Raw genomic sequence first — 62,191 nt, 5'->3', positions numbered from 1 at the left:
TATGTATAATTTCATATGTCTATATCTGATGAGGAAGAGCTAAAATTTTTTTAAAGATTTTATTTATTTATCTTTAGAGGGGAAGGGAAAGAGAGAAGGAGAGAAATACCAGTGTATGGTTACCTCTTGTGTGTCCCCTGCTGGGAACTGGCCTGCAACCCAGGCATGTGCCCTGACTGGGAATTGAACCACAATCCTTTGGTTTGCAGGCCCACACTCAATCCACTGAGCTACACCAGCCAGGACAGGAAGAGCTAAAATTTAATAAGTTAAGACTTTATTAAAAATAACTTAGGAAAATAACAGTAAAATAAATGAAAAGAAAATCGAAGAAAGGAAATACCAATTTAAGACCATGCGAAGCCCTGGCTGGTGTAGCTCAGTGGATTGAGCACGGGCCTGCGAACCACACGATCGTGGTTTGATCCCCAGTCAGGGCACATGCCTGGGTTGCAGGCCAGTTCCCAGCAGGGGACCCATGAGAGGCAACCATACATTGATATTTCTCTCACTCTCTCCTTCCCTTCCCCTCTAAAGATAAATAAATTAAATATTTTAAAAAAGGCCACATGTAATAGAAAAACTATTCAATAGAGATGAACATCATGAAGTTTTAGTTCTTTGATAGAACAGTAAAGCTGACAAAGTTCAGTTAATCCAGAAATAACTATAGAGAGTAACCAACATCTGAGAACATAAAGAAAATATCCCTTTATGTAGCAGAAATTAAACAGAAAATAACGAAAATCTTTAAAGCCCATAAATTTAAAATCTGTAGTAAGTGGGAAAATTCTCAAACACATTATTCAAACCCTGAGCCTTTGTTCAGCGAGGACTGTTTTCACCCCAGCATCTCCAGCCCTGATGAAATGAAAACCTTACGCACTGACGCAATGCGGCCACTAGGGGAAGCCCTTTGCGCCGTTTTTCAGGTTTCCTGAGATTGGGTCACAGTCCACTTCTTGCTGTGCCAGCATATTGTCAAAACTACTACAAACCAAAATAAAATGCTTCTTCTTCATACAACATGCATAAAGAACAACCCATGAGGTCATTGTTCTGATTTTATTTTTATTTTTTAAAGATTGTATTTATTTGTTTGTTTGTTTGTTTGTTTGTTTGTTTTTGGACAGTGGGGAAGGAAGGGAGAGAGAGAGAGAAACATCAATGTGTGGTTGCTTCTCAAGCGCCCCCTACTGGGAACCTGGCTGGCAACCTAGGCATGTGACCTGACCGGGAATTGAATGGGCCACCCTATGCTTCACAGGCCCGAGCTCAATCCACTGAGCTACACCAGCCAAGGCTGATTTCATTTTTTTAAAGACAATACACCAGAAGTAGGTGTTGGAGGAGACTCATGTGTCCCATTTTCAGAGGTCCTTGTCCTGTAGGGACCTCACCCAGATGGGACAGGACCAGGGTCTGCTCCCTGACCACCACTCCTCTCTGGGCAGATCTCCAGAGTCTCGGAGCTATGGGGTGTCCACTGACTCTGCATGTGTGGGGCAGACTCAAGCTTGTTAGTTCCTCTTCTGTGGAAGGGGAGTTCCTATGCTGCTCCCCAGCTTCCGTGGGGCTCGCTCCCTGCAGGCCCTCTTTCACCGCCTTCCTTCTCTTTCCACCCACAGAAGCCCAGAAACCCTCCAGAGATGCTGCTGCTGCAGCTGGCCCTGCTGTGGGCCGGTGAGTGCCTGAGGGGAGAACGTGTGGGCTGGGGTGGAGGCTGAGGCTGACCCTCCTTTCCCTACAGGGTCCCTGGCTCAGGATCCACAATTCCAGCTGCATGTACAGGGGTCTGTGACGGTGCAGGAGGGCCTGTGTGTCTCCGTGCCCTGCACTGTGTTCTACCCCAAGAAAGACTGGACTGACTCTACCCCAGCTTATGGCTACTGGTTCCAGGAAGGGGCCAAGTCAGGCGAGGATGATCCTGTGGCCACAAACAACCCCAATCGCAAAGTTGCGTTGGAGACCAGGGGCCGATTCCACCTCATTGGAGACCCCCGGACTCACAACTGCTCCCTGCACATCAGAGACGCACAGAGAAGAGACACAGGGGGATACTTCTTTAGGGTGGAGAGAGGAGCCTATGTGAAACACAGTTACAAAGAAAACCTGCTCTCAGTGCATGTGACAGGTAAGGAACTGGGCCAAGGAGAGGACACACAAATGAGTCTTGAAGACACCCAGGACAGGGACAGCATGAGACACCCTGCTCCTTATCCTAGGAAAAATTCAGAGGGATGCAGGGTACAGCAACCTGGGGCTGGCCTGGCACAGAAGCTGCTGGGGGGGCCAAACTCAGGGACTCCACCTGCAGGGTCTGGGTCTCTATCTCTCTCTTCTCCAGCTCTGTCACAGACACCCGACATCCACTTCCAGGGGTTCCTAGAATCCGGGCACCCTAAGAACATTACCTGCATGGTGCCGTGGGCCTGTGAGAGAGGCACACTACCCAAATTCTACTGGATGGGGGTCAACATTACCTCCCTGGCTTCCAGAACTTTCAACTCCTCAGTGGTCACTCTCACACCAGCGCCTGAGGACCATGGCACCAACCTCACCTGTCAAGTGACCTTCCCTGGAGCTGATGTGAGCACTGAGAGGACCATCCAGATCATTGTGTGTGAGTGCTCAGCCAGGAGGTCAGGTCCCAGAGGGCTCTGGGTGTTGGGAGAGCAGAGTGTCTCACAGTAATATTAGCTGGTACACACACACAGAGATGGGTTCTGGAACGCCCACCTAGTGGGCTCTGGTACTACAAGGGGCCCGCTCTCCGGAAGATAATTCTGGGACGATACTTGGGGACTGTTCCCTTGGGCATGGCTGGGGTGAGGATGGAGAGAACACCTAGACCCACAGCCTTCCTCATGACCAGCCCATCATACTGCCCTTGGCCAATTACTTAATTCTCTTGCAGATGCTCCACAGAACGTGACTGTTTGTGTCTTCTGGGGGAACAGCACAGGTGGGAGAGGCCCTGGAGTCACTGCCCCCTCCAGGCTGCCACAATTTGGTCCCCAAAATCACCTCCACATACCCCACATGTGACCCTATTCTTCCCCTGCTCAGAAGACACCATGGCTGCCTCCTCCCTCAGGGGAGAGGCTGAGAACTCCACCTGTGTGTGAGCCTCCCATGGCCAGCCCTACGTGCGTCAGCACCTCTGCACAGCTCCTCACGTCAAAGTCTACCTCCCCAGGGTGCTCTCCCAGGTGTCCATGTGACCAACTCTTCCTCAAGAGTAAGAGTTGCCCACCCCCAGTTCTGGGAGCAGCAGCTGGCCCCTCCTGCCTGCACCTCACCTCATGCATCTTCACCCCCACTGACCCTTGCTAGCTGTGCTTGTCTCAGAGATGCTGTTTCCCATTCTCTGTCTGGGGGTGGACAGAGGAGAGAGCGGCTCTCAGCCCCGCCCTCTGTCTCTCCTTAGTTCCAGAGGTCCTAGGCAACGCCACCTCCCTGCATGTCCAGGAGGGCCAGTCCCTGCGCTTGGTCTGTGAGACAGATGGCAACCCCCCAGGGAGGCTGAGCTGGTCCAGGGGGAGCCTGCCTCTGGGCCCCTCCAATCCCTCGGACCCGGGGGTCCTGGAGCTGCCTCAGGTGGTCATGGCAGATGCAGGGGAGTTCACCTGTCGAGCTCACCACCCACGGGTCTCCTACCAGGTCTCCCTGAACCTAGTTGTGCAGGGTGAGTATTGGCAGGACCCCTGCACTGGGAGGTGGAAGCATGAGGAGGACTAAGATGTGGACTTAGAGAAAAACACCTCTCCACCTGGCCCCCTCTTCTTCCCCCAGGCACCTCTCATTCCTACCCCCAGGTCTGTGGGGAGCAGCAGGGCTCCTGGCCCCTGATCCTCATCCTGCTCATGGGGGGGGGGGCCTCATGAGAAGTCTCATCACCTGAATCTACTAGACCAGACAAGGAGCCCTTCTCAAGGTCTCCTGGATTTGGGGACATCGCTGTGGCTTCACACATCTCATTCTCTCCAGAGCAAACTCTCCAAAGCCCTCGTCTCTCATTTCAGGACTTATGTCTCCCACTGGTGCAGAGACTCCCATGGAGACCAGGCTGCAAGGAGAGACTGAGCCCCGTCCTCCAGGTGGTGCTGAGGTCTGGGCTCCAGAGCTTGAGCAGGTGGATGAAGGTTCATCAAACCATTGTGTCCTGACACCCACCTGGCACAGCTTTGTGGAGCAAGGAGGTGCTGAGTAACTTGACCTTGTGTCTCATTTAGAGATAATTCTTTACCTTCAATTCCCAGGACTTTTTCTGATATTTCTACCTCACTAGTTTGGAGGACAAATGAGAGGGGAAAAAAGAGCATTTTATTAGTAATATGAATTGTACGTCACATAATATTTTGCTTTTGTGTCCTTACCTAAGTGTGGTTGTGATAATCTCATTATTCAACCCCATATTATATTTTTATAAATCTCATTGTATTATTTCAAAACAGTGGATTGTAGAGATATTTTGTAATTAGGAGAATAAGCTCTTCTTTATTGTATATTTCCACATGTTAACCCATTTAATTGCTTTTCATTTCTTTACATAATTCCATTTTTCTATACTACTATATTATTTTACTTCTAGTTTTATTGAAAAATAATTGATATATATTAGTGTATAAGTTTAAGGTTGCACAACATAATGATTTGACTTGTATATATTATGAAATGATTACTACAGCAGCTTCAACTAATATTCAGCTTCTCATATAGAGTCAATCAAAAGTAAGGAAAGACAAAAGGAAATATTTTTTGTCTATGATGAGACCTCAGAATTTACTGTTTCAACAACTTTCCTATGAATTGTACAGCAGTGTTAGCTGTACTCATCACATTGTACACTATGTCCCTTGCTCTTCTTTATGTTGTAAGTGGAGTTTCTATATTGACCAAGTCCATTTCCATCCCTATTCTTCTCTTTTCCCATGAAAATCTTTCTGCATATTTCTTGAATGCATTTCAGGTATGCTGGTGATAAATTCTCTCGAGTGTTGTTTAGAAAAGTTTTTGCTTGCATTAGCTTTGTAGAGGTATTTTTCTTAGATGAGGAACTCTAGGAAGACATTTTTCCCTTTCAGTTCTTCAACATCTTTTAGCTTTCATGGTTTCTCATGAGAATTCCCTGTAGTTTCTTTTCTTTCATTCTCTGTTTGTAGTTTGCCATTTTCTCTGGCAGTTTACATGAGTTAAGTAATATGTTCCTTGATGTGGGATGTGATTGAGTTGGTGTGTGGGGCGGGGGGGAGTGAGAAAGAGAGAGAGAGAGGAAGGGAAGAAGAGAGATGTAATCCTAATTCCATTTGAGTATGTTGAATGTTTTGGATGTGGATTTATCATTGTAATCAAATTTGAAAAAAAATTGAAGCTAATTGTGTCTGTAGTTTTATTTTTTCTGTTAGACTCTTGCTGTTTAATTTTACACGTTTATGCCTAATATTATGTAGTAGGGCCTTCAGCATCTGTGCACCTTTATTCAACTTTTATTTTCTCCATTTGTCAGTCAGAGCCATGGCTCCATGCCCCAGTTTTTTTATTATTATTCTACCCATTGAACCTGCTGTTAATCTCATTCAGTGAAATTTGCATCTCAGAACATGTATTTTTCTCCTCTAGAAGTTTCAGTTCCTTAAGCTTGTTATCTTACTTTTCTTCTTTTATTATGGTAATGATTTTTTTATATCCTTGAGTGTATGAAACATATTGTAAGAAATCTCTTCATGTCTTTCTTTGGTAAATCCATTACCTCAGTCATGTCTGAGAATGATCTCATGAGTGATTTTTTTCTCTTCTGAAGTGTTGCACATTCATATTTCTCCATATGCCTAGTAACTGTTCTCTGAGTGGTGGACATTGTCCATTTTATGTGGCCAACTGCTTGGTTTTGGTTTATTTCTTTAAAGAACATTGGTTCTCTTCTTGAAGGCAGTGAAGTTACGTGCATTTCGGGCCAGTATTTTAAAGGCTGTAATTTGTAATCTGTCTCCTATGATGTGTTGGGTGTTGCCTTTATTCTAGGGCATTCACTCCAATGCCATGGGCCATTTCAATGTTTGACTGAATGCACTGTATATTCAAGTCGGTATCTCTGCTCTGTCTAGAGACACTGTGCCGAGAATCAAGCATTTTGTAATCTCTGGAAAATTCTATTATTGTAAATAATGCTGCAATGAACATGGAGATGCAGATACTTTTTCTAGTTGGTGGTTTCATTTTTTTTTTCAGATAAATACCAGAGAGTAGGATTGCTACATCATATGTCAGTGCTTCCTAGTTTTGTTTTTTTTTCGAGGACCCTCCCTACAGTTATGCATAATGGCTGCAATAATTTACACTCACAGCAACAGTGCACAAGGGTTCTCTTTTCTCCCTGTCCTCCATTTTTGAAAAGTTGTCAAACTGTTTCCCGTTAAGGTTGGACCACTGCACGGGACCAGGATAAGATGAGACACTTAGAACATTCACAATGTCCGGTGAAAACCACATTCTACATGAAGTTTTACTGAGCATTTATCTCATTATAAATGGTGTAGAATGAGTTTTAGAAATAAGAGTCATTGGTGTGTCTTTGATTCTGGGAGCTATCTGCCTCTATTCTTTGCTCAGTCTTCTACTCTATACCTTAAATTTTATTATTTATTCTTGGAAACTTTTTTCAATGTAGAGTAATTAGATGTTATTGTGTAATGTGAGGTGCACAAGTTTATTCAGTGTGCCACCAACTGTTCCTTGGAGGTCAGTGGAATTTTGTGGTGCTATGGGGTCTATTTGAATGTGTATCAACCCCTCTTTTATCATCTCTTAGGACTCAGAGCAGGGGTGGTGCTTGTGGCCATTGCAGAAGCAGCTGTCAAGACCCTGGTCCTTCTCCTCTCCCTCATCATCCTCATGTGAGCTCATCTCCAGGAAGAAAGGGGGGCAAGGGGAAGACAGGGGGCATGTGACTGAGTCCAGAATCAGTGGTGGGGTATGAATGGGTCATGGAATGGAACAACCAGGGGGCTGATGGGTTGGTGGGTGAAGATTCCTCATGGGCAGCTGTCACAAGTGCCAACATCCAGGATGGGAGGAACCCACTGTGCTCAGGCTGGTCTGTGGGGCCAGACCAGACAACTGCTGCCCCAGTGTCTCTTTTAGCTCCTTACAAGGAACAGCATCTGCTGCCCATTACACCCCGGTCTCATCAGACTTAAAGACCACAGTTTATTTCCCCAGAGTGAGGATCTGCATGAGGAAGTCATCCCGGACTGCAGAAAATGTGGAGGATGAGAACATCATCCCAGGTTGGCCCTACAGGTGAGTGAGGCAGACTTCCACCTGCCAACATCCCATAGACACCTTCCCCTGCTTGCTGCCCCAGGTGGCTCCACTCAGCTTTGCTAAAATGGGCTGCCACCTTTCTCCCAAGTTCATTTCTTTGCTGGGTTCACTCTCATAATGGTGACATGATGGTCACCTTTTCTAAGGCCAGAAGTGAGGGGTGGTTCTCCACTTTGCCCTCCTTCCCTTCTCCCCAATCCAAAAAGTCACTAAGTCTTGTTCATTTTTGTGCCTACTCAGAGCTGATCTTGATTTCTGTCTCCTCCCTGTCTGACCCTGGTTGTACCCGTGGTCTGATCTCTTCCCTGGGTCTCTGAATGAATGCATCAACCTCTCACTTCTATCTCTGCCCTCCACACAGGCCTCCAGATTGTGGTTCCAGAGACTATCCACGACCAGCTAAGTATGAACACTGACAGTTTCTCTCTATGACCTGAGACCCAGGTGAAAACAACACAGGCTAGATCTGAGGGCTTGGCATGATCTATGCCCAGCTGAAGGCTGCACAAGATTCTACCATGTCTGTGAATCTCACACCATCTCCACACCCAGCTGGACCAGGGCTTTGGTGACTCTGAAGCTTTGCACGTGCAGTTTCTTGGGTTGAAATGCTCTTCTATCTGCATTCCTACTTCTGCAAGTCCTGATTCTCCCTCACTCTCAGTGTGTGTGTCATTGTACATTTCTGAGCAGAGTGACATTCACTCATGTGTACACAGACACATTTAGGAAGCATCGCTGAACACCTAGTATGTACTAGTATGTTGTAGATCCCAGAGACGCATCAGGGAACACAGCTTCAAGAATAGCCACCACCCAAAGACAGGAAAGGATGCTTCTGAAAGCAAGGTATAAAAATGAGCAACAAGCACGTGGAAAAAAACAGCCACCAACATTAATCCTTAGGGAAGTGCCACTCGAAACAATTAACTGTGATTTCACAGTCATTACACATGTCTATGTATTTTAAAATGGGAAATGACGAGTGTTAGCAAAGATGTGGGCAAACTGGACTCTTCACGCCTAGCTTCTATGAGTGAAAAATGGTGTAGGCTCATGGAAAGCCCATTGGCATTTCCACCAAAAGGTGAACCCCAAATTGCCACATGACCCAGAACATCCATTCCCAGGTAGATGTTGAAGGGGTTGGATTCACAAACTCCAGCAGGTACTTCAAGCAGTGTTATTCAAAGTAATGAAGGAACCCACCCAATGGCCCATCCTCAGGAGAATGGATGAATTGAGGAGGCATATACAAACGGAAGAACATTCTTCAGCATTAAAAAGGAGTGAATGATATGCTGACATCTCTTTCAACCTGGATGAACCCTTGAAAACAACATAATAAATGAAAAAAACGAGACACAGAAGAACAGATGTTTCATGACTTTCCTCATGTGAGCAAAGAATAGGCAAATTCAACAAAAGAAGAAGGGTGATTGGTTGAATCTAAGGGAGAGGAACAGGAAGTTATTTATTTAACATTTTTTATTGTTCAAGCACAGTTTTCTGCATTTTCCCCCCACCCCTCCCCACTATCCCACCACTCCCCACCTCCCTCCCCCGTCTCCACCCACCCCTTGTTATTGTCTATGTGTCCTCTGGGGAACAGGGAGTTATTGTGTAACTGAGCAGAGTTTCTGTTTTGGATGATGACCAGTTCTGGAAATAGAGAGTGGTGATGGTTGCCCAACATTATGAATGCAAATATTGAACCGTACCCTATAAAATGTTAAAAATGGAAAGTTCTATATTATGAATAATTTACCACAATAAAATTATGGGATTGAGAAGCTCTTAACTCTTTTAAATGTTTTCATTATGGAATCAAAGGTGAAATTAAAATGAGAAATGAAATGAGAACATGGCCCATACTGGTAGATGGTTGAAAGAGAATTGCACAGAGAAAGGACCATGTGACATAGGAGGTGGGTTTTCTGTTTTTGAGTGTGTGCAGAGATAATGTCGGAACAAAGAGAGGGGGAAAGGAGGAAGCAGGCCGTATGTTTAAGAGGGAAGTTCCCAAAAGGCAAAAAAAAGGAAGAACACTGAATGCAGCAAATCTGAGGAAGAAGCAAGCTTGGTGGGTTAGGTGACAGCCCAGGGAAGCATGGGTGGGGCACAGCTGGGAGGGTGCTTCAGACCCCATGGAAGATTCTGGAGCCTTGAGGAAAGCTGATACGAGAGTAGGCCCTATTTCACCAGGATCCCAATGGCTGCTCTGTCCACAGTCAGCTGGACCGAGCCCCGGGCAGCCCAAAGGAGCAATGGTACAGTAGGAGTGGCAGGAGGTGATGGCCCCAGGACCAGGATCACAGTGCAGGAAGGAGGGTATAACTTGAAAGTCCAATTCGCTGAATTTTTTAATGTATGTGGGTAGTGAGGAAAGAGAGGGGCAAGGGTGGTGCCAAAGTATTCTCCTGGAGCACCTGGGTGGATGGAGTTGTGTGGCATGCAGGACTCGGGGAACAGGGTTTTGAGGGTGACATGCATTCTGAGCAGTCACTTGATATTAAAGGAAGGATGTCAGGGAGAGAGGTGGAGGTGAAGGTCTGGAGATCAGGAGATGGGTGTAGACTGCAGATGTTAATGTGTGTAGCCACCAGATGGTGAAAGCAAAGGTGATAGGAAGAGGTGAGAGGAATGTAAGGGAAAGGAGGACCCTTAGGAAATTGAAGGTAGAATTAACACACAATCCAGTGATTCCACTTATATATCCCACAAACCACAAGGGACTCTAAAAGATATTTGCACACTCATGTTCAGAGTAGCACTATTCACAACAGCTGAAATGTGGCAAGCAAGACATGTCTTCATCAACAGACAAGTGGATAAACATATGTGGTAAATACAACCATAGACTATTATTCAACCTTTTTAAAAAGGGGTTTCTGTCATGTGATCACAAGGGATGAACCTTGATGATATATGGTCAGTGCAATGCACACATCATGTGATAGAAAAGTACTGTAGAATTCCACATATACGAGGTTTCCAAAGCAGTGCAATTCCTAGAGACAGAAAGTAGAATCGTGGTCACCAGTGGCCGGGAGGTGGAGAGCGTCTGCCAAAAACAAATCTTGACCAGGTATTCTGTCACAGAAAAGAATTTACTTGGGAAATAGAAAGGATTGTGCTCCAGTACCTGCAGTTTGGTTGAATAGTGGACACAGACTTGTGCGGAAGAATCAGCAAGAAGCCCTTTTGCAGAGGGGAAGTGAAAGTCAAGGGGGAGGTCTGGGAGGACCAGGAGCAACGTTGTGAACGAGAGACCTCCCTGGGCTCCCAGGACCACGTGGATGGTGAGAGCTCCTCCCCCAGGCCCTGTGATGCCTGTCTGGGGGAAGGTCTCCATCATTTTGAGAAGTAAAATGAGCAGTTGGGGTGGCATTTTCAGTTTTGTAACTTGAAAGAGTTCTTTTTTTTTAACTAGACTACAAAAATAGGAAAACCCACACCATAGTTATAGGAAATACTCAGCATGCCATGAGAAAATATGTTAAATTCATCTGGTACTTCAGCCCTAAAGCCCAACAGTACTGCGTTTGGGCACAAATGATGCTACTACCTTGTAGGACTGACCACCTGAGAGTCTGGATGAGGCTGTGAACTCCAGGTCCACACAGCTCCCTGGTGTACACACCAGAGCTCATAGAGTCAGTTGATGGAAGGACCTTAGGAGACTCACATGTCCTGTCCTCAGAGGTCCTCAAGGTCCTGGTTCTGCCCTGGTACTGCAGGGAAGCCCCTGAGATGGGGAAGAACCCGGGGTCTGCTCCCTGGCTTCTCCTCCCTGGGCAGGTCTCCATGGTCTCTGGGCTGTGGGTTTCTGCTAGCTCTGTGCACAGAGGGGACAAGCTCCATATCTGATGTTCCTCTTCTGTGCAGGGAAATGTCCCATGCTCTCCCTCAGCTTCTGTGGGGCCCACTCTCCCCAGTCCTTCTCTAACTGCCTTCCTTCTCCTTTCACACATGGGAGCCCAGACACCCTCCAGAAATGCTTTGGCTGCTGCTGCCCCTGCTGTGGGCCGGTGAGTGCCTGAGGGGAGAATGTGTGGGAGGAGGGCGGATCTGCAGCTGACCCTCCTTTCTCTGCAGGGTCCCTGGCTGAAGATGAGGACCACCGGGTGACAGTGCAGAGGTCTGTAACTGTGCAAGAGGGCCAGTGTGTCTTCGTGCCGTGCACCGTCACCTATCGCCAGCACTACTGGACTGACTCGACCCCAGCTCACGGCTACTGGTTTCAGGAAGGAGCCAATGAGTTCCAGGATCCACCAGTGGCCACCAACAACCAAGATCGGAAAGTGCAAGACAAAAAGCAGGGCCGATTCCGCCTCCTTGGGGACCCCCGAAACAATAGCTGTTCCTTGGACATCACAGACGCACAGAGAAGGGACACAGGGACATACTTCTTTAGGGTGGAGAGAGGGTCTGATGAGGCATATAGTTATAAGGAGAAGCAGCTCTATGTACATGTGACAGGTAAGAATTGGGGTCAAGGAGAAGATACATGCCTGTGTCCTGAGGGCTTCCGGGCTGGGAAAGAACCCAGTTCTTCTCAATCTGGGATGGGCTCAGGGAGACTCAGGGGGACAGGACCGTGGGACTGGCCAGTGGTAGAGGTGCTGTGAAGGGCACACTCAATGACCCCACCTCCAGAGCCTGGGTGTCTCTATCTCTCTCTCTTCTCCAGCTCTGTCACAGACACCAGACATCCACTTCCAGGGGTTCCTAGAATTGGGGCACCCCAAGAATATTACCTGTGCTCTTCCATGGGCCTGTGAGAGAGGAACACCTCCAGACTTCTACTGGATTGGGGGCAATGACACCATTCTGGGTTCCAGGACCTTCACATCCTCAGTGATCACCCTCACACCAGGGCCTGAGGACCATGGCACCAACCTCACCTGTCAAGTGACCTTCCCTGGAGCTGATGTGAGCACTGAGAGGACCATCCAGCTCACTGTGTGTGAGTGCTCAGCCAAGACATTGGGTCCCAAAGGTCTCTGGGTGTTGGGGGAGCAGGGATGGGTGGATGATACTTGGGTACTGTTCCCCTGGACATGGCTGGGGTGAGGATGGAGAGAACACCTAGACCCACAGCCTTCCTCATGACCAGCCCATCATACTGCCCTTGGCCAATTACTTAATTCTCTTGCAGATGCTCCACAGAACATGACTGTTTGTGTCTTCTGGGGGAACAGCACAGGTGGGAGAGGCCCTGGAGTCACTGCCCCCTCCAGACTGCCACAATTTGGTCCCCAAAATCACCTCCACATACCCCACATGTGACCCTATTCTTCCCCTGCTCAGAAGACACCATGGCTGCCTCCTCCCTCAGGGGAGAGGCTGAGAACTCCACCTGTGTGTGAGCCTCCCATGGCCAGCCCTACGTGCATCAGCACCTCTGCACAGCTCCTCACGTCAAAGTCTACCTCCCCAGGGTGCTCTCCCAGGTGTCCATGTGACCAACTCTTCCTCAAGAGTAAGAGTTGCCCACCCCCAGTTCTGGGAGCAGCAGCTGGCCCCTCCTGCCTGCACCTCACCTCATGCATCTTCACCCCCACTGACCCTTGCTAGCTGTGCTTGTCTCAGAGATGCTGTTTCCCATTCCTGGGTCTGGGGGTGGACAGAGGAGAGAGCGGCTCTCAGCCCTGCCCTCTGTCTCTCTGTGTCTCCTTAGTTCCAGAGGTCCTGGGCAACGCCACCTCCCTGCGTGTCCAGGAGGGCCAGTCCTTGCGCTTGGTCTGTGAGACAGATGGCAACCCCCCAGGGAGGCTGAGCTGGTCCAGGGGGAGCCTGCCTCTGAGCCCCTCCAACCCCTTGGACCCGGGGGTCCTGGAGCTGCCTCAGGTGGTCATGGCAGATGCAGGGGAGTTCACCTGTCGAGCTCACCACCCACGGGTCTCCTACCACATCTCCCTGAACCTAGTTGTGCAGGGTGAGTATTGGCAGGACCCCTGTGATCGAGGGGGCAGTGGTAGGGCATCAATCAGGACTGAAGTGTCGACTTAAGGAAACTCACATCACTCTCTTTCTTCCTCTTCCTCTTCCTCTTCCAGGGGTTTCCTGTACCTCCCACCAGGTCTGTGGGGAGTGGCAGGGCTCCTGGCCCCTGGTCCTCACCCTGATCAGAGGAGCTCTCATGGGGGCTGGCTTCCTTCTTACCTATGGCCTCACCTGGCTCTACTACACCAGGTGAGTGGCTTTCTCAAGGTATTCTGGGTTTGGAGACGCCCTTGTGGCTTCACATATCTTGTTCTCCCCAGAGCAAACCCTCCACAGAACTGGAGTGTCACTTCAGAACTTGTTTCCCCCATAGGTTTAGAGGCTCCTTAGAGGAAGAAGCTGCAAGAGGAGACTGAGCCCTGTCCTGGAGGTGGTGCTAGGGTCTGGGCTCCAGAGCCCCAGCAGGCGGAGAAGGATCGATCTCACCATTGTGTCCCATTCAGAAATCACCCTTCACCTCTGGTTCCTGCGACTCCTCCTGGTAACTTCATTTCAGTGGATGGAGGGCCAGCGGGAGCTGGATAAAGATGTCAGTACTCATTATAATTTTTTAGTAAAATATTACTTTGTGTAATATTTTGCTTCTGTGTGCTTACCTTAATGTGGTTCTGATTAGCCCATCATTCCACCCCATAGGATATTGTTCTAAATCCCAGAATGTATTCTTTTAAAGCAGTTTCACAGTGATTTTCAATTAGAAAAAAGCACTTCTGTTATATTTATCCATATACTAACCTGTTCAAGGGCTCCTTATCTCTTTGTGGGCATTCAGATTTCTCTATAGTATTAGTTTCCTTTTTTTCTAGTTTTATGGAAAAATAGAAATATCAGTGTACACATATAAGGTGCATAGCATGGTGGTTTTATTTACCAACATTGTGGAGGGATTAGCACAGAGGTCCAGATAACATCTGCCTTCTCATATAGTTGCAATACAAACTCAGCGGGCAAAAAAGGAAAACATATTTCTCTCTGTACTGAGAACTCAGCCCTGACTTTCCTGACAAGTTTCCTCTGTGTTGTGTGGCAGAGTCAGCTCTTGTCATCACGTTGTACGTTGCACCACTAGCTCTTACTTACGTTCCAACTGGAAGCCTCTGTCTTTTGACCATCTTCCTCTATTTTTACCTTTTTGTGTACCTCGAATTCGAAGATCTTTCTGTGTAGTTCTCATGGTGATCAATTCTCCCAGCCAGTCTTTGCCTGAAAATGTTTCCATGAGCTTTGGGAAGATTTCTTCCTTCCTTCCTTCCTGCCTTCTTTCCTTCCTTCCTTTCTTTCTTTCTTTCTTTCTTTCTTTCTTTCTTTCTTTCTTTCTTTCTTTCTTTCTTTCTTTCTTATTGATGTTCAAGCACCATTGCCTCTATTTTTTTAACTTTAAAAAAAATTCTTGTTTCAGTACAGTTGTGTCCATTTTCCCACACACATTACCCCCCCTCCATCCCTAATTTCCTTGAAAGAGGAAGGCTAGGAAAACATTTTGTTCTTTCAGTTCTTCACCTTCTTTTGGCTTTCATAGTATTTTTAATGAGAATTCTGCTGTCATTTTTATCTTTTTTTCTTTGTAGTATGTCCTGCTATGGGTGGTTTTACTGTTTTCCAGCATTTACCAGGTTTGAATGATGTGATTATTAATTGCCTTCGTGGGTTCTCAGCATGTGTGCTTGGGATGAAGAAAGGGAGAGACAGACGTTTTCCTGGTGGGGGTTTGTTTAGTATCTTAATCTGTCAATTTATAGCTGTGATTATATTGTAAAAATAGAAGCCAGCCTTGGTTGGTATGGCTCAGCAGATTGAGTGCTGGCCTGCAAACCAAAGGGTCGCCAGTTACATAACCAGTCAGGGCACATGCCCGGGTTGTGGGTCAGGTCCCCAGTCGGGGCAGGTGAGAGGCAACCACATGTTGATATTTTTTTTAAAAAGGAAGCTGATATTTATTTAATAAGTATGTATGTATTTATTCTTTCTCTCTCTTCTTCTCTGGGTCTCAAATATTACATATTTACATTGCCTGACATTATCTCAAAGGGCCTTGAGCATCTTCAGCTTTTGCTTTTCTGTATTCTTCAGTGAGAACCAAAGCTATTGCTTCATCTTCAAGTTTATTGACTATTTTACCAATCTGAATCTGCCGTTATTCTCATCCCATGACATTTGCATTTCAGGTCATGTATCTTCCCTAGAAGTTGCACTTCTTCAGTTTTTAATCTTATTATTTCTTCTTTTATTATGCTAGTGTTTTCCTTTATATCCTTGAATATATGGGACACCCTTGCAACAAGTCTGTAATGTCTTTGCCAGGCCAGTCTCCTTTGTCACGTCCGAGCAGGATTAACTGAATGGCTTTCTCCTGTGAAGTGCCGTAGGTTCATACTTCTTTATATGTCTTGTAATTTTTAGCTGAGTGGTGGACAATGTCGGCTTCATGTGGCTGACTGCTTGGTCTTGTTGAATTTCTCTGAAGAACATTGGTCCTTTTTCTGGAAGGCAGTCAAGCGACTTTCATGTTGAGCCAATAGTTTTAAGGCTCTTTAATTATTAGCCTCTTTGCTAAGATAGGTCTAGTGTAGCCTTTTTTTAGAATTAATATTCTTTCAATTGAGTGCAATGGCCTTTGGGAGAGTGACTAAATGCCCATATATACATTCTAAAGATTTTATTTATTTATTTTTAGAGAGAAGGGCATGGAGGGAGAGGGAGAAAGAGAAACATTGATGTGTAGCTCCCACACACCCCCAACGGGGGCCCCAGCCCACGATCCAGGCATGTGCCCTGACTGAGAATCGAACTGGCGACCCTTTGGTTTGCAGGCTGGCACTCTATCCACCGACAACACCAGCCAGTGCTAACCGCCCATGTATTAAAGGCAGTATCTTCCCTCTGTCTGGAAGGATTACGCACAGGACCAAGCCCTTCGTGATCTCCAGGAACTTCCCATCTCACAGCTGTCTGATAATTGTTCTCTCCTTAGACATTGTTCTTGTGGGCCCTCGTGGGGTTTGCACATGCCGAGTGGTATTTTGCCAACAACTTAACCTCGGACCCTTTCTCTGCAATGCTGTTTCCTGTCTAAAACTTGGGTGTGCACACTTTAGCTGTGACAGTCTTTTTAAAGTCCCAATGTATGGCTCCTCAGCTCAGCAAAATTTTAGTTCCTTTTGGTGTGTGCCCTTGCAAACAACGCACTAGCAGAAAACCTAGGTGATTCGAAGTCTCCGTATGTGTTTGGTCTTCTCTCAAGGATCGTGGATGCTTCCTGTTTCTCTCTCTTGTATAAAAATATAGATTCCTGTATTTTGCTCATTGTTGCGTTGTTTACAAAAGAATAATTCTGGACCCTGTCAGTCCCCCATGCTCCAAAGTAGAAGTCCCCAGCAAAAACTTTTTAAAAATATTGATTGTGGAATAAGTTACACAACATAATGTTAATTCATTGTAAGTAAACAGTTTGAGGAGGTTTTTAGTAAATTTATAGAATTTTGCCATCATGGTGACACATTTGATTAGCTAGAAGGACCTTTTAGCTGATTTACAATTAATACCTACTCCTTCCCCATCTTCAAAAAGTCATCGTCTGCTTTCAATCTCTCATGATCTTTTTTTTTAAATCAGCATTTTATATACACACAATCCAATCAAATCTCTTTGTCTGATACTTTCAGGGAAGATTGTGTTTTAGAGGTTCAACCATGTTGGAGGACATGTGCAATGTTTTTTTAAATTAATAACCTTGATTGCATGGATTTCAAATAAGGACAGTTTGTTCTCAGTGATTACGTATCCTTCCCCTGTAGGGATACACACGACAGTTCGTTGATCCATTCGGCAGCTGAGGGACATTCAGATCATTCCCAGTTGTGGCTTTCAGGATGATGCTGCTGGTTCCACTTTGACATGTTAACAGGAGGTGATCCATGGCCTCAGTGCTCACTCAAACAAGCTTAAGTGTTGAAAACTTCTTCCATAAACCACCGTTTCTGGTTTTTGGAAATTGCTCTAAGAGCACACATCAGAAAATGAAAGATGTATTTAAGAAAATCGACACCCTTGCAGGTAGATTGAGTGCTGGCCTGCAAACTGAAAGGTTGCTGGTTTAATTCCCAGACCGGGCATATGCCTGTATTGTGGGCCAGATCCCCAGTAGTGGGCGCACGAGAGGCCACCACACTTGATGTTGCTCTCCCTTTTTTTTCTCCCTCCCTTCCCCTCTGTCTAAAAATAAATAAATGAAACCTTTTTAAAAAGAGGAACACTGACACAACCTTGGTAGGAACAGTGAGTTCTTTGCCATTGGAAGCAGCATCTACACTCGCCACCTGCATTCCAGCTCAGCATTGTGGAAGCTCCAGGCCTGGTGGGTGGCGCCAAGAACACGGGGCCCCCTCTCTCATCCCAAGGTGAGGGTGAAGGTATCTTCCCAGGAGGAGCAGGCTGCCAGGGTTGCTCATCCCCACCAGGTCTGCCCTGAAAAGGGACAGTCGAGGTGAGAGCAGCTGAGACTCTTGGGGCTCTCTCCATGATGCCTCCCAGCTTGTGGGCCCTAGGCTGTTACTCAAGCATGGTGGGCTGAGGATGTTGGGAGTGAATGGAAAGGCAGGCTGGGTAGTGTCTTCTAGAGTGACAGACATGCTCCAGGTCTTGATCAGGGTTTCAGTTAGAGAAATAAATGTCAGTCTCATTAAGTGATGTCTTTGGTCCCCTGGGTGTCTGTCTTCATCTGTGCCCATTTCCACAACAAAGTGTTTTTGGCTGAGAGGCTTACAGACAACAGAAATGTATTATGCACAGCACTTTTAAAGTTTCATAACATACGTTTATTGATTTGAGAGAGAGAGCAAGGGAAAGACACAGAGAGAAATATCAATGTGAGAGAGAAACATTGTTCAGTTGCCTCCGATAAATGCTCCGAGGGGGGGTCAAAATGGCACTTACATATGTGTCCTGAATGGGCATTGAACCTCCAGCCTTTTGGTGGATGGGATGACACTTCAACCAGGTGAGCCACGCAGCCAGGCCTTACTCATGGTCCTGAAGCTGAAAAGTGCAAGATCAAGGCACTAGCAGATTAGGTGTTTGAGAAGGGAACATGTCCTGGGTCATAGGCAACCTGTCCTCAACGTGTCCTTACACTGAGGAGGACAAGGAGGCTCCCTGGAGCCTTTCAATAAGGGCACTAGTTTCATCATGAGGAGTCCACTTCCTGACCCGATCACCTCTGAAAGGCTCCATCCCCAAATACCATGGCATTGGGGTTATAGCTTCACGTAGGGATGCGGAGGGGGTGCAACCCACAGTCCATAGCAGCAATTGGAGCTGCAGGTCGTCAATAAGCAGCCGTCATTTACAGCACCCTAGATAGGTGTGTGGGGTCACAGTGTGGCTTAGATGATGTTTCTGTTTGTGTCTGCACTCAGACATGACTGAAGTGGTCTGGTTCCACCACAGACACAAGTGTCTGGCGTGGTGTGACATCCCGTGATGGTGTTTATGTTCAGCAGGCAAATACCAGGGCCTGTCTGTCTGTGCCAGCAGGGGCTGCCTCAGTCTTTCTTAAAGGGTGATTTGAAAACATAATGGACTAAAAGGACAAGATGCTAGAGAAGTCAGCAGGGATCAGAGCCCAGACAGCCTCAGGCTGTGACATAAAGAATTGATGTTTGCTTTTGCAAGAATTCTTCACACTGGGAGTTGACATCCAGTACTAAGTAACAATTGTCACTCATCACAAAGTACTGAGATTGCAAATTTTTTCCTTTGCTGGAAATTGGTGTGAACTGAGTTGTCTGACCACAGATTTTGCCTCACAAAGTGCTATCTTGATTTGAGAAAAAAGGGTGAAGGCCATCACATGACCCCAGTTTGAACGGAGCAAAGATGTGACCACAATGCCGCCACATACCACAGACTGTGCCACCCACAAAACCATATCTTGAAACCTAATCGTCTGGGACCTTTACGAGGGGATTAGGTCATGAAGGTGAAGCCCTCAAAAATGGTCCCACATTAAAGAGACCTCACAGAACTCCCTGGCCCCCCCTCTACCATGTGAGGACACAGTGAGGAGACCATATCTGTCACCCAGGAAGTGGACCCTCACAGACGCCAAAAATCTGCCCACACCTTCATCTTGAACTTCTACCCCTCAGGACTGAGGTAAATGAATGTTTCCTCTTTAAGCAGCCGGGTCTACGGTGTTCTGTGATAACAGCGCACACGGACTCCGACGCCACAGTGTCATGTTTTCCGATGTGCATGTCACACGGTGAGTGCTTCTGCGTGCATGTCATTTCAGAATGAGGCTGTGAGAGTGAGGCGGTGCTGACGTGTTTTATATTGGAGGGTCTGCAGGGGGCCAGGTGGGGTAGTGGTGGTGACGGTGTTTGGTTTATATGCACCCCCCCCACCCCGCCCATGGAGTTCAGTCGATAGAGTAGCAGTGAACGGGGCACAGTCATCGTCTGGGGCAGACACACGAGAATGAATGCAGCCTTTTGGGAAGAGCAACATTTGCAAACGTGTCCAGAACCTGGGTGGGTTCCCTGCGCAGTTGCTCTTCTCCAGAACAGTGATTTCCCCTACGCTGGTGCCTGGGGCTTCCCAGGGGTCAGTCTGTGCTTGTGGGTGGAGCGCCCCCTGGGGGCGGCACAGGAAGTCATGGGTGGCACTGAGACAGGAAGAGGCACCTTCACACAGAGCGTGAGCATGGTGCCTTGACTGAGGTGGCAGCTCTAGGTGACACGGAAGCTGGACTTTCGTGCTTCAGAAGGGAACAGGTGACTGTGCACGTCTCATGTTGCTGAGGGGGCAGCATCCACTTCAACCAAGATCGGACTGTGGGTTTTAGCCCTTTGAGGTTTTGGGTGATCCTGGAAGGACAAGTTTGCGTGATGTGCAGATGGAACACAGGTAGAGGAGGCCAGGTAGGATGGCTAGTCAATAAAGAAGGTCTGATTCTGCCCCGGCTGGTGTAACTCAGTGGATTGAGTGCCAGCCTGCGAACCAGAGGATCGCGGTTCGATTCCCAGTCAGGGCACATGCCTGGGTTGCAGGCCAGTTCCCAGCAGGGGACACACGAGAGGCAACCATACATTGATATTTCTCTCCCCCTCTCCTTCCCTTCCCCTCTAAAGATGAATAAAATTTAAAATCCTTTTTCTTAGCAAGAGTTTCTATCCTTGAAGGACTTTTCCTGTGATGTGAGGAGAGGAAAAGAGAACCCGCAGTGTTGCTGGGAAAGGGGGAGCAAAGCTGAGGGTCTCAGGACCACCTCTAGGAGCTTCTTAGCAACTGCCTCCAGAAGGAGGGAGGGGCAGTCCATGGCGGGGGGGGGGTCACTGAAGGATCCCAAGACCCCTCCCTCTTTACATTTCTCTCTGATAATGTGGCTCTGCATCCAGAGCTGCCAAGCTGTCCCCACCTCTCCCTGGAGTCCTCCTCAGCCCCACACCTGAGGGGTCAGCTCTGAGGTTCCACGGGAGAAATAGCCCCAGGGTGGTGTACAGGCTGAGTTGGGGTTGTGAGGCCTTGGGTNAGGATCCCAAGACCCCTCCCTCTTTACATTTCTCTCTGATAATGTGGCTCTGCATCTAGAGGTGCCAAGCTGTCCCCACCTCTCCCTGGAGTCCTCCTCAGCCCCACACCTGAGGGGTCAGCTCTGAGGTTCCACGGGAGAAATAGCCCCAGGGTGGTGTACAGGCTGAGTTGGGGTTGTGAGGCCTTGGGTCAGCCTGGAGGAGCAGGAGAACCTCAGACTGGCATCATTCCGATTGGCTGAGGGTCTTCTCTCCCTTCTCCAGTTGAAGGAGCGGGATTGGATGGTGGTACAGAGAAGCCACCTGAGGATGGAAAGGTTGCCCTCCTCCTGGTCCTCAGCTCCCTCAGGGCATTCCCCAGAAGGACCAGGCATCCCTCCCTCCTTCCTGCTCCTCCCTGGAGAGGCCCCCTCCTCTGTGAGCACCCCTGAGAGAAGGGACCCGGCTCTCCCCCAAACAGTCAATTGGGCATTGAGGACTGAGGATCAGAGTGAAGAGGAAAGTGGATGTTTTGAACTGAATTGTATCCCACGTCCAACTGATGTGTTCAAGCACCAGTACTCGAACCTCCAGTACCTGAAAATGTGACTCTTTTCAGCTAAAATAAGGTCAGAGGGTGGCCCTAGAGACATAGGACTGGTGGCCTTCTGAGAAGAGACTATTACGACACAGACACACCCAGAGGGACAACCACCGCAGGACACAGGGAGGACATCGCCATCTCACAAGCCAGAGAGAGAGAGAGAGAGGCCTCAGAAGAAAGCAGCCGTGAGGACATCTTGATCTTGAACATCCACCCCTCACAGGACTGTGAGGGCATACATTTCTGTTATTTAAGTCATCCAGACTGTGAGTATGCTGCCAGGGCAGGGACAGTTAGGTTTCACCTGCTCCGGGACACCTGTCCTGGCATCCCCAGGGAGAAGTAACCCCTCCTTCCCCAGGACCCTCATGAACATTCCCTCAGCTTGCAGGGGAGGGCAGAGTGACATTTATGAGCACTTCGGTACTTCTCCATTTCTGTGAATCTTTGGTTACTATCTGGATGCCCTTGAAGTCAGACACTGTGTCGTATTTACCTGCGTGTCCCCTGTATGCAGCTTAGCACCTGCCACACACACGGTCCCAGGGCATGAGGTGGCGTGGGAAAGCACAGTGTCTGCACGGGACCAAACAGAGCCATTTTCAGAAGGAAGGCTGGGTTCGTGGGACCGCATGTGGGGGTGTTTATCCCACTCATTTCACGCCCACCTGGCCCTTTATATTGCCTACAACTCCAGCCACCGGCTCCACCTCTGGGTGCAGGCGTTCTTATCACAAGAGGTGTCACACGCAAGGATCATGCAAGTGTATGACAGAAGAAGAGAGCAGATGGGAAGTGGACTCAGGTCTTAGGCGTGGGTGCCCTCTGAGGACCAGGCTCCAGGAACCCCCCACAGGGGATGATGGTGTGGTCCTGAGACCAGCCTACAGTTGCCAGACTTAGCAAATCAAAACACCAGGCACCCAAATAACTCAGAATTTCAGATATACACACTGTATTGGCCCTGGTTGGTGTGACTCAGTGGGTTGAGCCCTGGACTGTGATCTGAGGGGTCCTGGTTTGATTCCCAATTGGGGCACATGCCTGGGTTGTGGGCCAGGTTCCCAGTAGGGGGTGCACAAGAGGCAACCACACACTGATATTTCTCTCTGTCTCTTTCTCTCTCCCCTCTCTTCTGTCTGAAATGAATAAATAAAATCTTTAAAAAAAAACCCATAATGTATCATTTTAGTGGAGATGTCCCACGAAATATTTAGGATCTACTGACACTGAAACAATGATTCCTGGTGTATCTGAGAGTGGAATTTCCTGGGCACCCTGCATTTTATCTGGCAAGACGAGCCCTGTTCCCCACCGCACACTTAGAAACCCAAGCCCACTGCACCCTCCTCCATCTCCAGGGGCCGCCGTCAGAGGGACTCACTGAGAACTTTCACTTCTGCTTCCGCAGTAACCCAGGGCCCAGCGGGAGAGCGCCACTGTCCGCCAACCCTCAGCGAGGCCCCAGGGCTAGTCACCTGCCTTCCACTCCCTCCTGTAGAGGAGACTCAGGAAGGACCGGCTCAGTGAGCCCGACACCAGGCACGGCCCCCAGGAAAGGCAGAGTCCAAGCGGGTGAGGTGCGGCGTGGAGTCGGGGGTCAAGGGAGATTCCAGTGACCTCAGATGAGGAGCTCATTTTATGCATCAGTCCCCCAGGCTGGGCTTCCGCCCGCCCGCCCCCCTCCCCCGCCCGCCCGCCCGCCCGCCTGCCCATGCTTCCTCTTCTGCCCCTGCTCACTGCCACTCAGTGTCAGGGAATGAGCCTGTCCCAGGGCAGCGGCAAGCGTCACCTGGGCAGAGATGCTCCTGACGCTGATCTTCGCCATGCTGTGGGGTGGTGAGTGGGCCGATGGCCATAAGAGCCAGCACTGGGGCTGGGACCCTAGATTCTCCCTGGCAGTGCAGGGGGTGGTGACGGTGCCGGTGGGCCTGTGTGTGCTCGTGCCCTGCTCCTTCTCGCACCCCCGTGAAGGCTGGGATAACAAAACTCCAGCTCATGGCTACTGGTTCACTGAAGGAACAGACACGACCTATGGTCGTCCAGTGGCCACAAACAACTTGTCTCGACTGGTGGCATCAGGGTCCGAGGACCGATTCTCCCTTGTGGGCAACCCCCAGGAGTATAGCTGCACCTTGAAGATCAAAGATCCACGGAAGGAAGACAGCAAATGGTACCATTTTCGGATTGAGAGAGGCAAATCTGTGCGATATAATTTTCTGAATTACAAATTTTATCTGAATGTGACAGGTAAGGATCCGGCTGAAATGCGGTGGGACTGCCCTCCCCCTGCCAAATGCTGTCTCTCATGCTGGGAGGGGCTGTGGGGAGTGGACCATGGGTCACCCCCTGAGGAACCCCATCTGGGGCTACAAACGGTGCCCTCTCTCATCCCAGCCAGGACACAGAAACCAACAGTGTACGTCCCAAAGACCCTGGAGCCTGGGCATCAGGTGACAGCCATCTGTGTGTTTGACTTGGACTTTCAACAATGCCAAGCCCCTACCTTCTCCTGGATGGGGGCTGCCCTCTCCTCCCACCATATCAGTCTGACCACCCCCCGTGTCTCAGTGCTCACCTTCACGCCGAGTTCCGAGGACCATGATGCCAGCCTCACCTGTCAAGTGCACTTCCCCAGAGAGCATGTGAGCTTTGAAAACAGTGTCCAGCTTAATGTGGCCTGTGAGTTTGGTGGGGACATCAGGGTGGGTGGAGAGGTAGGGTCGTGTCTGGCCATGGGTGGCTGTGGGCAGGGTGTCCACAGAAAGAAAGGAGTGGGGTCCTGAGATGGGAGGGGTATTGGATGCCATTGGCCCTCCCTCCACAAGCATTCTTCATTGTTCCCCTGTCCCTTGTCTTCCCAAGAGTGGGAGGCACAGTCATACTTTCTGTTCCCAGGGTGGGTTTTCTCTGGCTGTGGGAAACCAAACATTCCTCCCCAATGCCAGCTCACAATCTTGTTTCAGACCCCCCCAAAGTCCCGGTGATCAGCATTTTCCAAGACGACAGATCAGGTACCAGGGCCTGCATGTAGGGTGGGACGGGGCTTGTCCAGTCCTCCCTGAGTGATGAAAAGATGTCAGGAGTGTGGTGGGAGAAATGTTCTCTCTCTCTCTCTCTCTCTCTCTCTCTCTCCCTCTCACCATCCCGCTCTGCAGTCCTGATGCTCGAGGGAGACAGCCAACCGCTGAAAGTACAGAAAGGCCAGTTCCTACGGCTGCTCTGTGAGGCACACAGCAGTCCCCCTGCCACCCTGAGCTGGGCCCTGGAGGACAGAGTCCTCTCTTGGTCCCACCTCTCGGGGTCTGGGAGCCTGCAGCTGGTATTGCCTAAGGTGAGGCCTGAGGATGCAGGAAGCTACACTTGCCGAGGAGAAAACAGGCTTGGCTTCCAAAGCCGCATGCTGAACCTCTCTGTGCAGTGTGAGTATGACCAGCAGGGCCTGGTGTCCAGGAGGCAGGAGGGTGAGGGCCGGGGCTGGGCGCAGGATCCCAGACCTCAGAGCAGCCCGGAACCCGGGCCTACAGGACAATGACTTTGATCCCAATTCCGATCAAGATCATTTTCCTCCCAACACCAAGCAATGATCTCACTCCAGCGGAGTGTCATGTAGTTCCACCCGCTTCTGACCCTGGGTATCCGGAGACCCTGACCCCACAGGAGAAGGCCTCGGACCCACTGGACTTCCTCACTTTAGGTACCAGTAGCAAGGCCAGGGCGCCCCCTGTGCTTGTGACTCTGGATCAGAAGTGATAGACGGCCGGTTCCCACAACATCCTCCTCAGGTTTGAGTAATTGGCTAGGCAGAGCCCCTCCAGGAACTCCGGGGAACATTGTACGTACCAGATCACCAGTTTGTAATGAAAGGACATGAGTCAGAACAGCCAGGTGGAAGCAGTGCCTTAGGGCCAGGCCCAGGGGAAGGGCCCAGACCTGCCCTGGCCTCTCCAGGAGCCGCTCTCCCCGAATCTCCACGTGTTCACCGACGCTGAAGAAGTTCTCTGAACCCTGGCCTTTCGGGGGTTCATGGAAGCTCATTCCCTAGGTATGAGGTATGAACTCCCTGGCCATTGGTGATTGAACTCCATCTCCAGCCCCTCCCACTTTGGGAGGTCAGGGACGGCCCTGAATAGGCCAGCCCTCCAGGGGCAGGATTGGTCTCCCTGGCGACCAGCCCCCATCCTTAGGTGCTTTGCAGAAGCCACCTCCTAAACCGGAACTCAGCTATAGCGGCAAAAGGGTTTGGGATGAGTATGGAGACCCCTTCCTCACTGTCATCACTTAGACACTCCAAGGCCTTCAGGATCTCCGTGCCAGGAGAGGGGTCCAAGACCAAATACACCTCTCTGGTTATAAATCACACTGTCACAGGGTGTCCTTCTCACCCACCTGTTTCCTGGGGTGGTTTGTGTGGCCATGACTCACTCCGGGGTGATTCAGTCCTCCATCCCTGCCTGCCACTCCCTCTTGTCCCCAGGGACCCTTTGCCCTGAGTGTGGTGGCCCTTGGCCTTCTGCAGCTGGTGCCGTGTGTCTCTTTCAGATGCCCCTGAGAACCTGACAGTGATGGTCTCTCGAGCAGATGGGACAGGTAGGAGAGCAACCGCGTCTCGGCGGCCAAGGCCCTTCTCAGGGCCAAGTTGGGGGCCTGTACGTCTGGAGTGTGCGCAGGCGTCAGGGCGAGCTCTGCATTTCTCCTGCCTCTTCTGTCTCCTAGTCCTGGAAAACCTCAGGAATGGCGCCTCTCTCCCCATCCTGGAGGGCGAAAGCCTGCGTTTGCTCTGTGTTGCCCACAGCAACCCCGCAGCCAGGCTGAGCTGGGCCCGGGACGGGGAATTGCTGAGCCCCTCCCAGCCCTCAGACCCTGGGGTCCTGGAACTGCCTGGGATACAAATGGAGCATGGAGGCGAGTTCGTTTGCCAAGCTTCGAACCCGCTGGGCTCCCTCCAAGGCTCCCTGCATCTCTCTGTGCGCTGTGAGTGGCGGGACGGTGGCACCTGGGAGGAGGGCACCTGGGTCCTGAGCGGACAGAGGCACCGCTCACCCTCCTCCTCGCTCCCCACAGACCCCCCACGGCTGCTGGGACCCTCCTGCTCCTGGGAGGACGAGGGTCTGCGCTGCAGCTGCTCCTCCCGAGCCCAGCCGGCCCCCTCGCTGCGCTGGCGGCTGGGGGAGGCGCTGCTGGAGGGGAACCTCAGCAATGCCTCCTACACGGTCACCTCCAGCTCCGAGGGGCCCTGGGCCAACAGCTCCCTGAGCCTCCGCGCGGGGCTCAGCGCCGACCTCAGGCTCAGCTGCGAGGTTGGGAATGTCCACGGGGCCCACAGCGCCAGTGTCCTGCTGCTGCCAGGTCAGGGGCCTGCTGGATGCCCCCTGGAGGCGGGGCCTGAGCGGGGCAGGGGCGGGGACTTGTGTTTGGAGCAGGAGCAGGAGCTGGGGAGGGGCCCCCCTGCATCTCTGGCTGGGGGTTCAGAGGGGAGAATACAAAACCTGGCCAGGCCTGGGGTGCAGCAGGGTTTTTAAAAGGCAGGCCGAAAGGAATAGTTGGCAAGACGTCTGGAAGGGGAGCAGGAAGCCCGAGTGCTCGGGCAGTTGGGCGGGGAGACCCGCGTTGATGAGAGAGGCTCAGAGACCTTTCCTCCTGCAGAAAAGGGCCTCATCTCAAAAGGATTCTCTGGCGGAGTACTTGTGGGCACTGGAGTCACCACCCTCTGCATCCTCTGCCTCATCCTGGTCTTGTGAGTCAGGAGCCGGAGTGACGCGGTGTGGGGACAGGGGACAGGGGAGGTGCCAGGGCGCCCGCTGAGGCAGGTCCTTTCCTCAGCGTGAAGGTCCTGAGGAAGAAGCAGACCCAGGCAGGGACTCCGCCGACCCAGGCCGAGACTCCCGCCCAAGCGGAGACTCAGAGGCTCAGGGTCACGAGGAGGAGCACCATCCTGGATTACGTCAACGTGGTCCCTAGCACCGCTCACCTGGTGAGTGGCCCTGCCTCCACCCTTTGCCTGGGGGACGTGGAGGTGGTAAAAGCATGGGTGTTGGATCCCAGTCCTGACTCTGACTGGCACTTAGTATCTGTGAGACCTTGACCAAAATCACTGGCTCTCTCTGAGCCTCCATGGCTTCCTCTGTTTTCTTTGAGAGTTGGATTGAGAAGCAAAACACATGCCCTTGCTCCATGGGTAGCAGCTATGCCGTTGTTACTGCCACTGAGAACGTTACTAATTAACGGTGTAACCACTATTCACATCACTGAGAGGCAGAAGGTGGGCACACCTCCACCTTCTGTGGGTCTTCTCTGCTTCCCACACCCCCAGTCTACTTCTCTGTACATCATATCCATTTAAAGCCCAAATAGATCCGTCAACCCCCTTGAATACAATCCAAAGGAAGGAACGAAGGATTGATACTTGCAACCGGTTAGATAGAGCCTAGGGCCAAAAATTGTGCTTAAAAAGCCAAACTCCAATGGTCCCACGTACGTAATTCCACGTATATAGCTCTTTTCAAATAATAACGCTGTAGAGCTGGGGAACAGATTGGTACCTCCCCTGAGACGGTTAGGGCCAGGTGTCTGGGGTTAGAGCCGTTCTGCATCTTGATGGGGGTTACAGGCATCTGTCTACCTGTGCTAGTCTGCTAGGGTGGCCACAGCAAAGAGATACAGCTGGCTTAGTTGGTTGGAACATCATCTCATACACCAAAACTTATGGGTGCGATCCCTGGTCAGGGCACACACCTAGGTTGTAGGTTTGATCCCCAGTCAGGGCATATACGGCAGGCAACTGATATCTCTCTCTCTCTCTGTCTCTCTCTCTCTCTCATCAATCTAATAAAAACATATCCTTGGGTGAGGATTTTTTTTAAAGCAGGGAATTTACTTCCTCATGTAACCCCAGTTCCTCCATCAGTGCCTGCCACGTGGTAGGCACTCAAGTACTTACTGAGCAAACAGATGGATGAATGAGTGACGGTCATTTTTCCCTTAGGCTCGGAATCGAAGGGCCAAACCCAGCAGTCCTTCCAAGACCCCTCCTGCAGATGCTGACCCCCCAGGACCCAAATCATCCCGTCCAGCCCCAGAATCAGGAAACAACAAAGACGAGATTCATTACGCTGCCCTCAGCTTCTCCGGCCTCAGGGCACAGGAGACCCAGGAGTCCAAGGACACCGGCTCAGACTATGCAGAAATCAGGTTCCACTGAGGGCCCACTGGGCTGTGGCGTGGGGGTCCAGCCTGGGGGGGAAAGGCAGGGTCATGGAGAGGATGAAGAAAAGAGGGCAGAGTCTCTTTCTCTGTCTGTCTTTTTAAAACTTCTCCCAGGATGGGTCAAGCAACTGTTTGACAGCTCTCTTCAGAGTGACCTTTTCTGGATACACTCTTCTGCAAACAAAGATAAACTTTTCGTGCGACAAACCCAGGCACCACCCTAGCTGATTATTCACAGCGTCACTTTTCTACGGGGGGCGGGGGGGGGGCACGGCGGGGGGGACCATTAACAATGGCTCAACATACCGCTCGAGAGCCAAGACTGTTTTTACAGTTTAAACAACTGTGGGTGTTGGGGGAGAGTGGCCCTGGCTGGTGTGGCTCAGTGGATTGAGTGCTGGCTTGCAAACCAAAGGGTCGCTAGTTCAGTTCCCAGTCAGGGCACATGCCTGGGTTGTGGGCCAGGTCCTCAGTTGGGGGCATGTGAGAGGCAAGCAATCGATGTATCTCTTACACATTGATGTTTCTCTCCCTCTTTTTCTCCCTCCTTTCCCATCTCTCTAAGAATAAATAAATGAAATATTTTAAAAAACAAAAAACAAATAGATGGTTGGGGGAATCAGATGGTTGAGGGGTGCATAAAATATAAAACTCAAATGCTAGTGTGTCCATTTATAAAGTGTTATTGCAGCCCAGCCATGCCCACCCTTTTATGTATGGTCTTCTACAGCCGATTTCATGCAGAATTGAGTTGTCAGCCTGCAAAGCCTAAGATATTTAGCATCTGGTCCTTTACAGGAAAAGTTTCTTATCTTAAATTAAACTCACCCAGTTATTTTTACAGAATGGGGAAATGGAAGCAGCAGTTTAGAAATGGGTCAAGAGTAGCCAGGGCCAGGGTGACCAGCTGTGGGACTGGGTGGGTGGTTTCTAGGGTAAGGATGTTGCGGGGCAGAGAGGCGACATGGAAGTTGGGGGTGAATGTGTTGTCGACCTGAAAACCAAGAGAAGAGCACCAACCAGCTGGTGAGGAGAAGGGAGGAGGAGTGGCTTCTCATTGCAAAACATGTCCCTTCCCTTCCTCCTTCCCCGGAGGTCCCAGTTGTGGCTGTTTCATAGACGGTCTTCTTGGGGGATGGTTTTGGGGCAGGCAGAAACCTGGGAAGCCCAGAAAAGATGCTGGCCTTTGTATTTAAAAAAAAAAAAGTGATGGTACACATTGAAAAGCAGCAAGAGCTGGAAAAAAAAGTAGAAATAAAATAGAAGAGGTTGTAAGTAAAGCAAGAAAAATATGCGTTCAAGCAGGTCGTCTCGGGTTTTCTCAGCTCACACACTCAACTTAAGGGGCACTGTCATAATAAGAGGAGAAAGGAGAAAGGAAATTCATATTTTTTCTTGTTAAAAAATTTTTGTTGTTGTTCAATTACAGCTGTCTTCATTTCCCCCCGTTCATTTCCCCCCTGCCTCACCCACCCTCACCTCCCACATTCAGTCCTCCCTGTTGGCTTCGTTCATGGATCCTTTGTATGTGTTTCTTGACAACCCTTCCCCTTCATTCCCCCGTTATCCCCCTCCCCCCTCTCCTCTGGTTACTGTCAGTTTGTAGTTCCATGTCTCTGGTTCTATTTTGCTCCCTTGTTCGTTTTGTTGATTAGGTTCCACTTATAGGTAAGATCACATGATATTAGTCTTTCACTGCCTGGCAAGGAAATTCATATTTTAAGTACCTCCTACGTATCCCACTCAGTCAGTTATTCATAGTTACGTCCTCTGATGATGACTGTGTTATACCATAAAGCGTATCTCGGTTGTAAAGATATCTGAGAGTCAGAGAGGTGAGTTAATTTACCTGGAGCCACACAGGACAGTAGCTGGCTGACTCTGAAACCACAGCTTCCCCTCCCCTTCCCTGTACTTCAAAACCCCTCCTGGAGGGGGTGCTCTTGAGTGAAAAGGACTCAAAATAGCAGGCCAAAACCCAAGCAGGACGCTGGGCTTGTCTCTGGGGAGAAACTGAGACATAAAAGCCCCATCTCTGACCTAGCTTGTAGTCAACAGGATCAAGATGAGAGGGGGTTAGAGGGATAGGCAAAAAAGTAGAAGAGATTAAGAAGTACAAATTGCCAGTTCTGAAAATGGTCATGGGGATGTAAAGGACAGCACAGGAAATATGGTCAATGATACTGTAATCACTAGGTATGTACTATGTATGTATGTCACGTGGGTACTAGAATGATCAGGGGGACCACTTTGTAAGGTATATAAATGTCTAATCACTATGTTGTACATTTGAAATGAATATAATATTGTACATCAACTATAAGTGAAAATAAATTTTTAAAATGAGGCTATTTAATGGAAACAATGGACATCTTTGTAAAATTCAATCAATATTTTACATGGTCTTTTCTTTCATGTATTGCCCATTAAAATTTTTTCTCTGTATAATGCTTTATAATATTCCATGTAGCAGCAATACATATCTTCCATCCAAGTACTAACCAGGCCCGACCCTGCTTAGCTTCCGAGATCAGACAAGATCAGGCGCGTTCAGGGTGGTATGGCCGTAGACAGCAATACATATCTCTATTAGATTTCTCTTCAGGTATTTGGTACTTTGGGGGGTTCTATTAAAAACAGCATATTTCTTTCTAAGTCATTTTTTGGTTGATTCCAGTATATAAAAATACACTTGAACTTTGCACGTTAGCCTCGTATTTATGAACCTTGAAAAGTTTGCCTGTTCTAAATAATTCATCTGTAAATTATTTTGAACGTTCTATGCAAAACAAATTGTATCACTTGATAATAAACACTTCATTGTTTTCTCCAAAGGGGAAAATAAACAAATAGATAAATATTTAAAAGATGCTGGGCCCTGGCTGGTGTAGCTCAGTGGATTGAGCGCGGGCCTGTGAACCAGAGGATCACGGTTCGATTCCCAGTCAGGGCACATGCCTGGGTTGTAGTCCAGTTCCCTGCAGGCCAACTCCCAGCAGGGGACGCACAAAAGGCAACCATACATTGATGTTTCTCTCCCTCTCTCCTTCCCCTCTAAAGATAAATAAATAAAAAAAATTTTAAAAAAAAGATGCTGAAGCCCTGGCTGGTGTAGCTCAGTGGATTGAGCATGGGCTGTGAACTAAAGGGTCAGCGGTTTGATTCCCAGTCAGGGCACATGCCTGGGTTGCAGGCCAGGACTCCAGTAGGGGGTGCGTGTGAGCAGTAACCACACATTGATGTTTCTGTTCCTCTCTTTGTCCTTCCCTTCCCCCTCTCTAAAAATAAATAAATAACATCTTTTTTTAAAAAAAATTTTTAAAAAGAATTAAAAGATGCTGAAGAGCAAGGTGAGATGAGATTTAGAAGGGAAGCTGTGTCATTTCAAAAGGGGTCAACCGAGACTGAGAGGAAAAGGCTGTGAGCAGACAGGCTAATATTTCCCAAGCACAAGCAGGGAGGCGTGGCCAATGTTGAGAGTCCAGGTATCCTGAGCGAGAGAATAAGAGAGGACATTCAGAGATATCCACTGGAACTAAACCTTCTCAAGTTCCACAGCTATTTATTTGTGAAAATATTTATAACACTAACATATATTGAGCACTTACCCAGGCACTGTTGGTTTAAAACTTACATCGTTCCCACCTAATTCTCACAGGAAGTTAAGGACACGTTTGGCCCAAGACCAGCTTGCCAAGCCCTAATGAACGAGGAGCCCTGATTTGGCAGTTCCCAGGTGACTGACGATATGGCAAGAAGGCCCACATTGCTTTCCAACGTGCCTAGGCCTCTCGGTAACGACTAAAATCACACACGGAATGAGCTGCAAGGACTGAAGCTGGCCCCCCGAAGCCAGCACACACCCAGTAATGGAACCACAGACTCTACTCCTGGGTGGGATCGCCCCACCTCCTTTCCTCAACGGACCTTGGAGAGGAACAGGGTCTGGCCTCACGCCACACTGCCAGAATAGCAGAAGTGAAATCCGGACTCAGACAGGTCCTAAAATAGATGAGTGCGGCAGGTCCTGAATCCTTTTTCACAAACTGTGAGTTGGGGGGATGCTAGAGGAGCCTCTGTTTCCCTCCCTTGACCCCCAAACCCTTCCAGGAGAGCAAGCCTTCAGCCTTCGTCTGAACTGGGAAGTGACTAGGTCACAAGGTGGCAACAGGTTTCTAGGGCAACAGGTTTGACCAGGAGTCAGTAACTCACATGCGTCTGCTGAAGGACCTGACGTGCGCGGTAATGACTTGGGACTTGAAAGGAAGGAAGGAAGTTGTTTTTCAGTACTCTCGGGGAAAAGAAATGTTGAGTAGATGAAACAAACAAACAAATAAATAAAACACCAGGCCTGTGGTCAGAAAACCCGGCTCAGATATTCTGGGTTGCTTTACTCCCCATGACCAGTAATTCAGAGACTATCAACTCCAGGAAATATAAACATAAAACTGTGCCATATTTCTGATCACTGATCCAGTTGTGTTTTGTTAAAACGTTTTTTGTTGTTTTTTAGCCCCTAATGCTGTCTCGGACATTGTGTAACTTTCCAGTCAGTGCTGAGTATTAAAATCAGCCTGATTGTAAGTCTTCACCTCAGACTTGGTGTAAATCCCATCATCTCCTCTCTCCATCCAGCAGGGGTTTGGGCTAGAACCCGACTCTCCAGAGAAAACAGGGAGACCGGTTGTCCCTGGCACACCTTTGCTTCATTTCCACATCAAGCCCTAGTTTCCCAAAGTGCTGGGGCTCAGAGGAGAGACTGGTATGGGAGCAAGTGACTCTTGATCTAAGTGGCCACAGATACGGCCTCTTGTTGGCTAAAACGACTTCTCTGGGTCACCCTGGCGGGCCCTCTGAGAGGCAGGGGTCCAAAGACTAGCTGTCTCATAGAGCAAAAGTGTGAGGACTTCAGCCTGGTGAGACTTTCTCAACGCCTCTATTTCTCGCCACAAAAGTTTGCCCCTCTCCCATCCTGTAAGGGGGGATACAAGCCCTCTGGTGTGTTCCTTTTTTACTCTCACCCAGCCACCCCACTTCAGGTCATCTGTGACCTCAGACGTGTGGGTTTTCCACTCACCAGGTGACTTTTTTGACGCCATCTGGGTGTCCTACAAATGACCTCAAGTCTGATACTGTCTACCTCGAGATAGCGTTAGAGCCCACAAGTTCAGGGCTCGGTTCCACAAGACTGCCCCTACTTCAGACACAAGTCACAAGTTCATTTGTCATATGTGCTTCTGACTGATCAACAGTAGATTGGAGGTTCCCATGACCCTCTTCCTTGGGTTTGATAATGGCTCGCAGAACACAGGGAAGCTCTTACTTACGTTTACTGGTTTATTATAAAGAGATATTATCTGGAAACAGTCAGATGGAAGAGATGCAGAGTGTGGAGCAGGGGTGAAGAACCTCCATGCTCTCACCACATATAACCTTTCCCAGAACCTTCACCAACCCAGATGCTCTCCAAGCCCCAAAGTTTGGGGTTTTTATGGAAAATTCATCGAGTAGGCACAATTGATCGTTAACTCCATTTCCAGCTTCTCTTCTGTTCCTTGGAGAGGAGAAAGGTCCAAACTTCTCATCATGGCTTGGTTTAGGGGGTGACCAACCCCCATCAAGGAGCCAACCCTTTTTTTTCAATATTTTTTATTTATTTATCTTTAGAGGGGAAGGGAAGGAGAGAAATATCAATGTATGGTTGCCTCTCCTGCGTCCCCTGCTGGGAACTGGCCTGCAACCCAGGCATGTGCCCTGACTGGGAATCAAACCGCATCGTGTAGTTCGCAGGCCTGCGCTCAATCCACTGAGCTACGCCAGCCAGGGCCAAGGGAGCCAACCCTTTTAGGGTCACCTTTTTAGGACAAAAGACATTCCTATCACTCAGGAAATTATAAGAGCCTCAGGAGGTCTGTGCCAGGAACCTGAAGCAGAGACATAAATATCCTACTATTTCAAACACACCTTCTCTGATTCCATCACTAGCAGGTGTCACACGGCCTCCTGCCACCTTCTTGGGTGAGATACCGTCTAGATGGCTGGAAACCTAGCTACCTTCCTTGGTGCCCACTCAACTCACAGGCCCTCACCCTGCTGCTGGACAGTGGGACACAGGCTGCGCTACAGACTCCACTTCAGACACCAGCCACAAGCTCAGAGATTCCAGGCCACCAACGCTTCTGACCAACTGGCTACAAATTCAGGAGTTTCCACAACCTCCTTGGGTTCAATAAACTCACAGAATTCAGGAAATCACCATCAATGATTACAGTTAGATGCATAGAGGGAGGTCAAGGAGAGTCCTAAACACAGAGCTTTGTGTCAAGATGCATCCATTGTCTCCCCAGCAGGAAGGTCGCCAGAGGCTTGGTATCCAGAGTTTTTCCTGTGTCTGTCTCTGTGTGTGTATGTTACGTAGGCATGATTGAGTGAGTCATTGGCCATCATCTCTAGTCCCCCTTCCCTTCCAGGTCAAGCTGACATGACAAGGCTCAAAGCCCCAAAGCCCTAATTACATGGTTGTTTTTTCCAGAATGAACAGCCACCATCTTGAAACTAACTATGGGCCACCGTGTAGGGGTCTTGTTAGCATAAATTCAGATGTCGTTTGAGGACCCTGCCGTAAATGCCAGATACTATCACTCAGAAAATTCCAAGGGTTTAGAGGGTCCCTCCCAAGAGTCAGGGACAAAGGCCAGACACATTCTTTATTATTCAACATAATCCACCTTTGAGCTGCTGTGAGGGTTGAATTAGATAAAAGCGCTTGGAATAGAGTCTCATGTCTTGTATATCTTCAAAAATATGCATTATTAATGGTACTTTATTCCTACTACTTCATCGTCATCATCATCACCACTGGTCCTGGAATGCAGTGTGTGGAAGAAAAAGAAGTCACAATGACAGGTTTAGTCCTGGCTGGTTTTCTTGTGCGCCGATATGACATGAGGGAGTTTTCTGAGCCATTTCTCATTTATTACTAAAATGCAAGGTAACTAATCTAGCCACAGGTTACCCATGGACAATAGTATTCTCAGATCTAAGGGGCTGTGCCTTCTCAATATTGCTAGATAAGGCTAAATTGTCCTCCCAAAATACGCTGGCGGTTTTTTAAAGGTTGTTATGACAAAGGAACAGGACAGAAGCATTTGGGGGAATGACAGACAGGTCCTGTATCTTGTTTGTGGTGGTGGTTACGTGGCTTTATACATTTGCCAAACAAAAAAATTGTACACCACAAAAAAATGAATACTTGAAGGAATTAGTCAAAGAAATATATGAAGGACCCATGGATGTAGACAACAGTGTGGGAATTGACTAAGAAAGTGGGAGTAGGCCGGGTGGAGGGCAGGGAATGGGGCAAAATTGGGACATCTACAATAGCAAAAATAATTTTAAAAGACAAATAACATGAGTACAAAACATATTGTTCACTTTGTGAGAATTTCTTTTTCCTTACACATGGACCCTGAGAGCTTGACAATAGTATTCTCAGATCTAAGGGGCTGTGCTTGTGCCTGAGAGCTTGTTTGGAGGTTCTAGGAGGGGAGCGCAGCTACTCGTATACCCTTGACCCAAGACCGGTCCTCTCCTCTAGTTGGGAAGTTCATCCTCTTTGACCAAGTGCACAGCTTCGGGACGGATGCACAGGGATCAGTGAGGAAGGAAGGGGCACCCACCTAGCCGGCCTATCCGTGGAAGCAACCCTGGTGATCAATGGGGTGACAGATGTCACAGCCGGGTTGCCCTCATATCTGACTTGTTGAGAATTTAAATGAGATGATGCAAGTGAAAGTGTCTACGGGAATCTCCCCTTGGGGGGCCCTTTGGCCTCCAGACTCCCACTTCCACTTTAGCAGATGCTTCTAGTACATCCTCAGTTTCAAGCAGTCTAAAACCATCCATGGTAGCGACCTATTCCTAGGGGGCTCGTTCCAGCACAGACCTCAGTTCACAAATCTGACCCCTAAACTCATTCCCACTCCAGCAACCTCTTGGCAAGCACCCTGGGCATTTCCTGGGTTCTGGCACAATCACCCAGCTCCAAGGTTCCAGGAGGGACTTGGGCCTGAACAGTGACTGTTGGCTAAAGGCCGAGTAAGCTGGGTTGAGAGTCTAGCAGCTGGGAAGGAGTTAAGAGAGGATCAGAAATCCTGAAGTCAAGGTAATGAATGAGGGCTTCCTGTGTGTGAGAGATGTGGGAAGGAGATTCTTGTGGGGACCTCAAAGTTGATTCTTGGGGAGGTGTTTGTGAGGGCAAGAGCAGGCAGGCCCAAATGCTTGAAAGAAGGTAGAGAGCCCAGGATGATATACTGATGACGGAGGAAGAACAGGGTATCCTAAGACTGGTGGCCTGGATGCTGAAAATGGCCCCACAGGGTGCCGGACAGTGAGCGATTGATGATCGGGGAACCGAGGAAAGGGGGGGCTCTTAGGATAGTGACTGGGAGAAGGGGGAATGCTGGCGGTTGGAAGAATGGGGAGAATCCTAAAGAGAGGACTTTGAAGTGAAATTTTTGTCTAGAGGATGTTGGTGTAGAGGAGGGTGAGGAGGCCAGCAGGAAGAGGAAGAAGCTTCAGGGTGGGGGAACTTCTGAGGCTGGGGGTGACCCTCAGGATCACCCTCTGTGCCCAGAAGGTTATTTCTGCTCTCTAAAGCCCAGGGGACAGTCAGTGAACTTGGGAGGTGCTGTGTGATTTTCAAAATGTGAAGACGCCCTGAAGGGGATTCTCTGAAGCAAGTGACTGTAAAAACAATGAAAAAGATCATCCCAAATACAGGTCGAAGGGGAAGGAGCAATTCCAAAGGAGGAAGAGGCCCTGAAAATAATCCCTGAGGAGTTCTCTTGACAGGGGAAGGAAGAGGCTGTGGGAAGGAAGCCCCTAAGTAGGCAAAGTGGGGTTCACAGGGCAGGAATGACCCCCTTTCCTGGGAAGGACATCCTAGGATGAAGGAACTAGTAGTGAGGAGGGAGGCCTTCAGGAGACAGTGGGTGCTGAAGGGGCAGGGAACCCAGGAGAAGAGGAGCTGGCAGAGAAGATTCCAGAAGGCGGTAAGAGGTGGGGGGGCCCTTAATGATGACCTTCTGAATTTCAAAAGCGTCAGTAAAACCCAAAAAGGCAGGGGCAGGGGGAGGGGAGAATGGTAGTGAAGGGTGGATCCTAACAACAGGAGTAAGGAATATGGATCTGGAGCTAGAGATTTCCCTGGAGACCACCTCCCCCTGGACACTGAAGGAGGCCCCCTGGGGCCTCCCAAAAGACTGGGGACCCTTGCCCTGGCTGGTATGGCTCAGTGGACTGAGCAAACTGAAAAACTGCCAGTTGGATTCCCAGTCAGGGCACATGCTGGGGTTGCAGACCAGCAGGGGGCGAGCCTCCTCTCTAAAAATAAAAAAGTAAAATCTTGAAAGAGTTGGGAGGCCCTCAATATGGCCGTCCCCCTAGAACTTGCAGGGTCCCAGGACTTCCCAAGGGAGTGAGCGCCTGGAAGAATGTGGAAAGGGGGAAGCTGAACTCCTGAGGTAAGGATGGCCCATCTCCATCCCGAAAGACCGAGACGCTAGGGGAGGGAGGATGGGAGACGTCAACAGAAGTATGGGACTCCTGGCGGGTGCGCCCGGGGACCCCTCCTTGGAGTCTGGGGTCTAGAAATGAGGGGTGAAGAACTTTCGGGTCAAAGTCTAAAAGTGACCTCTGGGCCTTTAAGGGGCTGGGAGGGGAGAGTGAGGTGAGAGCCCTCCACGGGATAGGAGAGAGGATGTAAAGGCCGATAGGGGTGACAGTGACCGAGTCCCCAAGACCTGGAGGCCCTGGTCGCCAACCCAAATTGTGCTGAGGAAGCGGGTAAGTCTCAAGGGAGAGCGCAGGATCCCCTGGGTTTCCAGGCGAAGGCTGGAAGAGGGGGTAAACGGCGTCCTGAAGGAATCCGGGAGCCCAGTGCGCTGGGGAGGCCCTGAAAGTCCAGTCTTGTATCTCTGACTGCCCGCTGCCTGTGGGGGTTACTGAGAGGAGGGGTAGGTCCCTCAGCCCGGGGCCGCCCCACCGCCGTCCTCCCCAAGCTCAGATCGGCTCTCAAGGCTTGGGCTGCGTCTCCCCGGACGCGGCCGACGCCCCCCTCCCGGAGCCCGGACCACCGCCACCGCTAGAGGGCAAAGCGGAACTGTCAGTTACTACAGCCACGAAGAAGATGCGGAAAGAGGACAGCCAATCAGAGGGCGCGAGAGAGGCTGGCGTTCAGGAACGTTGCCAATCAAAGGGCGAGGACGGCCTCGGACGCAACTCAAGCTCACCCTCCAATCAGAGCTGAGGATGGTGTCTAGCGCTGCCTTACGGTACCAGGAGTGGGCAGGGCTAAAGAGTCCCCGGGGAATCTGAAGCTTCACGTGTTGGTCACTTTTCGGAACTTGGCTTTTAATTTTGAAAGCTGGGTAAAAGGCGTTCCTTTAGAGGCGCATGACCCCGCCTTGCTCGTCTCTCCTAACTTGGGAGGGGACTCTAAAGCGCCAAGTACGTGGTCCGTGAAGAAATCAGACCGTGATCCCGGGGAAACCTAACAAAACCAAACCAGGAACAATACCCTTACGCCGGAATTGAGTAGTGAGCGCTCAAAGCGTCTAAGCAGCATGCTAGGTCACGCGCTGGTAAATGGCAAGGATTCCAACCTTTACTTTACAAACCCTGGCTGTACATAAGCTCCAAACTTCTAATCGGGAGACCCAGGTCCTAATCATAGCTTCCAGCAAAGGAAAGCCTGCCTTCTTGATAAAACTTTCTTTTTTTTTTTTAATCAAGAAGGGATCACCTCCTCGAAAAACACCTCCCTGACCTCATCCTTCAACCTCCGCCAGCAGGCAACACTGTTTTCCTTGCCTAGGATTCTGAGTGCTCCTGTTTCTCCCTGCGTCCCTGCTCTGATCACCCTGGAGTGTTATGGTTTTGCATCATTTTGGTGTCACCGGTATCATCCAGCCATGGGCCTCGATTGGAGAGAACTCAGAAAGTGAAAGCTGGTGTCTCAGATTTTTTCATCCTTGTAATGGGATGTTGTAAACCTGTTGTAAGAAGGTACGTGTTCAAAGAGATTGTGCAGGCTGAAGACTTTGCCTCATTGATTCCCCATTACTCACGCGAGCAGGTCTGCAGCAAATTCTGATAGTTCTTCCTCCAAAATACTGTCGGTTGACTCTGGAACAATGTGGGTGTTAGGGGTGCTGACCGCTGTGAGTCAGGTTTTCTCGGGTGTAACTTTTGACGTCCCCCCCAAAAAAACTTAACTACTTACAACCTACTGTTGACCGGAAGTCTTAAGGAAAACATATATAGACAATTAGCACATTTTGTAAGTGCTATGTATTACATACTGTATTCTTATAATAAAGGAGACTAAAGAAAATGTTATTTAAAAATCACACGGGAGAGGTAATACATTTACAGTACTGTATGTATTTATTGAAAAACATCTGCATATAAGTGGACCAGCACAGTTCAAACCCATGTGGTTCAGGGGTCACCTGTGCATCTCAAATTCATTCCCATCTTTCCATCTCCCCCACCTCAGTGTCACTGCCTCCCCTTGCTGGACCATAGCTTCCTCCCAGGGCTTCCACGCATCCACACTTGCTTTGCATTGCAATCCGTTCTCCAAAGTGCAGACACAGTGCTCTTCTGAAACCGTAAAATCAAACCATGTCACACCCCTGCTTTCAGATGTTCAAAATCACCTTAGTAGTCTAGAAGTTAAAAATATATATCCAGAGTCTTTAGTGTGGCTGACAAGGTCCTTTGCACTCTGGCTTCTATGTGTGTCTCCATTAAAAGCACAGACCCTGGAGCCAGGTGGCCCCAGGTTCAAATCTCTGCAGTGCTGCTTACTAGCTCTGTGACCCTAGGCAACCTGACCTCTCCAAGGCACAGTTTGACCCTCTCCAAAATGAGAATTTAAAGAGTTAGAATTGTTAATTGAAGTAGACCTCTATTTTATAAAATAGCTACTAGTATTCCTCAAACCTGTCAAGAAAGAGGAAAAATAAACTGCCTCTGATCAGAGAATACAAAGGAGAAGTGATGACTAAATGGCATCCTGCATTTGATTCTGGAACAGAAAAAAAAATGCATCAGTGTAAAAATTAGTTAATATCATGTTGGTTTCTTACTTGTGACAAATGCACAACAACCTAAGAAACTAACATTAGGGAAGCTGGGTGAGGAGTATATGGGAACTCTGTATTATCTTTTTTTCAAAATTTAAATCAGTATTATTATTAAAATATGCTTAACTTTGACAGTTTTTTAAGGTGTTACAACTATGAACACTTTTTATTTTTTTAAGATTTTATGTATTTATCTTTAGAGGGGAAGGGAAGGAAAGAAGGAGAGAAATATCAATGTGTGGTTGCCTCTTGTGCATTCCCTGCTGGGGACTGGCCTGCAGCCCAGGCGTGTGCCCTGACTGGAAATCAAACTGACATCCTCTGGTTCGCAGGCCCACGCTCAATCCACTGATGAGCTACACCAGCCAGGGCCAACCAATTTTTTTAAATCAACCAATTCCTCCTCATAGCCCTCATTTCTGCCTAGTCCCTTAAAACACTATGCTTATTGCACCCTCAAGCCTTTGTATTTGCTGTTCCCTCCACTGGAAATACTCAAGTCCTAGGCCTTCTGGTGCCTTCCCTAACCATCTCTAAAATAACAGCTTCCGGTGCCTTTGTATCCCCTTGTGCCGACTTTACACCTTCACAGTACTTATAGGAAATGGGTGGTTTGTGTATTGTCTATTTCTTTCAACACGTGTGGGGGTAGGGGCTGCATCTAGTTTATCTCACGTTACATCCCCAGTGCCCAGCCTAGCACAGAGCAGGCACTGGGAGCTTACTTCGTAAATGAATGGGTAGAAGAATGCCTATTATTTCTCAATAAAATGCTACCATGACTACCAGCAATAATAATAACTCATTTTTGTCGAAACTAATTATAGTTCAGATTCTGTGTTGACTACGTTCCACACGTGGTACCCTTTAAACTTCCCTAGAACCTGGAAGGTAATATAAGCCCCATTTCTCAGATGAGGAAACCGAAACGTAGAAACTAGAAGGGCTTAAGGACCGAAGACAAATTAAGTCCGAAGACAGAGCCTAGAATGGAATCCAGCTCCGAAAACTCCCCGCCCATCTACTAACTCCTCTAATGTGGGCAGGGTCCAGACCTCCAGATTTCCGTCTAAATGTCCCTTTAATCCTAAAGAACACAAGAAGACCCCCAGAAAACAGGGATACAGATGGGAAGAAATGAAGGGCTGGGAGCCTGGACTCCTGGGTCTAGGGAGACCAGGTCTGCCTCCTGAGCTGAGTGGGCTTGATAACTAGCTGTAATGAACTTTCCCAGCCCTCCTTCCCAAGTCTCCTTACGCCCTGCGAGCCACGCCCCATTTCTGACAAAGCCACGCCCACTTTCTCGCCGGACCCCTCCCCGCCTCCTCCTGCCCTGGAAAAATCCAAGCGAAGGTGCTAGAACAGACTGGAGAGACCCTCGCAAAGATGGAGCAACAGAAGGAAGGGACAGGGCCAGAAGGGTGAGAAGCTGAAGACCTCCCGCGGGGAGGACAGAGCCCCAGAGAGTGGAGGGGGGTCAGAGCAAATCGCAGAGAGTTGAACAGACCCAGAGAGAGAGAGAGTATCAGGGGGAAAAAAAGCCTTGGGTAGGTAGCATCACATAGAAACAGCATCTTAAAGGAGCTTGGTACCACGAAAGCTACTTAGAACCAGGGAGAGGGCTACAAACAGATATTTGTAGAACAGAGAAATTTCTAGGAAGAACCAGGAGCATGGAAAATGCCAGAAACGGCCACAGGTCCTGAGAAATAAGTGCCTTAAAAAATTAAGGCATTTTTTAAGACACTTAAAAAATTATTAATTTAGCCCTGGCTGGTGTAGCTCAGTGGATTGAGCGCAGCCCTGCGAACCACACAATCGCGGTTCGATTCCCAGTCAGGGCACATGCCTGGGTTGCAGGCCAGTTCCCGGCAGGGGACTCACGAGGGGCAACCATACATTGATATTTCTCTCCTTCTCTCCTTCCCTTCCCCTCTAAAGGTAAATAAAATCTTTTTAAAAATTATATTAAAAATTATTAATTTATTTTTAGAGAGAGGGGGAGGGAGGGAGAGAAACATAGATGTGTGGTTGTCTCTTGTGCGCCCCCTCCTGGGGACCTGGCCTGCAACTCAGGCATGTGTGGTACCCAGGAACCGAATCAATTCTCAACCCTCTGGTTCACAGGCCGGTACTCAGCCCACTGAGCCGTACTAGCCAGGGGAGTGCCTGCACTTCCTGAATGGAGGCCCAGCCCTTTCACAGGCATCTTGGAAACCACCCAAAGCCGTGTGTGTGTGTGTGTGTGTGTGTGTGTGTGTGTGAGTGTGAAAAATTAATGTTCCCAATGGGAAAGTGATTCAGCCTGAGGCCCACCGTAAGGGAGCTGGGCAGCCTGGAATTGAAGCTGAGTTCTGCCTGATGCTGAAGTTCCGCAGAGCAGCCTGTCTCTCTGTAAAGAGGCATCAGGAGAAGGAGAGAGGAGGTGAGGGAGAAGGGGTGAGGGCATCCGATGTGGACACAGAACTCAGGGTGGAGAGACGGATCCCAGCAGAGGCACAGAGGCAGCCAGGCCGCGCTGGAACAGGTATGCGGATGGTGAGGCCACTGACCTGTCCTCTTGTCATTCCAGGAACAACCTGTCCCTGCCATCACCTGGGACTGAGCCCTTCCCAACCCTGCCATCTTCTCTCCCGGGCACCGCAGATCCAGCCCACCTGGGGCTCCCCGAGAACCTGGCCTCTGTCACCGTCCCCATTCGCCTGGACGCCCTCTCCTACCTCCTGCACAGCGCCCTGCTGGGCGCCTACACCCTGCAGCAGTCCTTGCCTTCCTGCCCCTGCCACCCTCAGGCTGGCAGCGCCCAGCCAGGCACTGCCAGGAGGCCATTCAGGGGACGTGGGGGCTGGGACGTCCCCCGAAGACCAGGTTGGGGCTGGGGCCATCAACATCGGGGACCTGGGAGGTCTGGGCAACCAAAGAGGGTCTGGGCAGGGGACACTGAGGCTGGTCCCAGGACCCCACCCATGATGCCCTCGTCACCACCACCTACCCAGGATCAGAAGGAAGCCCAAGGTCCGGAGCCACAAATGACCACACCACCTGCCACTGAGGACTGGGACACTGAATACTAGGGCCCCGAGGGCCCAGCTCTGAGGAGTCCGAGGGGGCCACTCAGAGTCACCCAGAGGCTTTTCCCGGAGCCCAGGGTGACCTCGGCCTTGTCAGAGCTACCCCATTCCTCTCCTGCCCCCAAACCATGGCCTCAGCAGTGGGGCCTGGGGGTGAAAGCTAGACCTGGTTTAGGATCCCAGGTGGGAAAAAGCCTTGAAACTCACACCCAGGGCCTCTCTGTATCCCCAACTATCATGACAGCCCTCAGCTCATTCTCAACCCAAGGGCTCCTGTTCTCGATCCCAAAGCCACTCACCTGCCCCTGCAACCCCTTGCTCGGTACCCTATCCCCAACCCCTCATCCCCAGCTCCCTCATCCTCATTCCCCACCTACTTCAGGTCCACTCAGCCCTCAGCCTTAACTTCACCCTAAACTCAGCCCCAAGCCCAACCCATCTTCCTTCCTCTCCCAGCCCCAGCTGTGACATGCCCTGTGGCCGCCACCCACGAAGAATCCCCTGGGCCTAATATACCCAGATGCCACCCTGTTTTCTGCCCCTGAGGGTGAGGGGCCCTGGTTGAACAATAAATGGATGCCTGTCCCTCTGTCTTGTGTCTGTGTGTGTGCTTACCCAGAGCAGGCCTGCTCAGCGGGGGCTGTGAGCAAGGCCTGTGAAAGGTGGCCGGGTCGTTGGGAGGGTCACAGAGAGGGGCCAGGGGCTGCCGGGAGGGAGCGCCTGGATCCCTGCCTCAGCGAATTCCATCTGGGGCCTCTGCCACGGTTGCACTTCTCTCTGCTGGAAGCTGCTGGGCTGCGGGACCATTGTGTGGGGAGGCTTAAGGGATTTGGGAGACCCGGGGAGCAGGGAGGCCAGCAACCTGGCTCGGCTCAGTCTGCGCAGAGGGGCTGAGGCAGACGGAGGGCTCAGGGCAGGCTCTGCCACTCAGGTAGGGACCAGGCACGGGACCCTCGGTGCCCTCCTCCCCCAAGACCTAGACATCCAGTCCTCCAGCTCCTTCCCCTCCCCAGGGACCTGGTGGGATTCCAGCCCCTAATCCCCTCACACCTACAACGGAGAGGCCCAGGGCCCCAGCCTCCTCCTCCCCCAAGGACATTGGTGTCCCAGTGCCCAGCCCACCTCCTGGCTTAGGACCTGGAAGTCCCCCAGGCCCCCATGCTCTTTCTTCCCCAGGACCCAGGGATCTAGGTCCTCAGTTCATCCTCCCTCAGACCCAGGAGACCAGGCCCCCAGCCCCTCCTCCCTCAGACCCGGGGAATCCAGCTCCTGATCCCATTTCTCCCCTTCCCCACAGGTCACCATGTACAGCTTCATGGGTGGCGGCCTCTTCTGTGCCTGGGTGGGGACTATCCTCCTGGTGGTGGCCACGGCAACAGACCACTGGATGCAGTACCGGCTGTCGGGGTCCTTCGCCCACCAGGGTTTATGGCGCTATTGCCTGGGCAACAAGTGTTACCTGCAGACGGAGAGCATCGGTGAGGGTCCTGGCGGGGTCTGGGGTCTGGGCTGCGCCTCGGAGCAGAGCCTGGTAGGGCAGAGCCTGTGGCTCAGAGAAGGAAAGGGACCACCCCAAGGTCACTGAGCATGCGAGGGACAAAGCTGGGATTTCAGTTCTTCAGCGCCATTACAGAATGCACTGACGGGGGGGGGGGGGGGGGGGGNNNNGGGGGGGGGGGGGGGTCGGCAAAGAGGGGTGCTACCTCCACACAAAGCAGAGGTCAGGTACAGCAGGCTGGGTCTGGGGCGGCCAGAACAGCGGTTTCTAAGTAGCTACTGTGTGTCAATGAAGTAGCTACTATGCTAAGTGAAGTAAGTCAGAAAAACACAACTACAGTATATGATTTCACGTATGTGGGGGATCTAAAGAACAAAATCAAGGAACCGACAAAAGAGAAACAGACTCGCAGACCCAGAGAACAGACTGATGGTCACCAGATGGGAGGGGAGGTTAGGGGACTGGGTGAGAAAGGTGAACGGATTAAGAAGTACAGGTTCGTAATTCCAGAACAGTCACAGGGAGGTAAAGGACAGCACAGGAAATAGGGTGAATAATAATGTGACAATTGTATATGGTTCCAGGTGGTGACTTGAAGGATCAGGGGATTAGTTCATAAATTGCATAATTGTCTACCAAGTAGGTGGAACACCTGAAACTAATATAAAATGATATTGCACTTCAACTTTAATTGAAAAAAACCTATGTTAGGTACTGGGGAACCCAGAAGCGAGATGGATCTTATATTTGCTAAGTACTGAATGAGGTTTTTTTTTAATACTTGCTATGTGCCAGGCTATATACTATATATATAGGTATATATGTGTGTGTGTGTGTGTATGTCACAATATATATTAGCAATATGGGGGTGAGAATAGTAAGTACAGGGCTCTTGCCTTGTGTCTTACATATATATATTACATAGCATGTAAATAATATGTATTATGTAAATATTATGTCTCTGGGATATAGTATATTACACAATACACATTTTGTGAAAAGAGAATAAGGATCCCCAGTGCTTACCATCTACTCATTCAACTGGTTATTTACTGAGTAGCCACCATGTGTCAGGCGCAAGGTGCTGGGGATGTAGCAAGACCTCTGCTCTCCCAGAGCTGAGAATTCACTGGGGAGAGACAGACACCAAAACAAGTTAAAAATAAATGAAAAAAGCATCTTCAGATACGGGCTAGTGGTAAGAAAGAAGTGAAATAGAGCAATGGGAGAGAGGATAAAGAATGATGAGCAGGACGATATGGGGAATCCACATCACTCATTCATTCATTCATTCATTCACCCAAGAGACATTTCTCCAGGCCGTGTGCCCGCCAGACCTATGCTGGGGACACCGCCAGGTAGAATGGACCCAGTCCCTGTCCTCGGGGAGCGATCAGGTTGCAGGGCGAGGCAGACACAGCCCAGAGTCATGGCCCAGAACAGGGGGGGGAGGATGTTGCCTAGGAGTGAAGGGAAGCTTCCTAGAGGAGGGGGTTGGAGGATGGACAGGGGTTTGCCAGGCGAAGGGGAGGGCACAGGTGAAGGAGAAGCTGGGTGAGGGACACGGAGCTGGGTCAGGCAAGGCCACCCTCAGAGGTGGCGGCCTTCGCCACTGAGGGCCGAGGAGGCCTGGGAGTGACCGCGTGGTGCTCTCGCAGCGTACTGGAATGCCACCCGGGCCTTCATGATCCTGTCCTCCCTGTGCGCCACCTCCGGCATCCTCATGGGCATCCTGGCCTTCGCTCAGCAGCCCGCCTTCACCCGCCTCTCCCGACCCTTCTCGGCCGGCATCCTGTTTTTCGCCTCCAGTGAGTGGACTCTCCAGACACTACCCATCTTCCCGCTCCCTGCCCGTCTCCAGCCCCAATCCATCCCCACCCAAAACCACGCTGTGGTCCCAGACTCCTCACTCCCAACCTCATCCCCAGCCCCAGCCTAATAGTCCCAGCCCCACGCCCAGCACCGACTCCAAAGTTGTTTCTCTTTCCACCCATTCCAACACTGAAGTTCAGTCTGGCACGACCACCCAGAGTTGGCGTCAGACGCCGCAGGAGTAAGGGCACGGTTCCCAAAAAGGCTGCCCCGACTTCAGCTCCAGGTGGGGCTCCCAAACCACTTGCACTTTTAAAAATATTTATTCATTTATTTATTTATTTTCAGAGAGGGAAAGGGAGGGAGAAAGAGACGGAGAGAAACATCAATGTGTGGTTCCCTCTCGCACGCCCCCTACTGGGGGCCTGGCCCACACCCCAGGCATGTGCGAACCCTCTGGTTTGCAGTCTGGCGCTCAATCCGCTGAGCCACACCAGCCAGGCCTCCACTTGCCCTTTTGACCACCTCGCTCCAAACCGGAGGGTTCCCAGGACCCACTCAGGTTTGAAAATTTGTCCCGAACAACTCACCAAACTCCAAAAGCACTATCTTAAAATTACAGTTTTATTATAAAGGATCGACTCCAGACCAGCCAAAGGAACAGATTCAGAGGGAAAATTCTGAAAGGGGTGTCACCCTCCCAGCGCACCTGCTGTCCATCCACCCAGGACGCTCCAGGGCGCTTGGCATCCAGAGTGTTTGCTGGAGCTTCACCACTGAATCGCTGGCCACGTGACTGAACTCAATCTCCCCCAAGTCCCCTCCCCAGAGGGGCTGGTATCAACCAGCTCAAAGCCTCAACTTTCTGTTTTGGTGCTCGATCTTTCCGCTGACGGGCTCCCTCTCCTGAGTCATCTCACCTCAGTAATGGGTGTGATCTCAGCGGCTCAACAATAGTGAAGACACTCACAACCCAAGAAGTCCGTCTCCCAGGAATGAGACAAAGACCAGTCAGATTCTTTTTGTTCTAATTTTTTTAAAAGATGCCATTTATTGATTTTTAGAGAGAGGGAAAGGGAGGGAGAAAGAGAGGGAGAGAAACACCAATGTGTGGTTGCCTCTCACACACCCCCTACCAGAGACTTGGCCCGCAACCCAGGCGTGTGCCCTGACTGGGAATCAAATCGGTGACCTTTTGGTTGACAGGTCAGCATTCAGTCCACGGAGCCACACCAGCCAGGGCTCAAATTCTTTATGACGTAGCACAACCCTCCCCCATGCCCACGCCAACCCCACTTCCTGTCCCTCTTTACTCCCACTTTCAACTGGATCCTGTCCTCACCCTTACCCCCATCCCCACCCACCCACCCCTTTCCTCAATCTCACCCCCACCCCCATCTCCAAACCCAACCTCTTCGGGTTCCCACCCCCACCCTCTCTCCCCAGCCTTGTGCGTCCTGCTGGCCTTGGCCATTTACACTGGAGTCACCGTCAGCTTCCTCGGTCGCCGTTTTGGGGACTGGCGCTTTTCCTGGTCTTACATCCTGGGCTGGGTGGCCCTGCTCATGACCTTCTTTGCAGGTACTGGCGCTGGGGGGTGGGAAGGACAGGGTCTGGGGATGAGTGGGTATCCCACACAGGCCCCCAGCACCCAGCCGGCAGGCAGGCCCAGGCTCTGTTGGACACCCAGGGAGAAAGGCGGCACTGAGGCCTGGGCGGGCCATCCATCGGAACCTTCTCCCCACAGGAATTTTCTACATGTGTGCCTACCGGATGCATGAATGTCAGCGCCTGTCCACTTCCCGCTGAGCCCAGGTGTATCCACCAGCTTCATCGGGAAGTGAAATGAGGTCCCTGAGAAAGAGGGGGAGGGTCGTGGAGGCCTGAAATCCTGGTTCCTGGGGGGCATAAGGGGGCTCCATCCTGGACTCTGGGTGGGGCCACCTGACTCCTGAGTCCTGCAGGGGAAGAAAGAAGAATGAAGCCTGGTGAGAGGGAGCCAAGAAGAACCAGGGCCCCACTGGCTTGGGTGGTTGTCTGAGAAATGGAGTACCTGTTAGAGCGATTGGGGGAGGGGGGAGTCTAATAATAAAATTGAAGTGAAACGACTCTAGTGTGACTCCCTGAGGCGTAGAGTGAGTGTGGCAGGTGGGGTTGGGAGGGGGAGTGTACGATAGCAACCCCTCCTGCTGTTGCCACAGGTGAGGGGACAGAGAGGAATCACACAGCCCCCCCCAGAGACGAAGTTCAACTTCTGGGAAACTTATGTGCAGGCCCAGTTCAGACGCCAGCTCCCATGTGCATGTTTCTCCCTCACACTACCAAGCAGTTCACTCAGTTCTGTCATTACCGACCTGGAGACAGCATCAGACCCCACGGGTTAAGGGCTCACTCTTACCAGCCTGCTTATCTGTCCCCGCTTCAGATGGCAACTCCTCGTCCAGGATGTCACCTGAGTGTCTGGCCGCCAGCTGTAGATTGGAGGCTGCCATGGCCCCCTCCTTGGCTTCCATTCACGTGCAAGAGTGGCTCACGGAAGTCAGGAAAACACGTTACTTACTAGATTGCCCGTTCTTTAAAATAAAAGGATATCACTCAGGAAGAGCCAAATGGAAGGGAAGCATAGGGCCAGGTATGGGAAGGTGTGGGGCAGGGCCTGGAGCTTCTCATTCTCTCTGAAGTCACCATTCTCCCCAAATCTTCAAGGGCTCACCACCCCTGAGGCTCCCTGAGGAGGTCCGATTACGTAAGTGTGATTGATTACATCTCTGACTATGGGTGATTGAACTCAACCCCCAGGCCCTCTCTCCTCCCCAGAGGTCAGGGGCTGGGACTGGAAGTTCCAACCCCCCAACACGATTGGCTCCGCTGGCAAACATTCTCCAATCCCTAGGTGGGGTACAAAAATCACCCCTTTCCATTGCAAAAGACACCTTTATGGCTTTCATGACTTGGGAAATTCCAGGGGCTTTAGGAGCTATTGTAATCAGGACTCCACCAAATAGGCATTTCTTATTATAAATCACAACACCACAGTAGGATAATAAGATAAATAGAAAGCTTGGTAAAAAAAAAACACAAATAAACAAACAAACAAGAAAGCCCCGCTTCCCTCCCCACCTGCCCTGCCCCTTCTCCAGCTGGCTCTCCCAACCTCCTCTCCCCTCCTAAGGAGCTCCTCCCACTGCAAACGCGGGAACTCTGACGCCCCACCCCCTTCGCCTGCTTCTTCACACACTATTCATGACCTTGACTTTCTCTTCACTCACGCCTTCATTACTTTAGTCAACAAATTGATACCAGCTGCCCTGAGAGTTACTGATGCTGGTCGTAAAACAGTAAGACTGTTTAACAGGCCGTTTCTAACAAGGAGAATCTAATAGGCTGTCTCTCGCAGCCTATTCTAGCCATTGTTATGCTAATAGAGGCCGACTCCCGAGAAATAATATTTATTGGGGCCTCCCCAAATAATAGTAATACTATATTTATAGAGGCTTCTTCCAGTAATAATGGCGATTGAGGCCTTCTCTAATTACACTTTACTGAAGCCTCTTTAAGTAGAAATATTCACTGAGGGTCATTCCAGGGATTCTATTTATAGGGGCTGACGCTGGCAAGAATGACGTCATAGCCGCAAACTCGTCTCTCCCACTGCTTACTCACCATTTCCGCTCGCAGAGAAGAGGCCGCTCGCGCCTCGCGTATCTGACTCTGAGTTTCTGGTCTCCCTCACACCCCACGCTGGCTCCACCCATGGTCTCCCTCATCTCACTAAACGGCGATTCCCATTTTTACGCAGCCGCTCAAGTCTCAGACGTGGGGATCGTCCGCCGCTGTTTTCTCTCTGTTACATCCCACGGCTGATTTGTCAGCCAGTCCTGTTGGCTCTCCTTTAAAAAAAAAAAATGCGTTTGCGGTCTAACTCCATCCTGCTTAACCTGTCCAAGCCTCTCTCGTGCATCACCTGGTTTCATGGACCCGCCCTCCTCACCGGCTCAGCCCTTACCTTCCACCCCCTGCCGTCCTACAGTTCATTCCCCTTGCAGCGTCTCAAGGAAAATTTGTTAAAATCACGTCCCTCCACCTCGAAGCCCTCCAGTGGCTCCGATCTCAGGTGGAAAGCTAAAGTCCATCAAGGCCACACAAAAGGCCACGTGTTCTGGCCCCCTCACTGAGAGTCAGTAACTCTCTGACCGAATCCCCCCTCACTCACTGCAGCTCAGGGCATCCTCGAGACGACGCCCGAATTCATCGAGCTGCTGGAAGGACTCCCGGGGCTCAGGAAGACTGTTGCACTCACAGTGAATGGTGCAGTTTCAGATCAGCACAGGCAGGACCCACCCTGGGCAGCATCCTGGCGGCACCAGGCACCAGCTCCCCGTCGTCTCTCCCAGAGGAGTCCCAGCAGCAGCACTTACTTCTCCCAGCAATGGTGTGTGACGACACCAAGCACTGCCAACAGGTGAAGCTCACCCAAACCCTGGTGTCCAGGCTTTTCATGGGACGTCTGCTTTGTGAGCAGGGAGCACCCAAGAGGCTGACCTTGGTTATTCAGTTTCTAGCCTGTCCAGGAAATATATATAGCACACCCCTCTCCATAAGCCACGTTTGTAGCTTAAACTACCTGGTATGGCCCTAGGACTCCAGGTAAAGAGAGACATTTATCAGGCAGGACATACCAAGAATTTAGAGGTTCCCTCCCAGGACCAGGCAAGACCCACCTTTCTTTGTTCAATGGGCAGAGGTGAGACTTAAGGAGGTGAGAAACAGGGTTGAAGCCTTGAACCTGGAAGTGGGATGAAGAGGAAATGGGGCGGAGTTGAGACTGGATGTGTAGGATTTGGGGGAAAGCATGAAGAAGGAGGTGGGTATGGACTGGGGCTGGAGTTGGGATTGGAAACGATCTGGTATCAGGATGGGGATGAGGTTCGGGTTAAGTCTCGGGATGAGTTTGGGTTTGGGTTTGGGTTTGGGTTTGGCTTTGTCAATAAGAATGAGGTTAGGCTCTGGCTGGTGTGGCTCAGTGAACTGAGGGCTGGCCTGTGAACCAAAGGGTTGCTGGTTTGATTCCCAGTCAGGGCACATGCCTGGGTTGCAGGCCAGGTCCCCAATAGGGGGCACTCAGGAGGCAACAACACACTGATGTTGCCTTTCAACACACCCTTTCTTTCTTTCTCCCTCCCTTCTCCTCTCTCTAAAAATTAAAAAAAAAAATCTTTTTTTTTTAAAATGAAGTTAGGTTGGGACTAGGGATGGTGATAAATTAGGGATTGGAGCTGGGATTAAGGGATGGGTTGTGTTTGAGGTCGGGTGGGATGGAGTTTAAAGATGGGCTTGGAAATTAGAATGGGGTTAGGATAGGAATCGGGATGGGGTGGAGGATGTGGTTGAGTTTTGGGTGGGGGCAAGATCACAGAGGGCTCAGTGCTCTCAATCTCCCCCTAACCACATGCTCACAGCCCAGACTTCCTGCAGCCTGTCCACCTGCTCCTCACCAGAGTCGTGTCCACGGCCACTTTTGTGCTGGTGACCCTGCTGCTCATGACCTGGCTCCACCTCTGGGAGCCTGTCCTTGAGGTCATGTTCTCAGGAATGGCCGGTCACCTCACTAGTGAAGGTTTGGGTGGAGGATGGGGCCTCTCCCATAAAGGAAGAGAACTGGCCTGCTGGGTCACTGGTTCTGCCTTCTCCAGCAGTCCTGGGACTGTTGGCTTAGTTTGTCTTCACAACAGGGGTCCTCTTCAGGGCCATTCCAGGTTCACAGGGGTCAAGTTTGCCTGGGCCTTCTGCCAGGGCTGTGGCACTTATACCTGCTCATAGGCAAAGCGCTGCCCATGACCTGATGCTGGTGTGGGAGGAAGAAGCCCCCTGCCAGCTACCATGGTCCTGGTGATAAAGCCAGCCATGCTCAGAGCAGAGCTATCTGCAAGCTCATTTATAGATAAGGATGTGGGCGTGTCTTTCCCTCCACAGACGTTTAGAATTGTGATTCTCCACCGTTTGCCTGCCTTGAGTGTAAGCTCCAAGCAGAGCTTCAGTAGTCTGAGCCCGCCACCGGCCCACCCCGGCTTCCTCCCTCAGGACCTGGTGTCCACGCCTGCAGGTCATGTCTCCTTCAGCCCCAGTACCACGGCCTCCAGCCCCCTCCTTTTGTGGGGACCCTAGAGTGAGGGCCCCGCTGTACCAGACCGGAAGGTTGCAACACCCACAAGAAAACATAACGCACCCCCAACTGTCCCTTCTGGCCACATCCCTCCTCACATTTAATTTACACCCTGGCCTCATTTGCCACCTCCACTTCTGAGCTGAAGCCTCTCTCTCATCTCTTCCAGGAAGCCCCCTTGGGTGTTGAGGGCTCCGGGGAGCGGGGGGAAGGTACAGAACCTGAGATAGAGAGACATGTTCTGAACCACCGACCAAACCACTAATGGTGATGACACCCTTCCCCTCACACAACCAGGACCTCAGGAAGGGGAGAATTTATCAGTACAACCGAGGAAGGGAGGGCGTGGGACAGAGTGGTTGCCGGGAACTGAAAAGTTAAAACAGATCCAGCCTGCTCGCCAGGAGCACGGGCTCCTCCAGTTGCCTATATTGCTTGCTGGCTGCTTCCTCTTCTTCCTTTTTTTTTTTTTAAGCAGCGCAGAGGCCCCAGGAGTCAGGGGGCACAGCCTCTTCTCTCAGAGGCCCAGGAGTCTGGACCACCAGCTTCCTCGTCCCTCAGGACTCAGAAACCCAGTGCTCACCCCCATGGAGCCCTGCCGGTCTCTGGCCCTGCTGGCTGGCTCCCTGGCCCTGACATCTGTCCTCGTTGCTATGAGCACAGATTTCTGGTTCGTGGCCATGGGGCCCAACTATTCATCTCATTCCGGCCTCTGGCCAAAGGGGGATCAGCACTCTGTCGCAGGTAAGGAGGAGTGGTTTCTCTTGTCTGGGGGTTAGGGGAGAAGAGCCGGAGAGAACAGGCCCTCAGCGGTCCCCTCTCTGAGCAGGCTACATCCGCGTGACGCAGGCTTTCACCATTCTGGCTGCCCTGTGTGGCCTGGTATCTGCGGGCTTCCTGGTCCTCTCCTGCATCCCCTCGCTGTCTGCCCCGGGCCGCGGCCCCCTGCTTTCTTCCATCACAGCCTTCACCGCAGGTGAGGACTCCGGGCTGCCCGTGGGCATTGGGGACTGCGAGTTCCCACAGAGCGACTGAGCGGCCTTCTTGTCTCTTGTCCCAGCCCTCTCCATGTTGGTGGCTATGACAGTCTATACCAGTGAGCGGTGGAGCCAACCTGGAAACCCCCAGGTCCAGTCCTGGTTCGGCTGGTCCTTCGACCTGGGCTGGGTTTCGGTTGCCTTTTTTCTCACTACAGGTAACTGTTTGCCCCAAGAGATCGGGAGGGCCTGCTGGGGGCTCTGAGGGAGCAGGGTGGGGGCAATTGCTAACCTCTGCCATTCCAGGTAGCCTGAGCCTGGCGGCCCACTGCCAGGCCCCCCGGCCTGACTACGACACCGTATGAGCGGCAGGTGAAGACAGCGGGTCTGAAGGCAACGCCAGGAACCACAGGGGCCCCTGGCCCTCCCTCGGCCCTCCCCCCAGCCCTTCCATAGCCCCTTGGTTTGTGTCTTCATTCATTCAAAAAACAGATGGCTGGAATCTGGTTGTTCTGAGATTCATTCACCCATGACACAAGCCGATGGCACGCTAGCTCCATGACGGGTGACAGTGGGCACCCAGAAGAGTAGGAAACCTCCACCTGTTCTCCGGGGACTCCCGCCCAGGGTGAGAGAGGCCAGGGTGGACTTGGTCAGTGCCCTGTATTCTCTGTCCCCTTCTTCGGACCTGGTTTTTCTCCTTTCTCCGACTTCTGTTTCCATCTCTCTTCGCTCTCCTTCTCTTTTCTTTCCCGTGCCTTCCATGCTTTAGTGCTTTCCTTCTCACTCCCTCTCTGTCCCTCGCCTGCGCTCTAGTTCTCCGTGCTCATTCACTCAGGGGAGTGAATTAATACTCCCTCCTGCTGGCTTTTCCCAAACACATCCTGTTTGCTGGGTCTCACAGGGATGCAAGTCCAGTGTAGGGGTGGAGTGGTTAATACAGGTCACTGGCAGGGTGTGGGACAAAGGGTGGTTGTGTCGTGGGGGAAGGTGAATGTGAGCTTTCTGAGGAAGAGGGTCTTTTTTAAAAATTGCATTGATTTATTTTCAGAGAGAGGGGGAAGGGAGGGAGAAAGAGAGGGAGAGAAACATCAGTGTGTGGCTGCCTCTCGTGTGCCCCCGACACTGGGGACCTGGCCTGCAACCCAGGCATGTGCCTTGACTGGGAATCAAACCAGTGACCCTTTGGTTCACAGGCCAGCCCTCAAACCACTGAGCCACATCAGCCAGGGCTGTTTAGGGACTTCTTAAGGGCCAAGGGAAGGTAATCCAGGCAGAAAAACTCCAAGGTAGAAACATGAAAAAGGCTGGAAGTGTACAGAGGGTAAACAGGGCTTCGTGGCCGGGAAGTGCAATGTGGGGGTGGGAGGAAGAAAATGAGAATGGACTGGTGGGTGGGAGCCAAGACCCCTAACGCCGAAACCGACTCTCTCCTAAGGGGATTAGGGAGCCAGGATGCAAGCAGGGGAGGGACAGTGTCAGCTCCCAGGGCCAGCAAGCCCTCTCTGGGGCACCCAAGAGGCTGAAAGGGAGAGAGGAGCTTGGGGATGCAACAGGTGAAACAGGAGTCAGTACAAGGCCTGACTGGGAACAGGGCAGGAGGTGGACAGGAGGGAAGGAGCCAGAAAGATTCAGGGAGCAGGAGAAACCAGACTTGGGGATCCAAGGGCTTTGTGGGGTGAGAGGCAGGAAAGGCGGAAGGATAGTGCCCAGGGGTGGGACAGTGGGACTATCCCTGTTTGGTGGGAGTTGCTGAGCTCAGGCAGAAAGTGACTGCGTGCCAGGGGTCTGGGAGACAGCCAGGAGCAGGTGAGGACTCCAGTCTAAGGTTGGGGAGAGAGACCAGGGCTGGAGATGGAGTTTGCGATGCTTTCAGAGCCTCGTGGTCCCTGGAACTGTGGGAGTGAGAAAACTCACCTGGTGGCAGGTACAGGGTGCAGGGAGCCGGAGGGGCAGGAGCCCACGTGGGCACCTGGGAAGCATAGTCAAAGCCAGGGAACAGGAGTGCTTATGGGGAAAAGGACAGAGAGCTTTTTAGAAGGACATGGTCTACCCTGTCACGGCTCTCAGGCTCCCCCCCCAGACCTGTCATTTGATTCTGAGCTGTCGCTTTGCTGGGAGAGATGCCTGTGTGTGTGTGAGTGTCATGGGCGGGGGGCGGGGGGGGGGCGGGTATCTCTTTAAATGGCTGCTGGGAGGGGGGTTCTGGAACTCCTGCTGCCTCACAGAGACTGACCCAGTCCCCCTTCCCCCTCCCTTCTGAGTTCTACCTCTAAGAAGCCCCGGGAGCTGGCTGTAAGTCACTTAGCTGGGTGTGTGGGGGTGGAGAGTGGGGAACACACTGGACAGGCCAAAAGGACATTCCACTGGGGGGATGGAGGTATCTGGAAGGCAGGGAGGTTCCTAAGCAGTGACTCCTGGAGGGGAGGGAGGCCTCAAAGTCTGCAGGCAGGGTTGCTGGGGGAGGGGGTGCCTCCAGGTCCCCAGAAGTAGCGGCCCCGGCAGGGGTGCTAAGATAGCCAGCTGTGATATGGAGGGACATGTGGGAGAGGGTCTCTGAACCTGGAGAGGGGCCTGGGGGCAGGAGGGGTGGTGGTCCCTCATGCAGGTGGGCCCCCCCTCCCCCACAGCAGCCTCCCTGGCATGGGGGTGAAGCGAAGCCTTCAGAGCGGTGGCACCCTACTGGGTTTCTTGGCCAACATCCTCATGATTCTCTCCACTTCCACCAACTACTGGATCCGCTTCCCGGGGGGACACAGCGGCCTGTGGCAGGACTGTAACGGTGGCATCTGCTCTAACATCCCCTGCCAGAGTGAGGCCCAGCCTATTCAGATATCAGACCCCCACTACACAGACCCAGAACTGACCACAGCTGTCCCCCTCCCCTGACACAACAGCTGGGCGCATCCTGCGGCGGGAGGGGGGCGTTCAATTCCTCCCACGACGGTCTCAGATCCAGCTGCCCCTCCGTGATCGAAGCCACCACGCACACGTCAAGCTCTCAGGACGACTTTCAAGTCCCTATCCAAACCCCTGACTCTGGGGCCAGCCGGTACCGGCTGGTGGGGGCGGTGGTCAGGTGCGGCGTCTGCGAGGGGCTGAGGCAGCCGACTCTTCCCAGCCATGCTGGCGGTGACCGGGGCATGCATGGTGCTGGCGGCGGGCTGCAGCATCGTGGGCTTGGTGATGGGGCTGCGGATTGTGTGTCACGAGAGCGACTCGCGGGGCCAGACTACGAGCGCTATCTTCTTCCTCTGCGGTGAGACAGCTGCAGGCCTCTGGACAACGGGGAGGGGTTCACAGGAAGTGAGCCGAGGGGAGGGGCTGGTGACCCAGAAGGGTGAGCAGAGCAGGAAGGGGAGGGGTCAAGGGCGGGCCCCGGGGGAGACGGGCGAGGTCCTGTCGAGCGGGATCGCCATGAGGGGCGTGGTCTAGGTGGTGGGCGTGGTCTGGGTGGGACCTAGGTGCAGCCCCTCCCGGCCTGCTTACCTAGCGGGTGGGCGGGGCCAGGCTTGCTGCTGCTGATCGCTTTGACAGGCTACACCGTAAAGAATGCGTGGAAAAGCGACGTCTTCTTCTCCTGGTCCTATTTTTCGGGGTGGCTGGCTTTACCATTCTGTATTCTCGCCGGTAATGTGGACAGCGGGAAGAGGGTGGAGAAGCCTATCCAGGGGACCCTCCTCTCCGGCCGAGACTCCTCAGCCGCCCTTCCAGCAAACCCCATTTTGACCTCAAGAGCCCCCCCCCCCCCACCATACTCCACTCCCGACTTTCACAGACCAGGCAGAGACGCCTTGGAGCCCCAAACCCCAGGCCCTGGGGCCCTCCCGGTCACCCGTCCCAGGACCCACCGCCCTCCACCCGCCCTCCTCTCCCCTCCCGCCAGGCTTCTGCTTCCTGATGGCGGACATGATCGTGCAGAGTACAGATGCTATCGGTGGGTTTCCTGTGTGCTTGTGACCGCAGCCTGCCTGGGGCAGAATAAAGGAACGGCTCAACCTCCGCCGCTCCGCCTGCCTTTCTGGGGGATGTGAGGACGCGGACACAGGCGATGTGGACACGTGGAAATATGACCCTGAAGAGCACGACGATTCGGGCACGGGGGGTAGATAGAGGCTCAGAGAGGACATAAGGACATGGAGCTATAGGGGACGTGAAGGCCTGGAGGACACGGGCATGGAGATACAAATATGGAGTGGACAAAGGACGTGGATGTGGAGAGGAACGGGGACAAGTGGCAGTGGAGTCAGGAGCGGACAGGGGCGCATGGAGAGGCTGTAGGAACACGGACATGGAGGAAATAAGGAGACAGACACCGGAGGGCTCAGAGGCGGGGGCATCATCTGCACGGGGTGGGCGTGGGGACACGGACACTGCGACTTTGAGAGGCAAGGAAGAGGCAGGGACCTAGAGTCGGGGGTAGATCCGAGGACGCTGGAAAAATTTAGGACGACAGGCAACAGTTCCAATCCCGAGAGCGTCTCCCTCCCGGGAATGACCTTTCCCCTAGTTCCCTGTCAGCCCCGCTCCAAGAGGCCACTGTCCCGTACCCGCGGGGTCCCGCCGCTCTCTCCGGGACCCGCTTCTCATTGGTCCCCATCCTTGACACACCTCCCTACTCTGGCCTCTCGATTGGCCCTTTGTCGGGGCGGAGGCGGGCACTGTAGAGAATGACTGGCTGGCGGCCGGGGCGCAGGCGCAAAAGAGAACGGGACGGGGCGTCAGGACCCAGAGGCGGAGGGAGGGGCCTGACCTGGCCGGTGGCGGAGGCAGGAAGATGGCGGAGCTGCGCGCGCTCGTGGCAGTCAAGAGGGTCATCGACTTCGCCGTGAAGGTGACCGGGCTCCCCTCTCCCACCTCCCTGTGCCCCGCGGCCGTGTGCTTCTGGGATCACGAGATGTGCTTCTGTATGAGGGGTCTTCGCGTAACCTCTGATCTCTGCCGCTCTTCTCCCCGAACGTCAAAGTCGCACCTCAGGGCAAAGATCAAGGACTGAGGTTCTGACATCCGAACCCCGCTCCGGGGTTATGACTCCGTTTCCTTTTCCCCGGTTCTGAACTCACTGTCTTAATTGCGTGCAGGGCGAGTTACCGTCGCTATTTCTTAACATGCTGGAGGAGTCAGTCATGTTCCCCGTTTAACCCATGGAGAAACTGAGGCACAGAGAGGTCACAGAGCCCGGAAGGGGCAGAGCCGAGGTTGCTGTCCTGGTCCGAGTCCGCACCCCAATGAGCGCTTTGCACCCAAGCCACGCTTTCGCCCGCTAGGCTGCGCTGCAAACTCCATCGACTCTCACAGTACAGGGAACGTGCTGTAAAGGAGCTCAGACAGGGTGCTGGGGGAACCCAGAAGCTCCGTTCCACCCCACAAAGCTACAGGGTGAGTGAAGAGGCTCGAGCTAGGAAGGGAGGGAAAAAGTGTCTGCTAGCGATGGAAGCCAGTCTGCTGAGTCTTTGGGAGTGGCTCACGGCCTCCATGAGACTTTTGGGGATGTCTCTGAGAGCTTGGCTTGCCCCAGAGAGAAGCTGGTGGGTGACTGCCCATCCAAATCTCTCCCCCTCCCCCTCCACCCCATCATACTGGAACCCTGCTTCTGTGTCCCTAGCATTGCCCCACACAGGACCCGGCATGCTGGAGGCTTTTTTGGGGGGGTGAAGTGCAGCCCCTGCTAGGCTGGGTGGGGTATGTGGTGGGGAGAAGGACCCAGGAGCCTGGCCTCGGCATGAAAATTTCAGTAATCATAACAGCTCACATTTGGTGGGTATTTAACTGTTCATCAGGCAATGTTCTAAGTCCTTGGCTGAGGTTCGCCCATTTGGTTCTTTCAATATTCTCTAGACTTACTAATCCCATTGGACAGGTGAGAAAACTGAGGCCTCTGTTACTTGCCCCATCATCCAATAGGCAACGACAGGCAGCACTGAAACAGGGCACGTCCTGCTCCAGTCTGCCCCTCCCATTCCACTCAACAGCTGCTCCACACCCAGCGTTTGTTGCCTCCAGGCTTTTTGAAACATGCTCCTCTTGGGGTTCCGGGACCCCACTCTCCTGGGCTCCTCCCACCTCTGACTGTTCCTTTGGGCTCCATAGCCCTCTGGGCCTCTCTCAGCCCTGATCCAGCCCCAGCCCCAGCCCCTGGCCTGAGACATCTGGGGTCACATCTGTCTCCCCAACCAGGAAGGCTTACGGGATTTACTCAGCTCTGGGTCCCAGCCTCACCAGCCTGGGGCCCTGCACATGGGTGCCTTCACTGTGTGTGCTGCGTGAAAGGAAAAGTGAAGCATCCTGGTATCAGTTCCCAAGCTTTCTCAAAGTGTGGGTGCATGCGCCCCGCCCACAGTGCCCTGGGGCCCCCTCCATTGCATCTTGTCTCCATAGATGTGTCTGACTATTGACATCCCTTTCTGAAGAAATAACTGATTCAAACCCTGGCAATGACCTAATCACCAGGCTAGACCCGCCTCTCACTTCCCACAGTCCATGGGCTCTCAGCCCGGCCCACCTGCCCTCTCTGTCTCCCTGCCCTATTCCCTCTTCTCCATCATCATGGCTACAGTAGTTCAGGCCTCGACTCCTCCCTGATGGACCCTCACCCTGGTTTCCTTCCCAGCTCTCAGCCTTAGGGGTCTCCCTGAACCTGGAGCTGCCCTGCCCCTCCAGTGGCCCCGCACCCTCAGGAAAAGGTCCCACCCCTCAGCTTGGTGTTCAAGGCCCTTTGAAGTTCAGCCTTGGTCCCCTTTTTAACCTACCGCATCCCTCTGTCCCTTCCTTGCCCTCTGTGCTTCCATAGTTCCAACCTGCTCTACTTTCCCCAACAGACCAGGCCACTCCATGCCTTGGGCCTTTGTCCCTGCTGCGCCTTCTGCCTGGACATCCTTCCCACTTCTCCCTGCAGCCTCTGCGTCTCACCCCTCCCTGTCCTGCCTAACTCCGATGGGTGTTGCATCAAAGTTTAGTGCTTCTCTGGCATAGCCTCCTCCAGGAAGCCCCCCATTCTGCCTGCTCAGGTCAGGTTATGTTGGTGTGTCCTTAGGTGCTCCTACAGGACTAGGCTTTTCTTTCTCAGCCCTCCCCACACTGAATTGCGGTCCTTTGTGTACCCAGTTGTCACCCCCCCCTCGCTTCTGCAGTTCTTTGTGGGTGTGCCAGCTCTGACCCACCTCTGTGTTCCCAGCACCCCTTCTCACCTCCTTCCCGTGTTTGCTCAAATGTCGCCTTCTCTGTGAGGCCTTCCCTGGTCACCTACTTAAAACCTCAGCCCCGTGGTCCCTGTCTGCTTCCTTGCTGAATTTTCCCCCCCAACTGGGATCCCTTTGAAACCCATGATGTCATTTCCTGATGTCTGGCTTTAGTGATTGTCTCCGCTTCCAGAATCTGAGCTCAGGGTGGGGAGGGGAGTCTGAATGATGTGGTCACTGCCGTCTGAGACAGCAGGTGCACTGCTGGCACAGCTCAGAGGGTGGACTCCCGGCCCAGCTGCCCGGTCCTACTTCCCGCTGTGTGACCTTGGGGGAGTTGCTTAGCCGCTCTGAGCCTCAGCTTCCTCCTCTTACAATGGGAATAATGCTAGTGCTTCCCTTATTGGCTTGTAGTGATGATAAATAAGCTCTTAACACAGTGCCTGGCACACAGTAAATGTTGGCTGGTACTCAGTGAATATTGTTATGATTGGCTGTAATATTAATGAGAGTTTATTTACTCATTTATTCAAAACATAAATGTTCTGCTTAATGTATGTGTGTGTGTGTCTCTCTCTGGGTGTCTGTGTGTCTAGTGTATTAATAGGTATTTGGCGACCCAGGAATACCCACTTCTGGCCAAGGACACATTTTCCCTGAGGCTGATGAGCCTTCAGCTTTAGG

General features: G+C 51.4%; 8 protein-coding genes across 11 annotated transcripts in view; all 8 read left to right on the top strand.

Moving 5' to 3' along the window:
• The first annotated feature begins 1,487 nt into the window (after positions 1-1,487).
• Positions 1,488-8,699, top strand: LOC118999868 (sialic acid-binding Ig-like lectin 13). Its single transcript, XM_037064616.1, has 8 exons — positions 1,488-1,683; positions 1,751-2,134; positions 2,348-2,623; positions 2,918-2,965; positions 3,431-3,688; positions 6,812-6,896; positions 7,222-7,302; positions 7,688-8,699. The coding sequence occupies exons 1-8, from the start codon at positions 1,497-1,499 to the stop codon at positions 7,740-7,742; spliced, it is 1,374 nt and encodes a 457-aa protein (XP_036920511.1). The 5' UTR covers positions 1,488-1,496; the 3' UTR covers positions 7,743-8,699.
• A 2,551-nt stretch (positions 8,700-11,250) lies between these two features.
• Positions 11,251-13,843, top strand: LOC118999842 (sialic acid-binding Ig-like lectin 14). 2 transcript variants are annotated; one of them, XM_037064597.1, is made up of 7 exons: positions 11,251-11,357; positions 11,404-11,808; positions 12,020-12,295; positions 12,488-12,535; positions 13,010-13,267; positions 13,389-13,524; positions 13,649-13,843. In XM_037064597.1, exons 1-7 carry the CDS (start codon positions 11,324-11,326, stop codon positions 13,689-13,691), a joined length of 1,200 nt encoding a protein of 399 aa, XP_036920492.1. In that variant the 5' UTR covers positions 11,251-11,323; the 3' UTR covers positions 13,692-13,843. The 2 variants fall into 2 exon arrangements, with proteins under 2 accessions (XP_036920492.1, XP_036920493.1); XM_037064598.1 differs by having other exon boundaries at positions 11,252-11,357; positions 11,425-11,808; positions 13,649-13,840.
• Positions 13,844-22,920: 9,077 nt separating this feature from the next.
• On the top strand, positions 22,921-28,902 carry LOC118999822 (sialic acid-binding Ig-like lectin 10). Its single transcript, XM_037064560.1, has 10 exons — positions 22,921-23,700; positions 23,848-24,132; positions 24,417-24,464; positions 24,609-24,872; positions 25,993-26,040; positions 26,167-26,424; positions 26,515-26,799; positions 27,097-27,187; positions 27,274-27,424; positions 28,436-28,902. Exons 1-10 carry the CDS (start codon positions 23,253-23,255, stop codon positions 28,649-28,651), a joined length of 2,094 nt encoding a protein of 697 aa, XP_036920455.1. The 5' UTR covers positions 22,921-23,252; the 3' UTR covers positions 28,652-28,902.
• Positions 28,903-42,147: 13,245 nt separating this feature from the next.
• CUNH19orf84 (chromosome unknown C19orf84 homolog) lies at positions 42,148-44,194 on the top strand. Its single transcript, XM_037064611.1, has 2 exons — positions 42,148-42,229; positions 43,381-44,194. Exons 1-2 carry the CDS (start codon positions 42,195-42,197, stop codon positions 43,880-43,882), a joined length of 537 nt encoding a protein of 178 aa, XP_036920506.1. The 5' UTR covers positions 42,148-42,194; the 3' UTR covers positions 43,883-44,194.
• A 525-nt stretch (positions 44,195-44,719) lies between these two features.
• LIM2 (lens intrinsic membrane protein 2) lies at positions 44,720-49,297 on the top strand. Its single transcript, XM_037064548.1, has 5 exons — positions 44,720-44,810; positions 45,177-45,357; positions 47,036-47,185; positions 48,636-48,770; positions 48,937-49,297. Exons 2-5 carry the CDS (start codon positions 45,183-45,185, stop codon positions 48,996-48,998), a joined length of 522 nt encoding a protein of 173 aa, XP_036920443.1. The 5' UTR covers positions 44,720-44,810; positions 45,177-45,182; the 3' UTR covers positions 48,999-49,297.
• Positions 49,298-53,576: 4,279 nt separating this feature from the next.
• NKG7 (natural killer cell granule protein 7) lies at positions 53,577-54,837 on the top strand. Its single transcript, XM_037064610.1, has 4 exons — positions 53,577-54,096; positions 54,182-54,328; positions 54,413-54,547; positions 54,636-54,837. The coding sequence occupies exons 1-4, from the start codon at positions 53,940-53,942 to the stop codon at positions 54,692-54,694; spliced, it is 498 nt and encodes a 165-aa protein (XP_036920505.1). The 5' UTR covers positions 53,577-53,939; the 3' UTR covers positions 54,695-54,837.
• Positions 54,838-56,972: 2,135 nt separating this feature from the next.
• Positions 56,973-58,332, top strand: CLDND2 (claudin domain containing 2). 2 transcript variants are annotated; one of them, XM_037064545.1, is made up of 4 exons: positions 56,973-57,141; positions 57,451-57,588; positions 57,840-57,959; positions 58,216-58,332. In XM_037064545.1, the coding sequence occupies exons 1-4, from the start codon at positions 56,973-56,975 to the stop codon at positions 58,287-58,289; spliced, it is 501 nt and encodes a 166-aa protein (XP_036920440.1). In that variant the 3' UTR covers positions 58,290-58,332. The 2 variants fall into 2 exon arrangements, 1 of the variants encoding a protein (XP_036920440.1); XR_005069179.1 differs by lacking the exons at positions 56,973-57,141; positions 57,451-57,588 and having other exon boundaries at positions 57,819-57,959; positions 58,108-58,332.
• Positions 58,333-59,031: 699 nt separating this feature from the next.
• ETFB (electron transfer flavoprotein subunit beta) overlaps positions 59,032-62,191 on the top strand; it is a 10,531-nt gene continuing 7,371 nt past the window's right edge. Inside the window, exons 1-2 of one of the 2 annotated variants that reach the window (XM_037064544.1) lie at positions 59,063-59,163; positions 59,411-59,708. Coding sequence is in view for 1 of the 2 variants with exons in the window: in XM_037064543.1 (XP_036920438.1) it covers positions 59,107-59,163 (57 nt within the window). In the remaining variant the exon portion in view is untranslated. Of the gene's footprint in view, positions 59,164-59,410; positions 59,709-62,191 lie in introns of both variants that reach the window. The other variant, XM_037064543.1, reaches the window with a different exon arrangement.

The sequence above is a fragment of the Sturnira hondurensis genome, unplaced genomic scaffold (genome assembly GCF_014824575.4).
Source record: "Sturnira hondurensis isolate 20B ecotype Veracruz unplaced genomic scaffold, ASM1482457v3 Scaffold0015508, whole genome shotgun sequence".
In the NCBI taxonomy this organism is placed as follows: domain Eukaryota; kingdom Metazoa; phylum Chordata; class Mammalia; order Chiroptera; family Phyllostomidae; genus Sturnira; species Sturnira hondurensis.
Note: the sequence above shows the minus strand (reverse complement) of the source record. Positions and strands in the feature narration are given on the sequence as shown.

What these genes read in the sequence shown, in the direction of transcription:
- LOC118999868 (XM_037064616.1), top strand. Translation starts at nt 1,497, where the DNA reads ATGTGTGGGGCAGACTCAAGCTTGTTAGTTCCTCTTCTGTGGAAGGGG. An exon ending in GCTCTCAGTGCATGTGACAG is followed by an intron (nt 2,135 to 2,347) that starts GTAAGGAACTGG and finishes TCTCTTCTCCAG; the next exon opens with CTCTGTCACAGACACCCGAC. An exon ending in CCTGAACCTAGTTGTGCAGG is followed by an intron (nt 3,689 to 6,811) that starts GTGAGTATTGGC and finishes ATCATCTCTTAG; the next exon opens with GACTCAGAGCAGGGGTGGTG.
- LOC118999842 (XM_037064597.1), top strand. Translation starts at nt 11,324, where the DNA reads ATGCTTTGGCTGCTGCTGCCCCTGCTGTGGGCCG. An exon ending in GCTGCCCCTGCTGTGGGCCG is followed by an intron (nt 11,358 to 11,403) that starts GTGAGTGCCTGA and finishes GCGGATCTGCAG; the next exon opens with CTGACCCTCCTTTCTCTGCA. An exon ending in ACCTGGCTCTACTACACCAG is followed by an intron (nt 13,525 to 13,648) that starts GTGAGTGGCTTT and finishes TTTCCCCCATAG; the next exon opens with GTTTAGAGGCTCCTTAGAGG.
- LOC118999822 (XM_037064560.1), top strand. Translation starts at nt 23,253, where the DNA reads ATGCTCCTGACGCTGATCTTCGCCATGCTGTGGGGTGGTGAGTGGGCC. An exon ending in TGTCCAGCTTAATGTGGCCT is followed by an intron (nt 24,133 to 24,416) that starts GTGAGTTTGGTG and finishes ATCTTGTTTCAG; the next exon opens with ACCCCCCCAAAGTCCCGGTG. An exon ending in TTTCCAAGACGACAGATCAG is followed by an intron (nt 24,465 to 24,608) that starts GTACCAGGGCCT and finishes CCCGCTCTGCAG; the next exon opens with TCCTGATGCTCGAGGGAGAC.
- CUNH19orf84 (XM_037064611.1), top strand. Translation starts at nt 42,195, where the DNA reads ATGGAGCAACAGAAGGAAGGGACAGGGCCAGAAGG. An exon ending in GAAGGGACAGGGCCAGAAGG is followed by an intron (nt 42,230 to 43,380) that starts GTGAGAAGCTGA and finishes TTGTCATTCCAG; the next exon opens with GAACAACCTGTCCCTGCCAT.
- LIM2 (XM_037064548.1), top strand. Translation starts at nt 45,183, where the DNA reads ATGTACAGCTTCATGGGTGGCGGCCTCTTCTGTGCCTGGGTGGGGACT. An exon ending in CCTGCAGACGGAGAGCATCG is followed by an intron (nt 45,358 to 47,035) that starts GTGAGGGTCCTG and finishes GTGCTCTCGCAG; the next exon opens with CGTACTGGAATGCCACCCGG. An exon ending in CATCCTGTTTTTCGCCTCCA is followed by an intron (nt 47,186 to 48,635) that starts GTGAGTGGACTC and finishes CTCTCTCCCCAG; the next exon opens with CCTTGTGCGTCCTGCTGGCC.
- NKG7 (XM_037064610.1), top strand. Translation starts at nt 53,940, where the DNA reads ATGGAGCCCTGCCGGTCTCTGGCCCTGCTGGCTGGCTCCCTGGCCCTG. An exon ending in CATCACAGCCTTCACCGCAG is followed by an intron (nt 54,329 to 54,412) that starts GTGAGGACTCCG and finishes CTCTTGTCCCAG; the next exon opens with CCCTCTCCATGTTGGTGGCT. An exon ending in TGCCTTTTTTCTCACTACAG is followed by an intron (nt 54,548 to 54,635) that starts GTAACTGTTTGC and finishes CTGCCATTCCAG; the next exon opens with GTAGCCTGAGCCTGGCGGCC.
- CLDND2 (XM_037064545.1), top strand. Translation starts at nt 56,973, where the DNA reads ATGGGGGTGAAGCGAAGCCTTCAGAGCGGTGGCACCCTACTGGGTTTC. An exon ending in CTCTAACATCCCCTGCCAGA is followed by an intron (nt 57,142 to 57,450) that starts GTGAGGCCCAGC and finishes GACTCTTCCCAG; the next exon opens with CCATGCTGGCGGTGACCGGG. An exon ending in CGCTATCTTCTTCCTCTGCG is followed by an intron (nt 57,589 to 57,839) that starts GTGAGACAGCTG and finishes GGGCGGGGCCAG; the next exon opens with GCTTGCTGCTGCTGATCGCT.